The sequence below is a fragment of the Rana temporaria genome, chromosome 3 (assembly GCF_905171775.1).
Source record: "Rana temporaria chromosome 3, aRanTem1.1, whole genome shotgun sequence".
NCBI classification, from domain to species: domain Eukaryota; kingdom Metazoa; phylum Chordata; class Amphibia; order Anura; family Ranidae; genus Rana; species Rana temporaria.
This window is the reverse complement of record NC_053491.1, coordinates 226,136,560-226,198,263: the sequence shown is the minus strand read 5'-3', so window position 1 is coordinate 226,198,263 and position 61,704 is coordinate 226,136,560. Positions and strand designations below refer to the sequence as shown.

The 61,704-nt window shown below is 43.2% G+C and overlaps 2 protein-coding genes across 2 annotated transcripts; both read right to left on the bottom strand.

Annotated features, from left to right (window-relative positions):
- Positions 1 to 13,473: 13,473 nt before the first annotated feature.
- HIGD2A (HIG1 hypoxia inducible domain family member 2A) lies at positions 13,474 to 19,358 on the bottom strand. Its single transcript, XM_040344383.1, has 2 exons — positions 19,104 to 19,358; positions 13,474 to 14,132 (listed from the first exon to the last, which is right to left on the bottom strand). The coding sequence occupies exons 1-2, from the start codon at positions 19,210 to 19,212 to the stop codon at positions 13,957 to 13,959; spliced, it is 285 nt and encodes a 94-aa protein (XP_040200317.1). The 5' UTR covers positions 19,213 to 19,358; the 3' UTR covers positions 13,474 to 13,956.
- Positions 19,359 to 29,723: 10,365 nt separating this feature from the next.
- On the bottom strand, positions 29,724 to 43,769 carry LOC120932177 (glycine-rich cell wall structural protein 1-like). The gene is made up of 9 exons (XM_040344382.1): positions 43,660 to 43,769; positions 42,052 to 42,140; positions 40,244 to 40,309; positions 40,077 to 40,124; positions 38,170 to 38,220; positions 37,914 to 37,979; positions 36,286 to 36,333; positions 32,917 to 33,687; positions 29,724 to 29,829 (listed from the first exon to the last, which is right to left on the bottom strand). The coding sequence occupies exons 1-8, from the start codon at positions 43,706 to 43,708 to the stop codon at positions 32,956 to 32,958; spliced, it is 1,149 nt and encodes a 382-aa protein (XP_040200316.1). The 5' UTR covers positions 43,709 to 43,769; the 3' UTR covers positions 29,724 to 29,829; positions 32,917 to 32,955.
- Between the last annotated feature and the right edge of the window lie 17,935 nt (positions 43,770 to 61,704).

Below are 61,704 nucleotides of genomic sequence, written 5' to 3'. Positions count from 1 at the left end.
AGAAGCTGGCCCAACTGGTGTCCCAGTGTGTCGGCCGACACTCAGCCCATGTGTACTAGGCTTTTGCCTTTTATAGAACACTTATATTTTTGATCCTGCCTACCCATTGTACTATGAGAGGTCTTTGCCTTGTATGTTACCTGTAGTGGTGACCTATTTAGCCTTTGTACAGATTTCAATTAAACCAACTTTGGGATCTACAAAGCCTTTTTTTTTTCAATGGAAAAAGAAAAAAATAGCTGTAATTTTTGAAAACTAATAATACCCAATGCATCTATCGTATTGCTATATTTATTGGTAGTATTAAAACATAAAATTGTTCTAATCCAGTATTATTTTAAACAAATTCTTGTGTTTTTATTTTTTTTCTCTCTGTCATCCCAGTATTTTAAAAGCAGTCTCTAAAATTATCTTTTAATTTATTTTCAGGTCAACAAACATGAATTTTTTTTTTTTTTTTATTTCTAAAGGGAGGAATACTATTAATATTGCATATAATTTACAGATGCGTTTCGGTATAGCTTTTAGAAAAGTGGCAGTTTTGTCCAATCACTTAAGTATAATTTGGCACAGGTCTTTATTGCTGGATCGAAATATGGAGCTGCATTTGTTGGTGTAGTTCTTTTTCAGCCATGTCTGTTTTTGCAGTGCTAAAATGCTATATATTGCAAGTAAAATGCTGATGTATTATCCATTAACAAGGATTCCTTCCCTGCAGTGGTTGCCCATATACAATTTTGCATTGTGTACGTCTAGATCCAGACTTCGTCCAGCTCTCCTGGTTTAAAACAGAGGTCTCCAAACTACAGCCCATAGGTCATATCCAGGCGGCAGTTAGTCAGTGGTGTATCCTCAACATTGAGGATTCAGGTTAGTAGAGGTTCCCCCAGTCTCCAGCACAGGTTCCCCCCCCCCCCCCCCCCGGTTTTGTTGTCTTTATTCCCATTGTTGGTCTCTAGGACTACTAGGAACTTCTTCTGTCCAGACCTTCCCTGCATCTCTGCTCCCACCTTGCAGCTACAGTCTTGCTGTAAGCCTTAAGCCCCGTACACACGATTGGAATATTTTATGGAAAAAGTCAGACAGACTTTTTTCATCGGAAATTCTGACCGTGTGTATGCCCCATCGGAAATTTCGATGAATTCCATCTGAGTTTACATAGAGAATATGTTCTATTTTACTCTGATGGAACTCCGATGTGAATTTGATCAGACAAAGGTCTGATCGTGTGTACAGGGCATAACAGTGGTAAGAGGGACTCTGATGGGGACTATCATGTAAGGAGAGAACCTTGTTGGGGACCCTGATATATTTGGGGACTCTAACGGGGGGGGTGGGGTTCCTGATGTACGGGAGGGGCTGTGACAGGGATCCCGATGTAAAGGGGGACCCTGATGGGAACCCTAGTATAAGGGGGGGACATATTTCGGCCTACAAATATTTGTAAAATACAAAATGTGCCCCTTGCGCTGAAAAGTTTGGAGACCCCTGGTCTAAAACATTTTATGGGATCCAATGAGGTACATGGATTCCTACACCCAACAAAACGCAGCTGCAGGGGAACTAAACAATATAACGCACAACACAAAGTTCCACCAGACAGAAGGGAATAGAATTTAGTGACGCATACCTATCAGTCTCATCTCATATCTTCCATTTAAAAATGCTGACAGGTCTTCTCTAAAGCCAACATGCAAATGCAGCAGCAGCTGCTGTGGAGGACTCCATCTTTCCAATTCTGTTCAATAATGCTGAATGTAAGCATTCTGTTCTGCTTTGCTAATTGGTATTTAAAGGATTTCTGTTGAACATCCTCCTATAGATCATCAAGGCAATCTGTCTCTTGGTGGAATGTTTATAGCCATGGCAATACAAGTTGGATTCACTATATAATGAACAAGAGTTCTAAGCAGGGGAAAAGTACTGCATTGTAAAAGACACACGTGATCTGCGCACAATGCATTTCCAAATCAATAAATCTAAAATGATAAACTATAAATTTGTTGTGGCGTTTTTGTGACATAAATGTAATTTATAATTGTAGAAATGCATGACATCTGTGGTATGCCCTTAAAAACAAATTATATATTACAGCTTACCAGCCCATAGATTTAATTTTTTTTCCCCTTTATTTTCACCTGGTTATCCTGCAAATAACTTGTAAATGTCTACACTTATTTCTCCATTGTCTCTATAGATGTCACACAGGCTGGGCTTCAAACGTATCTGACTTTTGTTCATCTCCACTAGATGGTAGATTGATGGGACTAGTAGTTTACACAATAAAGATAAGACTCTTTGGGCCAGATTCAGGTACCTTGGGCGTATCTCTGCGGCGGCGTAACGTATCCGATTTACGTTACGCCGCCGCAAGTTTTTCAGGCAAGTGCTTTATTCACAAAGCACTTGCCTGTAAAGTTGCGGCGGCGTAGCGTAAATCACCCGGCGGAATTCAAATTCGGCAGGTAGGGGGCGTGTATCATTTAAATGAAGCGCGTCCCCGCGCCGAACGAACTGCGCCGTCCCTAAAATATCCCAGTGTGCATTGCTCCAAATGACGTCGCAAGGACGTCATTGGTTTCGACGTGAACATAAATGACGTCCAGCCCCATTCACGGACAACTTACGCAAACGACGTAACTTTTAAAAATTTCGACGCGGGAACGACGGCCATACTTAACATTGGCTGCGCCGCATATAGCAGGGGCAACTTTACGCCGGGAAAAGCCTAACGTAAACGTCGTAAATTTACTGCGTCGGCCGCCCGTACGTTCGGGAATTCGCGTATCTAGCTAATTTGCATACTCAACGCGGAAATCAACGGAAACGCCACCTCGCGGGCAAAAAAAAATTTGCAGTTTAGATCCGACGGCGTAAGAGACGCCTGTCGGATCAAATGGATATCTATGCGTAACTGATTCTAAGAATCAGTCGCATAGATACGACGGCCCAGATTAGGACTTATGACGGCGTACATGACGCTGCGCCGTCGTAAGTCCTTTGAGAATCTGGGCCTAAGTGCTTTATTTTAAGCTCACTGGAGGTGACAAGAACATTGCATTTCTGCCAAAATCAACAGCTATTTTCTGTACTTATTGAAAATATTCTTAGCTTAAAAAAAAAAACCCTTATGCAGCCACCATATCTACTGAAAAGCTGTAATATATGATTTTTGGGGTTTAGATACATGTTAAGCCTTGGTTCACATTGATGCGATTTGACATATCGCCGGCAATGGCACTGGCACTGGCACTGGCCTAATAGGTGCGACGCTGCATTTGCGTCGGTTTCTGTACTACTTTTTGCAATTTCGTGGTGCGATTTCCATTGACATCTGTGCAGAAACCCGCACCGATGTCTATGAAATTGCCGCCGAAATCAGGTTTGACATGCAGGAGTGAAATTGTGCGAGTTCAGCTAAACTTGCCCTGCTTCATTCCTGCAGATCAGTGTGAACCGGGGATCAAACCAGCATTTTTGGTTCTCTGGGTGCTTATGCTTCTTCTAGCTGTATTGACACCTTCCTATGTTGGCATTCTTTGTTGGCATCTACATCACAAAGACATAACAATGTGAATGTTTTTAAGGTCGGGGGATGTTTACAAATCTGCAGAGCTGATGTGATATGCAAGTTGAGAAAAAAGCAGCAGTCAATGTAGTTCCAGCTTGAGATTTGCTGGAATCACAATTGTTTCATTTAGGCCATGGGGTGTTAAAAACGCCACTTTAAGGAGAGTTTGAAGGGGGGTTTTCTGTCTCTAAACGTCCCTCAATGTTCGCCTATGTGTCCATTTACACATAGGCATTTAAAGGTGTTTAGAGGCAGAAATACAGGTCAGGAGCAGCAGCAGAAAAAATGCTTGATGCGCCTAAACACATGTAAACGTGTCTAAACACTCATTAACGCTAGGCACATTTAGTGCTTGAATGTTAATTAATTTCAATGGCCAAGTTCTTGCCAATTAAATGTCTCGAGCGATTTGCGCACCTAAATGCGTTTCCAAAAATGTTGATTCTGCGCGTTGTTTCTGCTTTTCTTCTGCCAGGAGAAAGGCTTTCAGGAGAGCTGGGCAAACGTCCAGTGTGCATGAGGCCTTACACAGTGCTAGATTATAAACGTGATATCCCAATTAGGTAATAAATATAAAAGTGCAAAAAATGTACAAAAAATATATAATAAAATAAACGTCCAAATAGTAATATAGTGAATATAGTGCCTTGAAAAAGTAATCATCATACCCCTCGAACTTTTCCAAATTTTCTCATGTTACGACCAAAAACTTAAATGTATTTTAAGGGGATTTTATATGATAGACCAACACAAAGTGGCACATACTTGCGAAGTGAAAGGAAAATGAGACAGCGAGGGAGAAAAGTATTTGATCCCACTGCCAATTTTGTACGTTTGCCCACTGACAAAGAAAGGATCATTATAATTTTAATGGTCAGTTTAGAGACAGTATAACAAAAATATCCAGGAAAAACGCATTTCAAAGAATGTAGAAATTGATTTGCATTTTAATGAGGGAAATAAGTATTGTATTCCCTATCAATCAGCAAGATTTCTGGCTCCCAGGTGTCTTCTATACAGGTAACGAGCTGAGATTGGGAGCACTCTCTTAAAGGGAGTGCTCCTAATCTCAGCTTGTTACCTGCATAAAACACACCTGTCCACAGAAACAATCAATCTATCAGATTCCAATCTCTCCACCATGGCCAAGACCAAAGAGATGCCCAAGGATGTCAGGGACAAGATTGTAGACCTACACAAGGCTGGAATGGGCTACAAGACCATCGCCAAGCAGCTTGGTGAGAGAGTGACATCAGTTGGTGCGATTATTAGCAAATGGAAAAAACACAAAATAACTGTCAATCGCCCTCGGTCTGGAGCTCCATGCAAGATCTCACCTTGTGGCGTTTCAATGACCATGAGAATGGTGAGGAATCAGCCCAGAACTACACGGGAGAATCTTGTCAATGATCTCAAGGCAGCTGGGACCATAGTCACCAAGAAAACAATTGGTGACAGACTACACCATGAAGGACTGAAATCCTGCAGCGCCCGCAAGGTTCCCCGACTTAATAAAGATCATGTACATCGGCAGAATGCTGGTGCTGTAACACCAACCCTGCTGATTTTGACCAGATAGTCTGGATTTGCAAGCCAATACGGGGGGTTACTTGAACACTTCAAGACCTGATTTCCCTTTCCCGTCCTTCTGACAATTCCGGTCTGCATGCTGGGCCTAGTGAAGGAGGTATCGCCACGCATGGCCCTCATCACTTTCCCTCTTTTATGCGTGGAAAGCCATTTTGTTGTGCTGAAGGAAGTCAGGGGCTCCTTACTTATTTTACTGGAAGGGTACACTCAACAAACTTTTACCTCTATATAAAGCCACGTACTTAAGTAGGGGATGCCCCCAAAAGTTTTAAAAGGTATGGCAGTTTTCAAAAAAATATCCCAAGCTTTGAACATCTCATGGAGCACTGTTCAATCTATCATCCAAAAATGGAAAGCATGTGGCACAACTGCAAACCTACCAAGACATGGCCATCCACCCAAACTGACAGGCCGGGCAAGGAGAGCATTAATCAGAGAATCAGCCAAGAGGCCCATGGTAACTCTAGGGAAGCTGCAGAGATCCACAGCACAGGTGATAGAATCTGTCCACAGGACAACTATTAGTCGTGCACTCCACAAATCTGATCTTTATGGAAGAGTAGCAAGAAAAAAGACATTGTTTTTTTTTACATTTTATTTATTAAAGCGGTTGTAAACCCGCATCAAATTTTTTTTTTTCTCCTGTAAGGCAAAAGTCATAATGAGCTAATATGCACCGCATATTAGCTCATTATGAAATACTTACCTCGGAACGAGGTGTGTAGCACTTACCTGGTCCACGTCGAGCGAGATTTCATCTTGCCTCGGCGTGTCTTCCGGGTATCGCCGCTCCAGCGCTGTGATTGGCTGGAGGGGCGATGACGTCACTCCCGCGCGTGCGCGCGGGAGATTTAAAACTCGGCAAGGTCCGGCGGCTGCTGGTCCTTTCGCCGTAGAACCCCCCTGCGCATGCGCCGCGGCGCATTGCGAGGGGAATATCTCCTAAACCGTGTAGGTTTAGGAGATATTCTCCTTACCTACAGGTAAGCCTTCTTATAGGCTTACCTGTAGGTAAAAGTAAAAAAAGTGGGTTTACAACCACTTTAAGTTTTGCAATAACAATTACAAATAAAAACGTACAGCAAAATCCCAAATGGGCTACACACAATAACACAACATACACTTCTTCAGCATTTGGCACCTTGTATAACCCCAATACCCAGGAACAAGCGCAAAGACCCCTCATGTACAATATATAACTCTTAGTGAGAAATTAAATAATTCTTTGGCCCAAACAATATAAACCCCCTTCCTTCAATATACCAACAATATTGACATGTATATTAATGCACGAGCCCACTGACACTCCAATTGAGTGAGGAGAAATTTCTGGACAGCCGTACTCAAAATCAATGCCTTTATGAAAAAGAGGTAATAATCCAAACGGAATACAGGCGCTGACGCGTTTCACACTTTCAAAAGTGCTTATTCAAAGCTCTTCTGTCACTCCAATGGTAAGAGCAGGCAGATGACCCACATCCCCAGATGTTCCTAGTTTGATCCTAGGGTGATGTACTTGCCACAGGAAAGACCAGCTGATCAATCTGTTTAAATATATACCTTGGTATCCAGACAGGTGAGTTCCGAAATATATATAGATATAAAGGCAAAAATGTAATCCTCCAAAAAACTTACCCTACCAATGAGCGTTAAAGGTCAATTCTGCCATGCCTGTAGCCTAGATTTGAGCTTTGACAAAAGTGGAGTAACATTTAATGTAATAAACTGAGTTGGAAATATACAGACCCAGATTTTTGATCATGTCTACCAGTCGCAAGGGGCAGTTGTCAGGAACCCTACAATTAGGAGACGGTGTCCTAAGTGGGAGAATCTGGGATTTGCCCCAATCGACTTTCAGTCCTGGGGAAAAGGGGGAAAACTGTTTTAGGCCCCCCTTCCCTCATGGGATTGCGACAGTGGGGTTTCAATTATCCCCTCAGGTTTGAAAAAAGGCTTTCCATTGGCTCTTGACTGCTGCAGAGGTCAGATGACCCACTGTATCTGGGCAGTTTTGGGGGATCTGTGAGGAATTTTTCAGATAAAAAGGGGGTTCTGAGCCCCAGAGGTCCATTCGCCTCAGTAGCATCAAGCTGTGGTATTCAGGGAGTTTCTCCTCAGAGCAAACAGCGCTACTAAAGCTTAAGAAGATGTCCCTTATATGGCGCCTAATCGAAAGAGCCAGTGAAGAAGCGGGGGAGAAATGGATCCGAAGATGCCTCAAGCTACCTTGGGCTACAGGTCAAGTGCCAGCTCAAGGTCCTGGTTCAGTCGACAGCATGTCCGCCTCCACTACTGCCGCTGCTTTCTCAGAAGCAGCTCCAGAGGCCATCAGTATGGCTGAAGCTCTGGAGGAAGGAGAAGTCTGGAGTCCCTCGGTGGGTGTGGAGGAAGCGGAGTGTCCACCCACGAAGGAAGTTCCAGGGTGGCGTTCAGCGTAGAGTGTTACTTCCCTTCTGGCCAGGTGGCTGGAAAAGAGGCGGCACAGCAGGAGCCAGCGTTACTTCTCTGGAAGATGAACAACAGCCGTAAGGACGTCCTACCCCGATGGTCTGCACTTCAAGAGACCAACAGGCAGGTGCCGCTGCAGCTGTGCCTGGCACTGGTGGGTTTGCTCCTCAGTTGCTAGAATTGTTTTCCTCAGTTTTAGTTAGAACTGTTAAGGAATTGCATTCTGCCAGAGATAGTTCAGAAGTTAATTTGCCTGCACCTGTTTTACACAGTACAGCTCCTGTATCTTCTGTTTCATCTGCTGTTGAGGAGAATGTGGCCACGGTATGGGCGCCATCTAATGGCGGTAATGTTAATACTACAGCAGATGATACACTTTTGCAACACTGTAATCTTCCCGAAATATGTTGGAAGGAAGTTTTGCCTTGCATATTATTTTATCTGTCCACCAGTATCATGCAAACGATGCGGAATTGGCTAGGAGAATTTTTAGGATTTACTGTCACGGAGTTTGTTCAGAAACCTGGTTGAAGAGATGATAAATCAGAGGATGATAGAAGGACGGTAAACAAATCGTTTAACAATTGGGTACATGCTTTTTGCATTTTCTCAAGTATCCTATGCGAAAGATATTCTGAGAAAAATCTGTGTCTCTTTCAGCATTTGGACATTTGTACTGGAGGTTTAGGCTGGCCAAACACTATACAATTTTATTTTTCAATTTCCTTCAGATTTACCTTCAACTATTTAGTGCAAGGGTCTGCCTGATTGCATATACATCGAAAGGGTTTAGGTTTGACCTCATATTATATGGTTTTGGTAAATCTAAATGAAAGTTAAACAAGAAAATTGTATAGTGTATGGCTGAATCTTTTTCTTCCCCAAAGGCCACAGTTTTCAAGACAAGCCGCTCCCCTGAACCACGCACCTCACACAAGTTATAGGAAAGGGGCCTGCTTTAATTTCAACTAAAGCAAATGCAGATGGCCTAACACTTGTAAGTACAGGCACGACTGCGCATTTTGTGCAGGTACTCACTAACCCCATTTCCAAGCTTCCAGCAGGCTGGTAGGATATTTATTTCTAAAGGCGGAGTCACCAGGGAGGCTACACGTAATGTCCCCTTGGCTCAAAAATTCCCAGACAGACGGCCCATCTTCTGCTTAAAGGGGTTTCCTTCAGGTTTTTCTTTACCCATATTTAACAGGTCAGGGTGTACCTTACATCACAACCTAAAATCGGTAGTCAGTTTTGAACAGATAATGGAAGAAAATTTTGCTAGTGAAAATTGTTTTGGTAGAGTAGCTGGCCCGTTAAAGGATTCGCCTTTCCTGACTTTAGAATTTCCCCATTAGGAATTGTCCCCAAAAAAGGAATCAAATACCTACTGACTCATTTATCATTTCCGAAAGCTAGTTCCCAAAATGACCAAATACAGGATGATATTTCGTCTGTATCTTACGCTTCTTTTGAGGATGCTTTGGGCATTTTGAAGGATTTAGGTCCAGGAGCTCAACTGGCTGATGTAAAAGCTGCATTCAGGCTGCTGAATGGGGGATATTCATTATAGCAAAAACTAAAAAATATTGAATTTTTTTCAAAATTGTCGCTCTATTTTTGTTTATAGCGCAAAAAATAAAAACCGCAGAGGTGATCAAATACCACCAAAAGAAAGCTCTATTTGTGGGAAAAAAAGGACGCCAATTTTGTTTGGGAGCCACGTCGCACGACTGCGCAATTGTCAGTTAAAGCGACGCAGTGCCAAATCGCAAAAAGGGGCAAGGTCCTTTAGCTGCATTTTGGTCCGGGTCTTAAGTGGTTAATGAACACTCGCTCAGACACTGTAGGAACAATAGCCTCTACTAGACCCAGCAGGCAACAGACATTGAGGCCGGTAAAGTAGCAGAGGTAATAGTATTCAATAAATCTACCACTTCCCCCCAGAAATATCTATTATCTTTCAGAGAAGTTTTTATTTTAACAAATGCCTGCCTATGGGCTGTTCTTTATCTTGTTTTTATTTTGAGTCCTTTGCTTCTTTCCTAGATTAGTTTCCTGGGTGGTCATCAACCCCTGTCCTCAGGGCCCACTAACAGGCCAGGTTTGCAAGAAAACTGAAATACATCACAGGTGATATCATTTGCTGCTCAGTGATTGCCGTATTCTAGTCTGCATCTCCCCAAAGTAATACATAAAACCTGGCCTGTTAGTGGACCCTGAGGACAGGGTTGATGACCACTGATTTAGACGATTTCCTTTTCCTAGGCCCACATAGTTACATAGTAGGTGAGGTCGAAAAAAGTCCATCAAGTCCAACCTATGTGTGTGATTATATGTCAGTATTATATTGTATTTCTCTGTATGTTGTGGTCATTTAGGTGCTTATCTAATCCTGCCCCCAAGGATGTGGAAATCCCTTCCCTGCTGAGACCACCACCTATGGAAGGGACTTCCACATCCTTGCCGCTCTTACAGTTAAGAACCCTCTACTTATGTTAAACCTGTTTTCTTCTAATTTTCATAAGTGGCCATGTGTCTTGTTAAACTCCCTTCTGCGAAAAAAAAATTTCCCCCTTGTGGGGTCACCAGTACGGTATTTGCAATTTGAAATTATATCCCATCTCAAGCGTCTCTTCTCCAGAGAGAATAAGCTCGCAATCTTTCCTCATAACTAATATCCTCCAGACCCTGAAGACTTAAAGGCGCCAAAAAAAACAAAAAAATTACAGTATTCAAAACTGCCAAACTTGGCAGATCTCTCCATAAAGAGTACCTGTCACTTCCTATTACTGTCACAAGGGATGTTTACATTCCTTGTGACAGCAATAAAAGTGATCAGAATTTTTTTTTTAAAGGTGCTGTGTAAAAAAATAAAGGAAAAATAATTTTCTCTTTAAAGAGCCCCGTAACTCCACGCTCACATGCAGAAGCAAGCACATACGTAAGTTACGCACGCAAATGTAAACAGTGTTCAAACCACAAATGTGAGGTATCGCCGTGATCGTTAGAGCAAGAGTAAAAATTCTAGAACTCCTCTAACTCGCCCGGACAATTTGGCTGGCCAAAGACCAGGCCATTTTTTACAATTCGGCAATGCTTCGCTTTAACTGACAATTGCGCGGTTGTGCGACGTGGCTCCCAAACAAAATTGGCATCCTTTTTTCCCCATTAATAGAGCTTTCTTTTGGTTATTTCTTTTGATCACCTCTGCGTTTATTTTTTGCGCTATAAACAAAAATAGGGCGTAAGTTTTGAAAAAAATTTTTTTTTTTTTTTTTTTTACTTTTTGCTATAATAAATATCCCCAGAAAAGATATAAAAAAACTTTTTTCCCTCAGTTTTGGCCGATACGTATTCTTCTACATATTTTTGGTAAAAAAAAAAAAATAATCGCAATAAGTGTTTATTGATTGGTTTGCGCAAAAGTTATAGCGTTTACAAAATAGGGGATCGTTTTATGGCATTTTTATAAAAAAAATGTTTTACTACTAATGGCAGCGATCAGCGATTTTTTTCGCGACTGCGACATTATGGCGGACACATCGGACACTTTTTTGGGACCATTGTCATTTTCAGAGAAAAGTGCTATAAAAATGCACGGATTACTATGAAAATGACAATGGCAGTGAAGGGGTTAACCACTAGGGGGGCGATAAGGGGTTAAGTGTACCCTAAGGGAGCGATTCTTACTGTAGGAGGGCGTGGCTGGATCAGTGACAAGCCACAGAGAAGAACGGGGAAGGTTTGTTTACACTCACCTCTCCCCGTTCTTCAGCTCCTGTGATCCGATCGCGGGACACCGGCGGCGATCGGGTCCGTGGGTCCTGCAGGCGTGGTCACGGGGCTTCAGACCGGGTCACGAGCGTGCCGCCTGCACGCTCACGACCCACGGCTGGGTTCGTAAAGGGGACGTACATGTACGCCCTTGTGCCCAGCCGTGCCATTTTGACGCTGTATATTATTGCGCGGCAGTCCTTAAGTGGTTAACAACTTCAGCTCCAGATGGTTTTACTCCCCTTCATGACCAGGCTATTTTTTGGTATTTAGCAAAGGACTATGTAATGCTGTACCCAAATTAAAATTATATAAAATTTGTTTTACACAAGTAGCACTTTCTTTTGGTGGTATTTAAGCACCACTGGGTTTTTTATTTTTTGCAATATATTAAAAAAGAAAAAAAAAACACCCTAATATTTTTTACTTCCTGCTATAAAATATTTTCAATAAAAAAAAAAAAAATATATACATTTTGGCCAAAATATATTCTGCCATGTCTTTGGTTTGTGTGAAAGTTCTAGCATCTACAAAACCATGGGATATATATTTTTCTAGTAATGGTGGTGGTGATCAACGACTTATAATGGAAACTGAGATGCGTTGCAGTGGGAAATCTGACACTAACTGATACTGGAGGGGGAGGGAACTGACTGCCACTAAAACAGTAATCAGTGCTAATAATATACACGGTCACTGTACTAATGACATTGGCTGGGAAGGGGCTAAATTTGTGCCAATTTTTACTAAACGTCTTAGTTTCTTACCCCTGCATTGCAGGAATAAAAAAAAATGGAGAATGCTCCCTCTGTACAGAGCCCTGTGTTGATTGTCACAGGGCTCCGATTGCACACAGCCGATTAGCAGGTCCTGGTCATGAATCATTGGCCGGGACTGGCTGATAGACTCCCGCTGTGATTTTGTCGGTGGGGTTGGGGTGCGCATCCTAAACCCTTCTGCAGGCAGCAACTGCACGGCCCACCCATCTGCAATACATAGCGGGCAGGTGGTCTGCGAAAGGTTAAATCTGTGTAACACTGTGTCATAATACTGTATTAAATATCCATGTAAAGACCAGATATGGATGCAGGTCAACCTGATGTCCTGCAGAGCATGCAGGTAGACGACTTCATCGAAGAAAGCTATTACAGAAGCTATAATGAATTCGGTGATCTACTGTAACATAGGATCCAAAAATATATAAATATACTGCGCTCTTCCAAAGTGAAGTGAATGTGAAGGCTGCCAGCATAACAAAAGGAAAAGAATTGTGTAAAATGTGACAATACATGGGCACATACATTGGCCCCAGCCATTCCCATACTGTGCTGTTTTTTCTCATATACTGCGAAGTTTTAAAGTTCTTTTCCTTTTACGCTTTTTCCTTTTGATGTGGATTTGCATTTTTTATGTAGATTTGCACTTTTTATTGAGTGTGTTCATGTTACGATTGATCAACTTTTGAACAATAAATTGTGTATCATTTTTTACACTATGAGGAGGCATCCTTTTTCTTTTTATGTGGCGAGTCCATCCCATTATACCAATGAAAAAGTGATTCATCCCACCACGACCAGGATCCGAGTCAATTTGGAGTTCATCACCGTGGAGAATCGCAGTCCAGGACCATCGAGAGGAGCCGCTCCCCATCCACTGGGTTGATTATGCGCATTTGACCCATCATAGGTCGGTAAGGGTATTTAATCTGTTCTTACCTTGAGGATTAAGATTATCTCTGAATGGGATCCCTGACACAGCGATATTCAGAAGCTGGCACCATCTCCCATACAGGCCCTGACAGTTTCATTGTATTTGGATGGACACTATGTATGCATTGTATTGCATGTATTGTTTGTGTTTTCACGGTCACTGACACCAGTTGGCACTGTGGACTTTTTTTTCAGTTTTGTAGTCTCACATGTTGGTTGTGTGATTTAATAAACTGTATTTTTTACTAGCTTTTGCCAGTATATGGAAAGTGCTTCTTATTTTTGGCGCTACACTTTGTCACATAGGATCAGATAACTCCCAAGTTTTAATACATTCATACCAAGGTTTCTTTACATTCAAAACAAACAAAAAAGCACTTGGTCGGTTTTGAGTTTTATTTACAAAAAAAAATAGTTACAATATATGCTTACTAAACAGCAAAACCAGTGATGTAAGAATTCAAAATTCCCTCCAGGAGAAAACAACCCGTAAACCAATTCAAAAGGTATCACTTAGGGATACATTGCACCATGATAGGCTCCACTTTGGAAGCACCCAAGTCCTTGTTATACCCTTGTGACCTAGAAAGCCCTGAATGCAGGATTCCCACACACCTAAATACGTAGGTTGGCTTTAGTAGCTGTATAATATCCGCCATCAAAACATGTCGCCATTACAATGAAGATTCAGGTATACTTAGTGTAGATATTTATTATGATCATAAACATTTATCCCATAATCCGATAATAAAAAGAGTCCAACTCTTTCCATAGGCTTCAGCTTGCCCCCATAAAAAAAGATCCTCCATCACTTGGGATGAGCCATAGTATTATTTCTTTTAACCAACATAATCAGGCCTTCAATTAGGATGAGGTGGGATTTTTTTTTCCAGCAGCCATAAAGACGCCAAACATAATGGCTGCGACTGTGAATCCTTGTGCAGCAATACGTGTGCGCATCAAAAGCTGGGACTGGCGGGTTTTCCCCTGCTTGAAAGCAATAAGCCCATATGTCAAAGCACCGGCAGTGGCGAGGCACCCTGTGGAGACAGCAAAGGAACATTATTGGTAAGGGTCAACTTAAAATAGATGGCTAAATACACAATTAAAAATTTCTGTAGCTGCTGAAATGATATAGATATAGATACACACACAGGAATTGTTATTTTTCCCCGCTGAGGGTCCGGAAAGCCATTGCCTCTATCCACTGCCCACTGTGCTTTGGACTACTAATAAAGAACATCACACTGGTAATATTCACCTCATATAAGCCTACCCATGTGCATCTTTTTTCTGCACATTGGTTCACAAAGCAAGCTCTTCTACAACACAAAACTATTTTATAACTTGTTTTACAGCTGAACAGCTTATATTTAGTGTCCCTGCAGAGATCTGACAATCCCCTTGCTGAGTCAGACCTGCTCAGCACAGCTCATTGTCTTTGCTGACAGGTCTGGTTCTGACTTAGTAGGGGGTGCATGAGACCTCTGTAGAGACCACTGCTTCCACACACAGCAAAAAGGTCCTTCTCTGCAGCTGCTGACAGGAGACACACTGTTTTTAGGTATTGGATAGACTAGGGCAGGGCTTGACAAGCTTGCTTGGAATCCAGGAGCCAGCTAAAAAAAAAGTTAGGAACCAGGAACTCGCCCCGTCCCGCCGAGCTCGCGTGCAGAAGTGAACTCATACGTGAGTAGCACCGGCATATAAAAGCGGTGTCCAAACCACATATGTGAGGCATCGCCACGATTGGTAGAGCGAGAGCAATAATTTGAGCTAATAATTCTAATTTAAACGTCGGCTATGGAGATTTTAAAGGGTAAAAGTTTGTTGCCATTCCATGAGCGGACGCAATTTTGAAGCGTGGCATGTTGGGTATCAATTTACTTGGCGTAACATTATCTTTCACAATGTATATTTAAAAAAAAAAAAAGTGGCTAACTTTACTGTTGTCTTTTTTATTTATTTAAAAAAAAGTGTATTTGTTCCCCCAAAAAAGTGCGCTTGTAAGATGGCTGCGCAAATACCGTGTGACAGAAAGTATTGCCACGACCGCCATTTTATTCTCTAGGGTGTTAGAATAAAAAATATATATAATGTTTGGGGGTTCTAAGAGAAGGAGATTGTTGGGCAATGAAAACAGGCAGGGAAGCTCCATTAGTATTGTTGGTTGTCTTGTCATACCAACGGCCACCACAAGAGAGCGCCAGATTCCAGAAAGAAGCATAGGACTGCAGAAGGCCGCGGCCTCAAGTACCCCAGCTGTGCCGTCATATTCTGCTCCCTATCGCAGAATGCTGCGCAAGTCACGGAGAGAGAGAGAGAGAGAGAGAGAGAGAGAGAGAGAGAGAGAGAGAGAGAGAGAGAGAGAGAGAGAGAGAGAGAGAGAGAGAGAGAGAGAGAGAGAGAGAGAGAGAGAGAGAGAGAGAGAGAGAGAGAGAGAGAGAGAGAGAGAGAGAGAGAGAGAGAGAGAGAGAGAGAGAGAGAGAGAGAGAGAGAGAGAGAGAGAGAGAGAGAGAGAGAGAGAGAGAGAGAGAGAGAGAGAGAAGTAATCCCCTCCCTCCTGAGCCCCGGTTCTCTCTCAGTATCTCTCTCGCTCTGAATGTGTGTCTCTTCCCCCCCCGTGTATGGTAATACACATAATGACAAATTGTGATGAGTTCACTGAAGGGTAGTGTCGTAAATCCTGTGGAACGCATCGCATTTGCCGCTGGAGTGCACTGCGCATGCGCAGTTGTCCGCCACGTGAATTCCGCAGCATTCTACGGCAGCAGAATGTGACAATACACCGCCACGGGTAGCTAATTCTAGTCGCAATTGCGCCCGGGTTTGTCGAGCCCTGGACTAGGGTATGGTTAAGAACCTTCTCAGGAAGTGAAGGACTTCTGCAAACTACAGAAAAAAAAATCACCCATTGGATAATTGCCACTGGGGCAAGTGTTGCATTTTGAAGATTTCTGTGTGTTGTTCAACCTGATAGAGTTGGGAGGAATAGTGCCCCAATGGGTGATCAGTGGCAAAGGCCACATTTGGCCTGCAGTCCACAGTTTTGGGACCACTCTTACCAGTACACTTAATCACAGAAGAAGCGGCAAAGACAAAAATAAATTAAAAAAAATTCTACTATTTCACAGTTTCTGAAAGACTTTTTCCAAATGTTTACACTTCTATACTGATAACACCTACCTCAAAGTTCAGACCAGCACGCGCGTGCGCGTGTAAATCTACACATACAAAACACTATACCTGATATCACATTTTTTACTTTGCTGCTATATTTGGTTACATCACCATCTTGGCATCTGGTTTAAAGTGAACCTGAGATTTTCCTGTGGAGCGCCAGCATTTTAATACTGGTCCCAGCAAGAGCTTATGCTTACCTTTTCTTCACTCACCCTACCGATCTGTTTTCCTAGGGGAGTAAAAAAGAAGAAACCCTATGCAAATGGCAAGTCATCTTAGGGCTAACACAGGTCTAAGGGCTCTCCCTGTCGCCATGTGGCAGTGTTGGTGCCAGAGCAGTCACTTGCCAAGCTCCAGTGCTGTCACATGGGAGGAAGGGGAGTGAATAGCATACTCGAGCAGTCACTTGCCAATAGTGGTGCAACAGATCGTCATTAATCTGTGATCTGTACGGATCAACATCCTCGGTTCGGCACACAAGTGATACGCAGATTGACGGGGCATGGCCTGGAGAGCAATGGAGAAGGTAGGTAGTGTGAGCTCCGCTGCCTTTGCTCACCATCCTGTCAGAATTCTGGTAGATTCTTGCCATCCACTTCATCCGGGATTCCGTCCGGTCTCATGCGCTGCCTTTAGAGCCTGTCAGCCTGCTAGAACGCCACAGTGGCCATGGACGTGCTGCCTCTCGGTCCTGCATAGGCCATAGGAAAGGCCGCGGCTTTGGCCTAGCTCCCAGAGCAGCGGGAGATCTTAGTCCAATGGGCAGCGGCCACAACAGGCTTTCCTGGCCTTCCTCAGTGCTTGGAGTTCACTCCCCTCCTGGATCAGCCTCCGGAGTGCCTGAGAGCGCTCCCGCAGCACATCCGCAGCCTACACCTGCCTTGGGACAGGCCGCGGCGTCGGCCATCTTGCTCCACCCGGCTGCTGCCTAGGTGAGCTCTAATGATGAAGGAAAGAGGTTAGTGGATAAAACCGTGACGGTGTTAACAAAAAAGACAAAACTTAGGTTTATTTGTCCTGTCTTTTGTATTTATTTTTTGCTGATCCGAAAAATGATCCGATCCGTTACTCTGATCCGAGAAACGATCCGAACTGTGAGTTTTTTTATCCGTTGCACCTCTACTTGCTATGCTCCAGCGCTGTCTCATGAGAGTAAGGGGAGTGAATCGCATACTCGAGCAGTCACTTGCCAAGCTCCTGCGCTGTCACATGAGAGTGAATCACATACTCGAGCAGTCACTTGCCAAGCTCCTGCGCTGTCACATGAGAGTGAATCACATACTCGAGCAGTCACTTGCCAAGCTCCTGCGCTGTCACATGGGAGGAAGGGGAGTGAATCGCATACTCGAGCAGTCACTTGCCAAGCTCCTGCGCTGTCACATGGGAGTGAATCACATACTCCTCTATATCCACAAGTATCAGGTATTTTTTTGTCACTCCCAGCAGCCAAACTGGGCAGGGGAGCAGAGGTGAGAAATGTAGGGCAGGCTGGCAGAGCTACCATAAAGCCTGGTACCCACCAACAGCCAGTATATAAAAAATAAATAACAAAATGCTAACATTTGGCCCTTGTATATGTCGGTCTGTCCAACAGAAGTCAGACAGCTTCTGCTGGACGTGAATGCTGGAAAACCAGCAGCCGACAGACTCATGATCAGCGCTGTCAACCAATGGCAGAGAGCGTTGATCGAACTGTTCAAGCAGGGCCTGTGCCCCCCCCCCCCCCCCCCCCCCCCCCTGTCAGAACGCAACAACTCAGCAGGGGAGATCGCTGAACTAACCATAGTCAACCCACTGGGTTGAACGGGAAAAAAAACAATAGTGTGTACCCGGCCTAAGGCTGATGTCACATGGGCAGCTACAAATTGCCATTGTCTGTAAGGTCGCATTCACACTTCCCCCCACACTAAACCACTGTGATTTAGTGTGTGGGCAGCTCTCTGTTCCAGCTGCAGTGAGACGGCAGTAGGGGGCAGTGTGATGTGCATTTTATCCCACACAGCATTATGCGAAGTGCACAAAGTGACACTTCATTTCGGTCACCGCACCTGCAGCATGACACATTGCGTTGCCTTCCTGTGCACTGCGATTGGCTGCGTTGCAGAGCCGTGCCCAGCCACACCAAATTCATATATCAACAGGACACTCCAGGGAGAAAATCCCCCACAATTCAGATAAGTGGGGGAGGGTCTTCCTGGTACAGCCTACTTACAGGTGTAATATCAAAAAGTGGACTAGGCCTTTAAATGCCAGTTTTATTTGCTGTGGAATATACAGAGGCTGAATCTGTCCGTTTGTGGTCAGTCAGAAACAACTGAACTCATAGGGTGTACTTTCCAATGCAGACACTTGACAATACAAAAAGAAAAATCCCTAGCAACCTGGAAAAGAAAAAGACTGCTAGGCGGTAGCTCCAATATACATTCTCTTGGATACAGGCACTGTCGCCGCGTTGCGTCACTTGTGTGTGTCGGACATCTGTATCCCCCAGCTGCACAGTGTGGGGGTCACAACAGCTCACCAGGGACATGGTAATAAGTGACACAGTGAGGTGGCACCCCAGAGGGCAAATGGCATCTGACACATCCCAAACTAATACTGGAGACTCGCATGTTCCTCCCCTATGGACAGCCAAGTATTACATGGTGCTGCTCACTTCATTCATTTATTATTGCTGTAAAGTACTGACAGCTGCTGTAAGTGTAAGTGAGTCAGTGTGGCAAGGACTGTGCCATGGTATATGTTGGCGCTATGCTACAAAACATCTGATCGCTTGTATAGGTTTATACTGCAAATGGCATGCCTCTGATGGGGGGACCCCCACTTACCGATCGGTACAAAGGGATTCTCCTTCACTTTCCTTACGAACTTTCCCCTGAAGCCCTCCTTCTGCATGCGGGCACTGGGGGTGAAGCCATCGATCACAGGAGGCTCCATGTTACTCTTCACTGTCAAGGACACTTTACACTTGTAGGATGCACGCTAATACTTCCCCTCTATGGTCTCCGACCAATAGGAAATCGTTCTACTCGTTTCACGACAGCCGACAATCACGCGTGCTTGTGTAATGTCCCCGCCCAGTGCCGGAAGCAACTCATGAACTGCACTCTATCATCAGATCCTGTCTGACACTGACTGCTACATGCTGCCACCAAGCGGTTCAGCGCGGTATTACACAGTACCTCATTCAATAGACGGCTGACACAAACGCTCCTCAATATAAAGTACACAGGACTTGCTACATGCTGCCACCAAGTGGTCGGGCGTGGTATTACATAGCACCCCAATCAATCGCAGGCTAACACAAACGCTCCTCAACATAAACGCCGGACTGCTACATCCTGCCACCAAGCGGTTCATCGCGGTATTACATAAGTACCTCGTTCAATAAGGGCTAACACAAACGCTCCTCAACATAAACCCTGTACTGCTACATCCTGCCACCAAGTGGTCATGGTATTACATAGCACCCCAATCAATAGCGGGCTAACACAAAGGCTCCTCAACATAAACACTGGTCTGCTACATCCTGCCACCAAGTGGTCAGGCATGGTATTACATAGCACCCCAATCAATAGCGGGCTAACATAAACGCTCCTCAACATAAACAATTTTATTATCTTGCTGACACCAAGGACTGGCACCAATTTTATTATCTCACTGACACCAAGGACTGGCACCAATTTTATTATCTCACTGACACCAAGGACTGGCACCAATTTTATTATCTCACTGACACCAAGGACTGGCACCAATTTTATTATCTCACTGACACCAATTTTATTATCTCACTGACACCAAGGACTGGCAGCAATTGTATTATCTCGCTGACACCAAGGACTGGCACCAATTTTATTATCTCACTGACACCAAGGACTGGCACCAATTTTATTATCTCACTGACACCAAGGACTGGCACCAATTTTATTATCTCACTGACACCAAGGACTGGCACCAATTTTATTATCTCACTGACACCAAGGACTGGCACCAATTTTATTATCTCACTGACACCAATTTTATTATCTCACTGACACCAAGGACTGGCAGCAATTTTTATATCTCACTGACACCAAGGACTGGCACCAATTTTATTATCTCACTGACACCAAGGACTGGCAGCAATTTTATTATCTCACTGGCACCAAGGACTGGCACCAATTTTATTATCTCACTGACACCAAGGACTGGCAGCAATTTTATTATCTCACTGACGTCAAGGACTGGCACCAATTTTATTATCTCACTGACACCAAGGACTGGCACCAATTTTATTATCTCACTGACACCAAGGACTGGCACCAATTTTATTATCTCACTGACACCAAGGACTGGCACCAATTTTGTTATCTCACTGACACCAAGGACTGGCAGCAATTTTATTATCCCACTGACACCAAGGACTGGCACCAATTTTATTATCTCACTGACACCAAGGACTGGCACCAATTTTATTATCTCACTGACACCAAGGACTGGCACCAATTGTATTATCTCACTGACACCAAGGACTGGCACCAATTTTATTATCTCACTGACACCAAGGACTGGCACCAATTTTATTATCTCACTGACACCAAGGACTGGCACCAATTTTATTATCTCACTGACACCAAGGACTGGCACCAATTTTATTATCTCACTGACACCAAGGACTGGCACCAATTGTATTATCTCACTGACACCAAGGACTGGCACCAATTTTATTATCTCACTGACACCAAGGACTGGCCCCAATTTTATTATCTCGCTGACACCAAGGACTGGCACCAGTTTTATTATCTCACTGACACCAAGGACTGGCACCAGTTTTATTATCTCACTGACACCAACAATTGTCAGTTTTTTTTCCCACTGATACCAAAGATTGACACATTTTTAATATTCCTCTGGGACCAATTATTGACACTTATTTTCCCCACTAACAGCAGGGCTTTAGGTCAACGACTGGCACCTCTTTATTCTCTCTGTTTATTCTGATGACCATCGTCACTGGAAGGGAAAGAAAATCCCCCATTTTTAGTTTTAACAGAAATACAGGAGAAATCTTTCACTGATAACATTTATCCTAATGACAGCTGTCTGAGGACGATGTAAACCACTTTGGAGAGATTTCCTCTCATGTACTGTTGAGTCTAAAGGACAGGAAGTGAAGGGAAATCTTTTGAATGGGATGTAGATGAGCAATACTTGACAAAAGTTATAACTATTTTTTTTAATGCAATTCCCTACTCTATTTATTTAAAGCAAAAGAAAAATCAAACTTATGACTTTAAACATATTATAAGAGTTTTTTTTTAAATGTGCTTATGTGTTTTTAGTGCTTTTGCTACAAAAAAACCCCAAACACAAACATTTCTGCAAGGTTTCACATTAATGGAAGTAGTATTGGTATTGAAAAAGAGCTTTTAGGCGATGTTTACAAATAAATAAATGAACATATTCTTTGGTGGTCCACTGCATTTGTAACTTCGTTTATATATCAGACAGGAGGCTCATATCTTGCATTTATCTTTCTTTATTAAATGCTCATAGCAGAATTTTTTTTCTTCATATTTTATGTAATTCATTAAAACTTTTTCACATAAAATGGTGGAAAAGGGAACTACAATTCCCAGCAGTCCCAGCAACTCTAAGCCACACCTCCCGGTGGTATGTATATAAGGGACTGCCCTGGTGTACTTCTTTCTTTCTGCTCATGGCAAGAAATAAGATGAGTATATTATGTCTGATCAGTTATTTTTATTGTAATATTTTACATATTATCGATTAGTATATTATTATCACGTTGTGATTTTGTCAATATTGCTGCTTATTTGGGGATTCTTGGGTTTCTGGGGATCCCCCCCCCCTCTCTGTTTTCTTGCGGCTCCGCGGGCTTCCCTCTTGGGCTGCCTGTGTATATTTAGTTATTACGATTATTATCGCTATTTCTTATTGGTTTGGTATTGATTCGCCAACCTTCCGATCGGTTCCGTTACCGCACGGCCACCCTCCCCTCCCTTGCACCTCCGGCCTCTGTTTTCCCCTCATGACTGTCATCGCGCGGACTTCCGTAGTCTCGCGAGATTACGCCATTTTGACTAAGGCGGCACCATCTCGTGGGTGTCTGATTCGGCGCGCGGACGACGCGCTTTCTTCACGGAGGCGCGCTTGCACGCCGTGCGCGCGCGCTCCCTCTCTCTCCCGCGCGCGCTCCCTCTCTCTCCCGCGCGGCACATCTCGTAGGGGCAGGAGAGAGAATGATCCCTCCAATTACAAGAACGCTGTAGCCTCGCGAGGCTACAGTTTCAAACCTGGACCTCGCGCCGCCCGCAATAACACGCCAGTGAGCGGCGAGCGGTGCTTGGTCCAGGACTGCCTGACAGGTTTTTCCCTCACTAGATCGTTAGGCAATAACATTTTCCCTGAAACCACTATTATTATAGTTTCTGTAAACGGAGCACTCATAGCAGAGTGGTCCGTTTTTATAGAGATATAGAGTTATTTTTGGAAATTTTATAGACAGTCTGGTAACTTCTATACAGTCTGAATTCAGCTCAAATGGCAGAACAATCTGGTCCAGGCTTTAACCCTGAGACTCCGCAGCTGCTGACGGCGGCTCAGATACAAGAGCTCATAAGTAGCTCCATCCAGGCTGCCTTGGCACATAACTTTAACCCCTCCAATACTCAAACAGAGGTGGTTAAAAAGGGCAAGGTCCCTTATAAACGCAAGCATCTGAATACTTGCACCGACTCCCCGGCAGGGGAAGTACAATCCATGCATGAGGCGGGACCCTCCACGGCCTGCCGACCCAGCCATCCTGACAGTGAACGACCCTTGATACCCAAGGAGATTCCCCAAAATAAATTTAGATCTGTCCACCGGGCTAAACCGGACTCATTTAATGAGGACTCAGATGATGATGCATCTGAAGGATCACTGTTGTCTGTATCTGGTGATTCTGAATCCGAACATGAGGAGGCTGGGCAAATGGCTACTGAGATGGAAGCCAATCCGGACATGATATCCGAAACAATTTTGGACTCCCTTGGGGAGCCATTTTTTAAGCCGGAAAATATTTCACACCCTAGATCCGGGGACTGGGCACCCCTTCCGCAAGTGTCCCAATATGTGGAACACTGGACTAGGAGAATCTTAGACAGAACAAACAGAAATAAACTGAGAGCGGAGTGTCCCAGACCGTTCATTCCTAAAAAGGTGACATCTACACCTGAAATTGACCCGGTACTGCTCAAATACTTGACCAAATCGGGCAAGTATACAAAAAAGGGCATAGAACGATCTTTCAAAACGATCCAGGATCGCATTTTAGACCTCTTAGGTCCCTTGACCAAAATATTGAATTTGTCTGAGCAGGCAGTCGCCACTGAAAGCTCAGTGGACTCAGTACAACTAAGAGGATGGGCACAACGGGCCATCTGCCTGCTAGGCTCAGCCAACACGACCTGCGCTATTGAACGACGCAGGTCCATTTTGATGAGACTCGATCCGCAACTTTCACACTTAGCGGAGTCGGAACCGGGCCCCTCAGCAGAAGGTCTCCTATTCGGAGATGATTTGATGAAAAACATCAACAGATTCGTGGGCCTCTTTAATAGTCTGGACAAAACCCAAACCTCGTTAAAGAAGTCAGGCTATGGTCCTAAGGTTTTTAACAAGGCCGGCAGAGGAAGAGGCCAATCTGCCGGCCGAGGCAATTACTTCAGGGCCTATCCTAGGGCACCCGCTCGAGCTTACGCACCCGTGCAACAGCAGTATTCCGTTCTGGTGGCACAACCGGCTCCATTCTTCCCTCCTAGAGGACGCCCATGGAGAGGGCGCGGTGGCAGAGGTTTCCCCAGATCCTGCCCACCCACCGGTAAGTGTATCTATGAATTGCCATACACATATACCTGTAGGGGGCAGACTGAGACATTTTACCGACGTCTGGTACACAATTACAGCAGACGCTTGGATATTGTCCGCAGTAGCGGGCTACCAAATAGACTTCATCTCTCAACCGATCATGTCAGTACAACCCCAGCCCATGCATTTTTCAGTCCAAAATGTACACCTCATAGACGAGGAACTGCAGGAACTCATTTCAAAGCAGGCGGTGGTAGAAGTAGACCCTGTATCTCCCGGGTTCATGAGCAACCTCTTCTTGGTAAAGAAGAAAGATGGAGGTTTCCGACCGGTGATAAATTTGAGGGAATTAAACCAATTTGTGACATACCGTCACTTCAAAATGGAAGGAATACATTTATTAAGAGATCTCCTCGTCCCGGGGGATTGGCTGGTCAAGATAGACCTCAAGGATGCGTATCTAACGATCCCTATGCATCACTCCTCTCAAAATTTTCTAAGATTCCAATGGAGAGATCGGGTGTGGCAGTTTACTTGCCTACCCTTCGGCCTATCATCAGCCCAATGAAACCAGTGATGGCGGCACTACGATGCAGAGGAGTCCGCCTGATAATTTATCTGGACGACCTTCTAATTATGGCCCACTCAAAAACACAAGCCGAACTACACAAGCGTTGGACAGTGTCTCTCTTAGAGGAACTGGGTTTCCTTATCAATCATTCGAAGTCTGTACTATCTCCAGCTCAAGAGATGGAGTTTTTAGGCTTCTCTGTGGACACCAGACAGGCAGTGTTACGATTACCCAAATCCAAACTGGCCCTGATCAGGAAAGAAATCAGGGCGGTTTTGCGCAAAGGTCAAATATCATTGAGAGTTCTCTCACGCGTAGTCGGACTACTATCGGCCTCCATTCAAGCAATTTTCCCAGCCCCATTACATTATCGGGCCTTACAACGCCTCAAAACCCTCCATTTACGGCAAGGTCTCCGTTATTCGGACAAGGTCGTCCTTTGTTCGGAAGCGGAGGAAGAATTGCGGTGGTGGCTTCGACATGCCGTCGAATGGAACGGCAAGACAATCTTCAGCTCTCGACCGGACGTCATCTTAGAATCAGATGCGAGTCGACAGGGCTGGGGAGCTCGTTGTGGCAAACACTCCACAGGAGGGATAGGGTCCGTAGACAAATCCTCCCTCCATATCAATGCGTTGGAACTACTGGCGTCATTCTTCGCCGTCAGGAGTTTTCTATCTCAGAGGTCCAACTGTTGCGTTCTTCTACGCATGGACAACGTGGCGGCGGTGCAATATATCAACCGCCTAGGGGGCGCGAAATCAAAGGTGCTAGCGGACATCGCATCCGAATTCTGGAATTTCTGCCTATCCCGCGACATTATCCCGGTGGCGGAATACATTCCAGGGGTGTCCAACTGTGTGGCAGACTGGAATTCCCAATATCTGACCGATTCCAGCGACTGGACGTTGGACAGATCGGTTTTTCGGGTACTACAGGATCTTTGGGGTCCATTTCACACAGATCTGTTCGCCTCGAGACTCAACCGGCAATTACTCCACTTTTACAGCTGGAGACCAGATCCGGAAGCAGTAGCAGTGGACGCCTTTCTCCAAAGGTGGCCCGAGGGGATACATTACGCGTTTGCCCCCTTCACGCTGATCACCAGGCTTCTCCTTCACATATTCTCTCAGAGGACGACGCTTGTTCTGATCACTCCTTGGTGGTCGACACAACCGTGGTTCCCTCTAATTCTGGGGATGTCGATCGACTATCCCAGGCTCCTTCCCCACTCAACACACCTGCTGACAAATCCGACCAAGGGTCTACACCCATTACTTCTGGGAGGCAAACTGCTCCTCTTGGCATGGTTGGTTTCGGGGTGCCAGAATCTGGTACAGACCTTTCGCAATCAGCTAGAGACCTCCTCGCCTTGGCCTGGGCCCCAGGGACTAGATCGGCATATCGATCTGCCTGGGGGTTATGGATTCGTTGGTGTGATAGACAACAGATTAATCCCATTCAGGCTCCTGTCTCCTCGGTGGTGAACTACCTAGCAGAGTCTTACGAAACGGGAAAATCGTATAGTTCCCTCAATGTTTATAGGCCTGCTATCTCGGCATATCATTGTCCGGTAGATTGCTTGCCTATCGGCCAACATCCTCTAGTATGTCGCTTACTCCGCGGCGTTAAATATACACGTCCTCCACGTCCACGCTACCAATCCACATGGGATGTATCCAAGGTCCTTCGGCTGTTTTCCTCGTGGGAAGATAACGATCGACTATCCTTGAAGACTCTATCCCTTAAGCTTACTACGCTACTATGTCTAATTTCCATAAAAAGAATCTCGGATGTGAGAGCTCTGGATATTTCTAGGCGACAATTCTCGCCAGAAGGAGTTAGGTTTTCAGTGGTACGCAGAACCAAGACGAAATTACACTCGGTTTTCTACCCACTATTCTTATCGCATCCGCGTTTATGCGTGGTCCGCTGCCTGCAGGCATATGAGTTGCGCACATCGACCCTACGTTCTCCAAACTTCTCACAACTGCTAGTCTCCTATGTACAACCACATCATCCGGTGGCGTCAGCCACTTTAGCTAGATGGGTGAGACTGGTAATGGCGATGTCGGGTATAGATGTATCTCTCTTTGGCGCACACTCGACCAGGGGGGCGATGGCCACTAAGGTGGTTACTTCAGGGGGTTCTCTATCAGACCTCTTGTTAGCTGCCGACTGGTCGTCAGAGTCGACTTTTCGTCAGTTTTACTTTAGACCAGAGGATCACGTCTCCTTATCTGTCATTAACTCTTAGGTATGGTGTAACCCTGGGTGTTTTGGATATTGCATATATACCTGTGTTGTGTATGGTATTACAGATTGTATATATATATATAGCTTTGAACTTGCAAGATATGAGCCTCCTGTCTGATATATAAATCGAGATTTTCCTAGCTTGTGATGAAAAATATTAGTTATATGAAGACAGGAGGCGAGTATCTTCCCTCCCGACCCACCCTATCACGGATATTTATTTATTCTCTTTTCAGGATACTGAAGCTTCATACCGAGCTCTCGTTGGCGCTTAACCAGTGGATTCCTGGGTCCCCGTTGTGACAAAGTTTTGTTCTGTTCTCCCGATTGGAGTCCTTGACAGCGCGGTTGCTGTCCATTTGCTACCTTGTTCCGGCACCACGACAAGATGGACCGATTGGCCGAAGACTTGTGTGTGAAGTTCTCTTAAGTTATCCTGTTCCGGCATTCGTTCAAGAAAGAGGAAGAAGTACACCAGGGCAGTCCCTTATATACATACCACCGGGAGGTGTGGCTTAGAGTTGCTGGGACTGCTGGGAATTGTAGTTCCCTTTTCCACCATTTTATGTGAAAAAGTTTTAATGAATTACATAAAATATGAAGAAAAAAATTTCTGCTATTAACATTTAATAAAGAAAGATAAATGCAAGATACTCGCCTCCTGTCTTCATATAACTAATATTTTCCGTCACAAGCTAGGAAAATCTCGATTTATAGAGGTCCATGGACCATAGACTGTTTTAGAGTGCCTTTGGAAACCCAAACCCTGGGATGCACAAATATGAAAATACCAACAGTGGAACTTTAGTCATTTTTTCATCTTTCCATCTATTAAATCTTCTGCCCTTGTTGTTTTATTTTCGGATAGTAAAACATTTTTTTTCCTGCCAGTAAATACCTTATACAGCCCACTTCCTGTTTCTTGTTTGGTCATTAGCCTAGGCTTATAACATCAGGCACAGCTCTTTTGCTGTACCTGATGTCATAAGGGAGGGGGTATGAGTCATAAGAGGGCAAATGAGAGCTGGAGGTGTGTCTGTGTAAATTCAGGAAGTGAACAGGCACAGTTAAAATTATTACAGCCAGACTCAGTGGAGGGAGATTTCTGCAGCATATTTGGAAAGCACAGAATCACAGTATGTATAAAATAATATGCAAAGTGGTTGGAGGGACGCTTCAGAATGGCAAAGATGTTTTTATTACTAATTATGTAAGCAGACTGCATTTCCTCTTTAAGAAGCCTTCCTTTAGCCCCATTCCCTTCCAATGCCTGGTAATTGGTCAGTGAAGCTGCCTATCATATTGATGGGTTACTAGTTATGCCCAGTAGGGGACAAGGTTAAATGTCCACGTATTAGCTGGGGTCAGTGCTTACATATAAAAATTGTCAGGTCTGAGAGCAGCGGCCGTGCGTCCATAATGGGCGCAGGAGCGCAGCCCCCTCTCTCCCCTGCGCCGTCACTTAAGTGTACAATACATAGAGATTCATACATTGCATGAATCTCTATGTATTGTCGCCGCTGCCGCCCACTACTCGGATGGTCAGCCCCCTGATGAGCGCCGGCCATCTGAATAACAGCAGTTTGTTGGTGTTTGGAAGTGCCTATGAGAGCCAGTGGCATAGTGGCTGCGTTTGATGGCATGGCACAGTGGCTGCATTTGATGGCACAGTGGTGACAATTGCTGGCACAGTGGCAACAATTGCTGGCACAGTGGCAACAATTGCTGGCACATTGGCGACAATTGCTTGGCACAGTGGTGACAATTGATGGGCACAGTGGCTGCGTTTGATGGGCACAGTGGTGGCAAATGATGGGCACAGTAGCTGCGTTTGATGGGCACAGAGAGGCTGCAATTGATGTTTTTTTTTATTTTTTCGTTTGTTTGCGCCCCCAAATTTTTTTGGAGTGCCAGCCGCCACTGTCTGAGAGTTAGGACTTTGCTATACATCTGTGTTTGGCCACTGTGACTTTACAATGTTCTGACCCAAACCTAGGGTATGTTATTTGGGCAACATCTGTACATTGATTTCTTTTACTTTCCCCAGCAGGTCTCTTAGGCCCCTTTCACATTGAGGCGTTATTCATGCGGTACATCGCTAAAAATAGCGCTGCTATACCGCATGAATAAATCTTGCCCTGCGGGCTTCAATGTGAAAGCCCGAAGGCTTTCACACTGAAGCGGTGCGGTAGCAGGACCGCTCCAAAAGTCCTGCTAGCCGAATCTTTGGAGCGGTATAGGAGCGGGGTGTTAACCGTTTCATATACCGCGCCTTCCCATTGAATTCAATGGGAAACCGCGGTAATACCGCCCGCAATGCGCCTCTGCAGAGGCGCATTGCGGGCGATATTAACCCTTTTTCGGCCGCTAGCGGGGGTTAAAACCTCACCGCTAGTGCCCGAATATCGTGGTAAATACGACAGTATAGCAGCGCTAAAAATAGCGTGGCTATACCGTCACCGCACCTCTGCTGCCCAATGTGAAAGCAGCCTTATACAGGATAATAAACAGAATGTTCCCTGATTCTAGAGGATTTTCTGCATTCAGCAAATCTCTTCACATAATAAAAAAAAATGCATCTCTGTGCAAATGATCACATTATTTGTAAAACAAGTGAGGCACTTTGACTCATATCTTACTAATGTCACTATTGCATGACGCTTCCACCCCCCATACATGGCATGTGATGGGTAAACATACTGCAAAAAGAGTATTGAAATATACGGTATGGGACCCGTTTTGAACAAAAAGAGGACTAATGAGTCATGTGCTGCTTTATATTTAATTTATTCAAGTTGTGATTAGCTTTGACCTAGACTATTTTAGTAGACAACGTCAGTTATTTCCAATCAGGGTGGAATTCTGCTGTTCTTCCTCTGAAAAAAAAAAAAAAGGTACATGTCAATAAATTATTTCTAATAGATCTGATTTCAAATTGACAGTTTTATTTAGAAAGGTTTGTTCAAGTTTTGACCATTCAACTAACATTATTCAGTTTAACTCTACTACCTGACTTAAAAACAATAATAGTGGTGCTTTTTTTTCCATGTGGGGCAAAGCAACAGGTTCACTCAGCTATTCTCTGCCCAGCTACTAATACTCTTCTTCTCTACCCTGTTGCTAGTTTTGCCAATTGGCATGAAGAGGAGAAGTCTGGTCCAAGCTCCAAATGGCTCTGGTCAGAGCATTTTACGCTGGGGCTAGGTTGTACTCTCTCCTTGCCCAACCTGACAGTACTGGTGCCTCTTTGGTCCATGGTTCCATATACTCAAATTCTTATTGTGCTTTATTATAGAGTGTCATTTGTATTAATTTCTCCTGAAAGAAATGTCCCTGATGAAGGGATTGACATTGAAATCCTGAAACGCGTCGGTCAAAACACAAAGGAGATCAACAATTTCAATGATATTAACTGTATTGTTCTAATTTTCAATTGTGTGTCCTACTTGGTGATGTAAGCGTCTATTCGTTTTTAATACTACCTCAATACATTTTGTCATTTCTTTCTATATATATTTTGATATTTTTAAATCTCTTTATCCAGTTGCCTTAAAAGTCCCTTGTTCCTGGGGGGCACTTTATGTTTGTTTAACCCCTTCCCACCGAGTGTACGCATATATGCGTCCTCGGCTTTAAGGGGTTATACCAGGATGATGCCCACAGCTGCAGGCATCATCCGGTACCGTTTTTTAGAGCCAGCGGCTTTCCGGTGATAACAACCGATGTGGCTAAAAGCTGCTCAGTTGTTATCCCGGAGGAGCAGGAGGGGACATCCCCCCCCTCCCGCCGCCTTCCACTGCTCTTACTGGGCCTCCCATCCCACCGAAAGACCCGATCCACGATCTGCCTCTTCCGGCGTCTAGACAGAGACTGGAACGGAGCCAGAAACTGCTTTGTTCCAGTGTCCTGTATGTAAACACGGAAGCGACGTCACTTCCAGTTTACTCGGCTGCCAATGGCGCCAAAAATTACAGTATTCAGAATCCCAGTTTTTGGCAATCTGAATACTTCAAAGTGCAAAGGAGGTATTTGGGGTCTTTAGACCCCTGATCCCTCCATAAAGAGTACCTGTCACCACCATTACTGTCACAAGGGATGTCTAAGTCCCCATTCACACCTGAGCGTAGAGTTTTTAGGCAGAAAGTTGCGCAATTTTACAGCGTTTTTACATGATTTTGGCGCGTTTTTGCTGCGCTTTTGTACAGGTCAAAAGGTCACCAGTGTAAAAAACATAAAAACTCCTGTAATCTGCCTAAAAAAAAAGTTTCAGAATTTGTTCGGGCGTTTTGGAGCTTCTGGCTTCAGGCATTTTGGAGTGGAGTAGTCAACCATCTCCATAGACTAGAGAATAATAGATTTTTTTTCCCCTCAATGTGTGTGAATAGGGCCTAAGACAGGAAGTGTGATACTGGCAGGATCAGCAGGTGAAATAAAGGGGGGGGGACATAAAAAGGAAACTAGGTGACCACCACATCTAAGGATTAGTAAGGATTAGTAAACTGAAAAAATAAAATTTGTGTTTTTGGGTTTAATACGCCTCCCCCTTTAAATTGCTCCCCCCTTCCTAGAAATATTATATATAAGTATTTCACTTTCGCACCAGGCACCCAAATAGAGGGAAGGGGGAGATAATGAAAGGTGACTATATGCAACTTGCATGGGGGAATTTAGAGTGGCAGGTTGAGTATCTCTTGCCTCTTGCATTGCCCTGTGTTCATAGGGCAACTCCATTATGTTTGGTTTGGTGGGGTAGGAGGGATGTTAAGTAATAATGTTAACTAATAGACACCTTTAAAACACCCACATTTCCAATCAGCTGGCTAAAATGTTCTGCCATAGACCATACCAAAACCTATCACTTTGCACTTACCTGTCTCACCTAAGAGTCTATAGGACATACTGGGGGGGGATTCAATAAATCTGCTGTGCCACTTTCCTGACGTTAAACCCTCTTTGTTTCATGTATAGCGCCAAATTCATAAAGGAGTTGTGACACTTTTGGTTCTGACAGCGACTCATGCAGCAAATTCAGGTAGTTCTAAAATTTGCCACACTTGCGTCATGGCGCAATGAATGCACCAAATTCAAATTACAGACACTTTGAGGTTGATTTACTAAAGGCAAATAGACTCTGCAGTTGCACTCTGCAAGTGACGTTGCTCCAGCGCTTAGTAAATGAGGCAAGACTTCACTTTGCAAAGGATACCCAATCATGTGCAAGGAATAAAAATACGCATTTTTGCTGGAACATGATTGAATGATGGAAGTCCAATCATTTACTAAGCTCTGGAGCAGTTGCATTTGCAGAGGGTGACTGGACTTTGCAAAGTCTATTTGCCTTTAGTAAATCAACTCCCTTGCATCTTATGAAAGTGGAGCTAATTAAGACCAACTCTCTTATGGCACACAGAGAGAAAAAACGACAGATTTTGAGAGTGTCTTCCGTGATTTCTAAAAGTGGCGCAAAATGCATCAAATTTCAATACAATTTTAGACGGGTACATGAATTTGGCACATCCTTCTCCACTTTTAGAACCCATGAGAAACACTTTTGCAAAATCTATCTGCGCCAGTCTTTATGAATTCCAGGGACTGTATATAACCACAAGGCAGTGTTGGTTGAAGGTGTGTGTGTGTGTTTGTAAAGTGCAGCAGCCGCAGCATTGGGTGATGGTGTGCCAGGGGGAAAACACAGGTGAACAATGGGGAGACAGTGGCAGAGATTGTCACTCCATAACAGAAAGTGCTTAAACAAACACTTTCACCAAATATTATAAAAATTAAAAACAAATTCAACATTTTTAAATGACTGTAACACGTTACATTTATATGAACTTTTAGTAATTGAATTTCCATGGTATTTGATGGGCTAGGGAAAATGTCTGTATTCTGCATTTAAATGCTGTAAAACAATAATTACCGGTAATACATACTCTGATCCATCAAGTATTGTGACTGTTTACCTTCTACTATCCCATAAGTGATCCAAGAAGTCCTCCAGATTATCCACCTAAAAGGCCGGTGACACCGCTAAGTAATCCCCCTGAGCCTGATCCTCCTAGCAACCCTCCTAGAATTCCACCTTGTCCTAAAACTGATCCAGTAAGACCCCCAGCCAAGTCAGTTACTCCACTGATCAATCCACCTGAGCCTTGTCCTTTACCTCCCCCAAGCAAACCTCCCCCAAGCAACCCTCCTAGCACTCCATTTTGTCCTAAAACTGATCCAGTAAGACCCCCAGCCAAGTCAGTTACTCCACCAAGCAATCCACCAGAGCCTTGTCCTTTACCTCCCCCAAGCAAACCTCCTAGCAGTCCACCTCCTGCACCACCTCCTACTCCACATCCTTGACCCCCCCCTAACAAACCCCCCAGAGTGCCACCTAGTAAGCCACCTCCACCTCCACCTCCACCTAGGAGTCCATTCAGCAACCCACCATTTAGCAAACCGTTTAATAAGCCACCTTGATTCCCTCCTAGCAATCCTCCCAACAACCCACTACCTCCTCCTCCTCCTAACACACCACTCAATAGGTTAGAAACGGGATTTAGTAAATTTCCAGCTGTTCCTCCTAACACCCCTACAATATTTAGCAATGGAGAAAGGCCATTGATTAAATTTAACAGGCCGCCTATCCCTCCAAGTGTTCCTCCAAGGGAACGGGTGAGTCGTTTATGCCCACTTGGGGTGGATGTTTCTTCCAAGGTAGCAGCTGCATTTTTTCTCAGGATATCCTACATGAAATGAAATAAACATTGTTGTACTGTTTTTATTTTTTACCAATACATCACAACAATTCAGAACAAACAAAAAGTGGTCTAAAGCCTCGTACACACGACCGAGAAACTCGACGGGCGAAACACATCGTTTTCCTTGTCGAGTTCCTTGTTAGGCTGTCGAGGAACTCGACAAGCCAATTTTCTCCATTCCCGTCGAGGAAATAGAGAACTTGCTCTCTTTTTGGCTCGTCGAGTTTCTCGACAGTTTCCTCGACGAAAATGTAAACACGACCGGTTTCCTCGGCAAAAAAATATCTCCCAGCAAGTTTCTTGCTGGTTTTTGCAGAGAAACTCGGCCGTGTGTACGAGGCCTTAGGCTCCAATGACACCAATGCGTTTTTTCATGCTTTTTGCAGAAACGTAGGGCATTTCTTTACCATGTGTACACATCAATGCATTTTTGTGCCTATGTGTTCTTGGAAAGGGTCGGGGACTTTTTAAAAAGCAAAATGGTGCTTTTTTTTTTCAATGGAAAAGCTGCAGAAAAGCATGTAGTGCATTTTTACAGTGATTTTGCTGCGACTTGCGTTTTTAAATCTGCCCATTTTAGTCTGTTGATTGCTATGGCAACTGGAGGAAAAATTAAGGCAAACTCCCTTATTTTATAACACTCAAATTGGCCAATTTATTAAAGCGAAAACAATGCACTGTGCTGTAATCCATATTTACCAATCAAATTAATATTTTACAGATCAGTTGAATACTCTTACTGACTACACAGGGGTTGATATTATTTCACTCTATGCTGACGATACCCTGTTATACTTGGTGGATACCTGGGGAACTCTGTAGGCTGTTATGACCCTCATTGAGGCTTTTGGTGCCTTATCCAGCTTTTCCATCAATTGGAATAAATCAGTCCTTATGACATTGGGTGACCTGACTTCCCCCTTACCTGAATGCGCAAGGTCAGTGCAAATAGTCTACTCTTTTCGTTATTTGGGTAACCACGTTATCCCTGATCCTACTCTTACTGACTACATTGAAATGAAATCTGATTGGTTATATGGTTAAAGAATAACAACCAATCGGAAGACAATATCAAAATCCAAATAGACTGCTTTCTAAATCTTAAAGGCTAGGACACACGATCAGATTTTACAACGGGAATTGTGTGATGACAGGCTGTTGTCGGAAAATCCATCCGTTTGTATGCTCCATCGGACAATTGTTGTCGGATTTTCTGCCAACAAATGTTGGAAAGCATGAAATGTTTTATGTTAAAATTTTCCGACAACAAATGTGTGTTGTCGGATTATCCGATCGTGTGTACAGAAGTCCTTCGGACAAAACTCCAAAGTACAAACATGCATGCTCAGAATCAATGCTAACCATAACACAGCATTTTTGTTGGCCGACAATTCTTTTCCGTTTGTATGCAAGACAGGTTCATGGCCAACGCCCTTCGGACAAAAGTCAGAGGCTTTAAAATCCGATCGTGTGTACCAGGCTTTAGGGTCTGCTGATATTATGGAATCCAAGAGCCTATTTACACCTCCTGTACTGCCTGCTAGGGTCATCGCTATTAATGCAAAGTAGAATAATGTAACAATGTAGATAAGAGTATATTACCTGTAGAGCCAGGGATAGAGTGCCTGAATTCTACCTTCCCTGCAGCTCCAGTGTGAAAGCCCAAGTGCTTTCACACTGGGGCAGCGCGCTTGCAGGACGGGGAAAAAAACTCCTGCAAGCAGCATCTTTGGGGCGGTGCAGGAGCGGTGTATAAATCAATGGGCAGCGCTGCCGAAGCACCTACAGAGCGCTTCGGCAGCAGTGCTTTTTGCGTGCTTTTAACCCCTTCTGGGGGGGGTTAAAAGCACCCGCTAGCGGCGGCAGAGCGCCGCTTAAACAGCAGTACAGCGCCACTAAATAATAGGGGCACTTTACTGCTGACGCCCCAGTGTGAAAGTAGCCTTAGGCGTGAGGTTCTCTGTTCATCTCCAGAGATTGATTTTATTATTTGTGTTAATAAGCTGGTATAGTAATTAGCCTAATACAATAAATTAGCAATAAAATATTGCTAAATGTATATTAGTGAGATATACACTATGTTACCAAGCGTATTGGGGCGCCTGCCTTTAGACGCATATGAACTTTAATGGCATCCCAGTCATAGTACAACACGTTCGACGAGCCGAGAAAAATTAATTTCAATAGCCAGTGCGGCTCTTTTGCTTGATTCCGAGCATGCGTGGCATTTTGTGTGTCAGAATTGTGTACACACGCTCGGAATTTCCGACAACAAGTTCCCAATCGAACATTTGTTGTCGGAAATTACGACCGCGTGTATGAGGCATTGATCCAACACTTCAAGTTTTTGCACATGCTCACTTATATTTATGTTTAAGGACAAAAAACAAAAAACAAAATGAGAATGAAACAGTAAAAATCCCAATCTTATCTCTAGGCTTTACCAATACTTACAATACATTTCAGAAACAATTACACAGGTTTTGGACCTATTTGTCATCAAGATATGCTAATTGTATTAAATTACGGTAATCACCCACAACATAATGTATGATTGCACAGTAACAAGTAAGGAAAGCTTACCAGAAGGTTACAGAAAGATATTGGTATTTCAGTTTTATGTAGATGTTTCTGCAAAAAGAATACACTAAGGTAAGCAGAAGGATGACACTTTATACAAGAATATTACCAATTCTTAACCTGCATTGCTTTGAAACTTTACTATGGTATGGTACAGTGGTCTCCAAACTGCAGCCCAGGGGTTGGATGCGGCCTTTTGTTTGCCTTTGGGGCACTGTTCATATGAAGCTTCAATATAAGGATTCTTGGAAGCGCGGCCATCCGGAATTATTTCCTTCGGATAAACACCATGTGAACTGGGCTAGCACCTGACTGGTGTGTATGTGGGGATTAACCAGAGACTCACTCACCTTAAGCAGCTTTTTTTGTAGCAATGGGGCATATCTGCTGTTACTAACACCAACGATGGTGCACTATTCCTCCCACTGACACTAATGATGAGACACTATTCCTCCCACTGATACCAATGATGGAACACTATTCCTCCCACTGACACCAATGATGGGACACTATTCCTCCCACTGACACCAATGATGAGACACTATTCCTCCCACTGACACCAATGATGGGACACCATTCTTTCCACTGACACCAATGATGGGACACTATTACTCCCACTGACACCAATGATGGGACACTATTCCTCCCACTGACACCAATGATGAGACACTATTCCTCCCACTGACACCAATGATGGGACACTATTCTTTCCACTGACACCAATGATGGGACACTATTCCTCCCACTGACACCAATGATGGGACACTATTCCTCCCACTGACACCAATGATGGGACACTATTCCTCCCACTGACACCAATGATGAGACACTATTCCTCCCACTGACACCAATGATGGGACACCATTCTTTCCACTGACACCAATGATGGGACACTATTACTCCCACTGACACCAATGATGGGACACTATTCCTCCCACTGACACCAATGATGAGACACTATTCCTCCCACTGACACCAATGATGGGACACTATTCTTTCCACTGACACCAATGATGGGACACTATTCCTCCCACTGACACCAATGATGGGACACTATTCCTCCCACTGACACCAATGATGGGACACTATTCCTCCCACTGACACCAATGATGAGACACTATTCCTCCCACTGATACCAAGGATGGGACACTATTCCTCCCACTGATACCAATGATGGAACACTATTCCTCCCACTGACACCAATGATGGAACACTATTCCTCCCACTGACACCAATGATGAGACACTATTCCTCCCACTGATACCAATGATGGAACACTATTCCTCCCACTGACACAAATGATGAGACACTATTCCTTCCACTGACACCAATGATGAGACACTATTCCTCCCACTGATACCAATGATGAGACACTATTCCTTCCACTGACACCAGGACAATTTCAACTCACAATGGCCACAGTCCAGCCCCTCTAAAGTCAGAAGAACAGTAGGCTGGCCCATTTGTTGGAACGTTTTGGGCTGCAAAAAGTCCTGGAATTTTCAACTTTTTGCAGCCCTACTGGATTTTTTTTCCTGTGCTTATTCCATAATAACACTTTACAATGGTCAATACGGCTGTAAGTAGGCCTGAGAAATTCGGTCATTTGCATTATTGGAAGTTGGCCTTACCAGAAGCTGCTTCGCATTCCGTGTCAGCTTTTGTAATACTTCTTCAAGGTTTATGACTAGCTCCTCCTGCCAAAAGTAAACAAGACACCAATTAATAAGATGTGTATTTGGTGATTATATATATATATATATATATATATATATATATATATATATATATATATATACATACACACATATATGCTGTGTATGCATGCATGCTAAATATAGCAGAAAGCTTGAAAAGTGAGGTCAATTATAAAATTGATTCTCTTACTATATTTGTGTCCGATCCCAAAAATTCACGTTGGGTGCAACCTGTGATATTCTAATGTGAGAAGTGAAAGATTAATCACAGTCAGAGTTGTTCAGAACTTCAACAAGGTAAAACACAAATAATACCTTAAAACAACGTATAGCATTATATATAAACAAAGAACCAGTTTTAAAGCATACAGGTAAATACCCGGTTGAAATACATACTGCATACGTAAACTGCTTTATCTAAGAGCAGCCATATTGTCATACAGGTATTTCTTGGACCTGGGCTAAAGCAAAACTTTCCTAAGGCCTCGTACACACGACCGAGGAACTCGACGGGCGAAACACATCGTTTTGCTCGTCGAGTTCCTTGTTAGGCTGTCGAGGATCTCGGCGAGCCAAATTTCTCCATTCCCGTCGAGGAAAAAGAAGACATGCTTTCTTTTTGGCTCGACGAGATCCTCGACAGTTTCCTTGTCGAAAAGTGTACACACGACCGGTTTCCTCGGCAAAAAAAAAAAAACAGCAAGTTTCTTGCTTGTTTTTGCCGAGAAACTCTGTCGTGTGTACGAGGCTTCAGAGAAACAGGTACCCCTAGCCATATAGCGTAGACAGGTCCTGGACCTGGGTTAAGGTACACCTTTCCTAAGAGAAACAGGTACACCTAGCCAGACAGACAGCATGTACAGGTCCTGGACCTGCAGAGTTCAAATTAACCTTTCCTAAGAAACATTTCAGATGCAAATGTTAACCTTCTTTTGGAAATGTTAGTTGCCCAGCTGTTATGCTGACCCTCTGAGTACATTACTAGTCATTTTACAGTTTAAGAACAAGTATGCTATTCCGTTTTTTGGCAATTTTTAGGCATTTTGTCAAGGCACCCCTGAATACATTTGAAGGCACCCTGGTTGAAGAAGGCTGCTCTAGACTAATTAGGGTTGCCATCTTTTCTTCAAGCCACACTTCAGCAGCCCGGGACAGCTTTCGGTGCCCCAAGGAGAGTAGCAACGCGTTGCACTAAACATGTCGCAGCGAACAGTGGGTGTGGCCAAATTTCTCTTGTTGACATCATCGCCTGCCCCCCAGTGATGCCAAACCTGCCCCCAGACAGCTGCCTGCAGCTCCCAAAGAGCAACAGATTTGTGTATGACTATTTTGGTTACTTGGGGAGCCACCGTCTGTTCTGAATAATCTGTCAGGGTTTCAGCCTGCCTGAAACCCGGACACACAATTCAAATCCCGGACAGGTGGCAACCCTACGGCTAATGGGCCACAGAGAGTCAATAAGACACTACAACCTGAGATTGTACAATGAAGGAACAGAAACACACAGGTGAGGTCATCACTGTGTTTTCCCATCTTTTAGGCATGTTCTCTGCAAGAAATAACCCTGATTGGTCTCTAATGGGCACCCTTCCTATATTATTCTGGGCATTACAGGAGGTTTATATCAGGTTCCTACAATATATTAGCTATATGTAAAGATCTATGGACATATCTCCACACACTGTTCATAATGATCATATATTTCAAATTTCTAGTTTGAAACCTTGTCTATGTTTTTGACCAATATTATATATTTGTCATAATATCTGATGACCGCTGCAAACATGGTCAAAGGACAACACATAATGACGTTGATTTACTAAAACAGGAGATTGTAAAATATGGTGCAGCTCTGCATAGAAACCAATCAGCTTCCATTTTTTTTTCCACCAAAGCTTTATTGAACAAGCTGAAGTTAGAAACGGATTGGCTACCATGGATAGCTGCACCAGATTTTGCACTCTCCAGTTTTAGTAAATCAACCACACAGCTTTTTAAAATAAGCAATTTTTTTTTAGCCAAATGAAAAACTTGAACAGTGTATAGTGTAAGCTACCATCTACTCTTCTAATAATGAATATAAGTATTGTCCCTTACCACAATTTCTTCGATGAATTCAATTAATTCTTCTTTGTTTTTCGGATCCTAATAAACATGTTTTAATAAGTTAATTAATAATACCTAATAACAGAATGACCAACTCCCCCACCCGTACACCACCATTAGCCAAAATACTCAGCGAGTGACATTAAAATTGTTTTTACCGTGTATTTGGGCCGAGTACACAGGAAGTCGATCAGAACCATTTTAGCATCATCCTTCCTTTCTCCCTAAAATATAATAGGAAAGTAAAACTAAGCAGGTTTGTTCAACATTTAACACCTTACATTTGTCCAAAGGAACTATACATGAACAATATTTGTACAGTTGTCCTGTATAAATCTTTTGTACAAAACTCAATAAACTTTTGTTTCAGATAAAAAAAATATATGAACAATATTAGAAGTTTAGCAAATATGATGCCCATAATACAATTGGTCTCTTCATTCTGTACATACTGGAGGATTAAAAAGTGTCCTTATCCCACCAACCCATCTCTGCTGGTAACATTTCAGTTGACTATATAAAATTTGGCACTGCAACAAATTATAAAAAAGAGCAACAGAGAGATGTCTAGGAATCGATACTTTAAGGCCGCGTACACACGGTCGTTCCAAACCGATGAGAATGGTCCGACGGGCCATTTCCATCGGTTCCCCGCTGAAGGGGCCTGATGGTCTGATGTGCGTACACACCATCGTTCCAAAAACCGATCGGGTCAGAACGCGGTGACGTCAAACACACGACGTGCTGAATAAAACGAAGTTCAAGGCTTCCAAGCATGCGTCGACTTGATTCTGAGCATGCGCGGGTTTTGAACCGATGCTTTCTGTACTAACCATCGGTTTGGACCGATCGGGCAGCGGTCCATCGGGTCGATTTTAAAGCATGTTTTAAAATTTTGGACCGAAGGACAACAGACCGATGGGCTATACACACGCTCGGTTTGGACCGATGAAACTGAACCTCGGTCCATTCTCATCGGTTTTGTCCGACCGTGTTTACGCGGCCTGAGAGGTTGATTTATCAAAGACAAATGAACTGTTCACTTTGCATGGAAATATTCACTTTGTAAGGGAATTTTCTCTTAGGTTAGTAGTTGTGGTGAACATTCACTTTGCAAAAAATACCCAATAAAGTGCAAGAAAAATAAAAAAACAAACTGTAATTTGCTTGCACGTGAACGGATGATGGAAGTCAGCAAAGCTTAGGCTCATTCAACAAGCTAAGTGAATTCTCTTGCAAAGTGCAAATCTCTTTGCTTTAGTAAATCAGCCCCTTAAGCCTCGTACACACGACTGAGAAACTCGACGGGCGAAACACATCGCTCTGCTCGTCGAGTTCCTTGTTAGGCTGTCGAGGATCTCGGCGAGCCAAATTTCCCCATTCCCGTCAAGGAAAAAGAAGATATGCTCTCTTTTTGGCTCGACGATAACCTCGACAGTTTCCTCGTCGAAAAGTGTACACATGACCAGTTTACTCCGCAAAAAAAAAAACCAGCAAGTTTCTTGCTGGTTTTTGCAGATAAACTCGGTCGTGTGTACGAGGCCTGAGGCTTAAAGGGGTTGTAAAGGTTCATTTTTTATTCTCTAAATAGGTTCCTTTAAGCTAGTGCATTGTTGGTTCACTTACCTTTTCCTTCAATTTCCCTTCTAAATGTTTTTTTTTCTTTGTCTGAATTTCTGACTTCCTGTTCCTCCTCAGTAAAGGTGTTCAGTAAACTGTTCTGACTGACTATCCACCGTTCAGATGATGGTGGAAAGCTTACTGAGGAGGAACAGGAAGTAAGAAATTCAAACAAAGAAAAAAAACATTTAGAAGGGAAATCGAAGGAAAAGGTAAGTGAACCAACAATGCACTAGCCTAAAGGAACCTATTTAGAAAATAAAAGACAAACCTTTACAACCCCTTTAATTCACACAAAGTTTATATGTAATTAGTTTCCATCAAAGTACTGTAATCTTTAACTTACGGTTAGCGTTGCCAGGCAACTAAACTTTCCTGCAGAGTTGTCTTCATCACGGTTAGCATGACGAGGAATGTAATGTGAGGTGCCAGGGCCTGGAATACCATAAATATGATTACAAAGTGGGTGATAAATTCAGATTGTTATTGTGATAATAAGACTTTTTTTTTTTTTTTTTAAAGGTAGATAATAAGACTTTTAGTTATAGTTCATATTCCTGTACTATACCATTGAGGGCCTAGCTTAGCAATAACAAATATTTTATTATTATTGCCCTGAAATAAAATGCTTTTCAGTGGAAATTTAGGCTATCCTTAGAACGGTAAAAAAATATATTTTTTCTTACAATGGCACATTTTGCAGCACATCTTTTGCTTAATAAAAGAAAAGAAAGTTACACATACCAGGTTTGAGACTCAGTTTGTAATTTCCACCAGTGTCTGTTCTTGTCGTACTGTAATTCTATTTCCCAACCATATTCAGTATAAGTTTCCCAAATATAGATTGTGATTCAACAAGCTGCAGTGAACCCTAAGCCCCCCCCCCCCCAAAAGTGTACCTAGGGTTTACTTAGGTGGCCTCTCAATATTTTTATTATATTTCATTTTAGCATGCCTTTAGATCATGTTTTAAGCGTCAGTCCAGCTGAATCAATCAAAGACAGTCATAATCCTATACCTCTCATTTCAATTGTACCCTTATTTTTTTTAAATAATCCAAAATAAATTAAAACATTGGTGATACTTAATTTTTTAAACTTTGCTACAAAAAAAAAAAAATCTTCTCTATATTATATTTACCATTTTTTTTTTTACCTCAGATTACCTATTTCAAATAAACAAAAGGTGTTCTGTTGTGATTAACATGACATTATGATTGGCTACACGTTTTATGTGTCTCTGCATTTTAGAATATATAATCACTGCAAATAAAATAAAGAAAAAGATGATCTAGCAGATTCTAGCTGAACTGATTTTCAAGCAAACTATTATATTTGCCTGTATAAGAAACGTACTGCTTGGGTGGAGGTAACAATTTTTCACATGACTTATGATGGCCAGATGCAACTTTTAGCAGCATTGTAAAATAGTTAACAAAAAAGCAGATAACTACCAATTATTAGGTAAGATATTCATCTTGTGTAAGCTTCTGTCTTTTATAAATTACTTACAACAAAATTTTAATTAATTGAGTTATATTATTCATTTTATTATAACCCTGGAAAATAATATAATGTACATAATAAATAGTTAGTTACAGCCAACCACTGTCCCATAAGAGACTTTCTACAATCACAGACACACCTATTTGAGCCAAATTTGAGTTAAAAGTAGGTAACCTGCCAATGTATTTTTGGCTTATTGATGGAAATTGAAGCACCCAGAGGAAAATGACAGAAACATGAATAAACATACAAATGCCATGCAGATAGATTCCAGATCAACACCACTGCAAAGCAATAATGTACTTACCACGACACTTGGTTATTATAATTACATTGTTTTTTGTTTAGTTTTTATATATAAATTCTATTTTTATTGAAATTGAATTACTGTACATTGTTTTTATATTGCATTTAAAACATGCCAATAAAGTTACCCAGTTGGTACTTACTAAAACAGCAGGTGGCAGCTACCAACAGAGCTGCGAAAATCATCTTCATTTCTGGTTAACCTGTAGAACGTGTCTTCAGTAGAACCACCAGTTAATGATCTGATACAGTGGTAGAGCTTTGATCAATTTATATGAATTTCAAGCTTTAGATCAAAAAATCCTAAATAAACATACCTAACATGTGGTAAGATAGTGTGACAGTCATTTGGAAATATAAGAAGTTGTATTGTTAATCATAAAGCTAACTTTCCACAGTGTGCCATGATGATCACAAGATAATGCCGTCATGTTTACTGTTTCTATCAAGTAGAACAAATCAGATGTTATCTTTAAAGTTTACCTGGCAGATTAAAGCTGGTGAAAACATAGTTTACTTCCAGGGTGTTGAAATTGGTAAATGGCAAGTCATTCTGAGGAAAGGACTAATTAAAGTGCCCTTTTGTCATGCACAGTCATACCAAATTAAGGCAGGTTAGGAAAAATGCAAAAAAGCTGCCCAAAGACATCAGATGATACTAAAGTCTAGTACACACCATTTTTTTTTATGTTCGTTAGAACCCAGTGGGTTCTGGCGGACCGTCTGTCATACACACAGGCTGAATGATGGATGGTTTCTATTGAACCGACTGATGTCGCCTGGTATTCAACCTGTGTGTACTAGGCTTAAGAAGTGAAGGTATGATCTGACTGTATAGAAAGATCCTTCCATAGCTTGGGGGCAATAATAGTGATTAGCTGGGACATCCTAATCTGTCTGACTTTTTCCTAGAAAATGGGTCTAGAAAAGTCATAAACATACTGCGTGAGGCTTGTGTAAAAATAGTGTGACTACAGAAAAGCAGTCAGATCCTCCACTCGCTGTTACTAGAACAGCCTTTCTCAACCTTTTTACCCTGGAGAAAACTATGAACTAGGAACCCTTAGGCCTGGTTCACACTGGTACGATTTGAGATGCGATTTGAGATGTCAAATCGCATCTCAAATCGGCGACATTTGCCGGCAATTGTCAGCAATGGCACCGTCCTAAACGGTGCGACGCTGCATCTGAGGCGCTGCACCGATTTCAAAAAGTAGTTCCTGTACTACTTTTTGCGATTTCAGGCCGCGATTTACATTGACATCTGTGCAGAAACCTGCACAGATGTCTCTGAAATCGCGGCCGAAATCGGGACTGCCAGGGGGAGTAAAATCGTGCGAGTTCAGCTGAACTCGCACGGCTTCACTCCCGCAGCCCAGTGTGAACCTGGGCTTAAACGTATTTTTTAAACTACAGACAAGTTTTCGCAATCCCACCTTATTACTATAAAAATCACATTTTGTTGATTTGCAGCCTGAAATTAAGATATGAATGCTTTTTGTTTTATCCAGCTGTATTTAATGCAACTTCTAACATCTAAGTGAAAGATATAACATCAACATGTCACCCAAAAAAAAAAACTTTTTTATACTGAGTTGAAAAAAGGATCAACATCTTGTGCCAGTATTTTGTTGGACAACATTTTGCTTTAATTACATACAGCCTTTAGTCTGTTAGGATATGTCTCTCCTAACTTTACACATCGAGGGCCAGATTCTCAAAAGAGATACGACGGCGTATCTCCAGATACGCCGTCGTATCTCTGAGCCGCGCCGTCGTATCTATGCGCCTGATTCTTAGAATCAGTTACGCATAGATTTCCCTTAGATCCGACAGGCGTAAGTCTCTTACGCCGTTGGATCGTAACTGCATTTTTTCGCTGACCGCTAGGGGCGTGTATGCTGATTTACGCGTCGAAATATGTAAATCAGCAAGATACGCAAATTCACGAACGTACGCCCGGCCGACGCAGTACATTTCCACTGTTTACGTTAGGCTTTTACCGGCATATAGTTACCCCTGCTATATGGTGGCGTAAGTGCGGCGTACCAATGTTAAGTATGGCCGTCGTTCCCGCGTCGAAATTAGAATTTTTTGCGTCGTTTGCGTAACTCGTCCATGAATGGGGCTGGACGTAATTTACGTCCACGTCAAAACCAATACGTCCTTGCGGCGTATTAGGAGCAATGCACACTGGGAGATTTCCATGGATGGCGCATGCGCCGTTCGTAAAAAACCTCAATCACGTCAGGTCACAGAAGATTGACATAAAACACGCCCCCCTGTCCCACATTTGAATTAGGCGGGCTTACGCCGGCCGATTTACGCTACGCCGCCGCAACTTACGGAGCAAGTGCTTTGAGAACACAGCACTTGCCCATCTAAGTTGCGGAGGCGTAACGTAAATCGGATACGTTACGCCGCCGCAAAGATACGCCGCTGGACGAGAATCTGGCCCCTAGAATTTGCATTATATGCCCACTCTTCTTTGCAGAACTGTTGAAGTTCAGTTAAATTTGATGGTGAATGTTTGTGGACTGCAGTCTTCAAGATTTTCAATGGGGTTTAAGTCTGGGCTCTGACTAGGCCATGCAAAGACATTCACTTTTTTCTCCTTCAACCACTCCGTGGTCATTTTTTCTGTGTGCTTTGGGTGATTGTCATGTTGGAAGGTAAACCTTCCCATTGACAACTTTCTGGCAGAGGGCATCAGATTTGCCCGGTTCATTTTTCCTTCTATCCTGTTAAGTGCTATAGTCCCTGCTGCAGAGAAACACCCTCATAACAGGATATTACCACCTCCATGCTTTACTGTAGGACTGGTGATATTTGGATGATGAGCTTTATTGGATTTCTGACAGACATATCATTTGGTGTTGAGGCCAAATAATTCCATTTTAGTCTCATCTGACCATAACACCTTTTTTCATGTGGCCTCAGAATCTTCAGGGTGACTTTTGGCAAAGCTCAGTCATGACTGCATGTGGGTTTTATTGAGGAGTGGCTTTTTTCTTGGAAACCTCCCATACAAGCCATATTTGTGAAGAATTTGTAATATTGTTGTCACATGCACACAATGACCACTCTTTGTCTTAAATTCCTGCAACTACTTCAGAGTTGCTGTAGACCTCTTGGTAGCCTCTCTGACCAGTTTCCACCTGGCTCTTTCATCCAGTTTGGAGCGATGCCCTGATCCAGGGAGGGTCAGTGTTGTACCAAATACCTTCCACTTCTTAATAACAGACTTCACTATGCTTTTAGGCATTGATAAAGCCTTTGAATTTTTTTTGTATACATCTTCTTTTTTTTTTTTTTTTTCACTTCAGACTAACCACAGCAAGAGGCCCCGTACACACGGCCGAGGAACTCGACGTGCCAAACACATCGAGTTCCTCGGCCAGTTCAGCCCTGAAGCCGCCGAGGACCTCGGCGGGCCGAGAGCTCCCATAGAACAACGAGGAAATAGAGAACATGTTCTCTATTTCCTCGCCGAGGTCCTCGTCGGCTTCCTCGGCCGAAAGTGTACACAAGACCAGTTTCCTCGGCAGAATTCAGCCAGAAACTCGGTCGGAAGCTGAATTCTGCCGAGGAAACTGGTCGTGTGTACGGGGCCAGAGACTTGCTCATGATTTTATTCATAATTCTGTCTCTACTTCCGGTTTTGCATCATTTGTGGTTTCATACATGTTTTTATAAATGTTGTTCTGCTTTTTGTATCTTATTTCTCTTTTTTTTTTTTTTTTTTATGAATACCATTATCTTTCCCCATCTACATGGGACTAATACGTTTAACACAGAGACAGAAATACCCAATATATTTTTCATCTCTGGGAAAGAATATAAACTACCCCTCTCCCCGACGCCCCCCCCACCCCCCCGACCATCTCACGACTCCACCAAATGCACTATTCCCTTTATTCCGACTATTTTCCTGATCCTAATCCTCTTTCAATTTTTTTGCGAAACTCCTAGATTTTTTAAATTCTAACCAAGATGCCCAGATGCCCTTGCACTCCTGCTTGTTTTTATCTGTACCGAATTTTAATTTCTCCCTCCTGTGTGTATCCTCGACCGAGTCGATCCACTCCCACATTTGGGGACTTTCCGGCTCCCTCCATTTCAACGGAATCAGGCGTTTCGCTGCATTCAGCAAATGGGGGATCAGTGAAGCTTTATACTCTTTGACTGACACCTCCCCCCCATGGAAAAGGACTACCCATGGGTTATCTTCTACTTCTTTTTTTGTTATGGTTTTTATCAGGGTCAGGATTTTTTTCCAATAGGTTTTTATCTTTGGGCAGTTCCACCACAGATGTGCCATTGTTCCCCTATACCCACATCCTCTCCAGCATTCCTTTGACTCTCCTTCTCTGAATTTGCCATCCCGTCAGGCATTTAAAGTTCATCTCCGCGGTTCTTACATCTACCGCCGAGGTATGAGTCAGATTTAGGATTCTTCCTATAGTTGTTTTTCCCCTTGGGACATTTAGGTCTATTTCCCACTTTTGAATATATTTTAGCGTATCCGACTCATCCATTTTTTGCAGATATTTATATATTTTAGAAATGTTCCCTTTTGAGCTTTCGATGCTACACAATTGTTCTAATATGGTGTACTCCTCCCGTGACCGTATAGGATGTGGAAGACGTTTGACGAATGATGACAACTGCAAGTACCTCCACTCGCCAAGCATCCTAAAATCTATCTTGTGTTTAATTTCGTGAAATGTCATTATTTTACCTTGTAGTGTTATGTCTTTTAACTGAATTCTATTTCTTAACCAATTGCCACCTACTTCCCTTGTCCCTGGCGCAAAATATTCATTTTCTTTTAGATCTATAAAAGGTGAGTTGAATTTTGTTTTTAATTGTTTGTGTAGTCTGTCCCATATCCTCAAAGCATTGTGTGTTATTGCATGTGCTAACGTGTGTATAGATCTAAATTGTGGTGGGTTCCAAATCAATCTTCCTAACCGTGCCCTAGCTAGTGAGCATTCAATACTTATCCATCTTTTATCCTGTGACTCTTTAGCCCATTCTATAACCCTTGAGAGAACCGAAGCGTTGTAATACAATCTGACGTCTGGTACCGCTAAACCCCCCTTGTCTTTGGCCCGTTTTAAGATTTGAGCCGAGATCCTATGTTTTTTGTTATTCCAAATGTAATTCATAATAAGGGAATTAAGTATTTTAACATATGTTGGAGGTAGATAGATTGGGACCATTTGAAATTTATATATGATTTTAGGAACTAGGATCATTTTTGCAACATTAATCCTTCCGAACCACGAAATTGGTCTATTGTAGATATTTTTTATTTCCTTTTTTATTTGAATGAATGAAAAACTTATATAGCACGGCACATGCGAACTGAATCGCCTCTGGGCGCTTATTTCATCCAGCAATGGGATATAATTTATTCTATAGATTTTTTTAAGGGTATTAGCCAATTTAATGCCCAGATAATTTATCTCTTTCTGCCAGGAGAAGCTATATTTTTTCCTCAGGTATTGTTCTTCCTCTTTGTTAATATTGACGTTCAGAATCTCCGTCTTTGCTGTATTCATTTTTAAATTAGAGACCTCGCCATATTGTCTTAAGGTAGCTATTAAATTTGGGAGAGTGACTCTTCGGCTGCTTATAAAAAACAAGACATCATCGGCAAAAGCCGACAATTTATGCTCCTCTTCTCCTACTTCTACTCCATAGATTTCTTGGTTTTGTCGAACCATTGCCAATAGGGGTTCTAGTGTTAATACAAAAAGAAGGGGGGACAGGGGGCATCCCTGCCTGGTCCCATTTCTCATCTCAAAAGGTGCTGATAGGGATCTGTTAATTTTTATCCTAGCACATGGGTGATGGTAAAGAGCTTTAATCCACCTTATCATCCTTGGGCCTAGTCCTATGGCTTCTAATGTTTGTATCAGGAACCCCCAGTCTACCCTGTCAAACGCTTTCTCCGCGTCTACAGACAGAAGCAGACCGGGGGTCCCACTTTCCCTCAGCTGTTGAAGGAGCAGAAGTGCCCTGACCCCGTTATCTTTACCCTCCCTTCCCGGGATAAATCCAACCTGGTCTGGGTGGACCATGTCTGTCATCACTCCCTTCATTCGTGCAGCCAAGATTTTCGCATACAGTTTAGTATCCGCATTCAGGAGTGAGATGGGTCGAAAGCCTGAGCAAATCGTATTGTCCTTCCCCTCTTTTTTTATAACCGTAATCGTTGCTGTTAGCGCCTCTCTGCTCATCTCATAGTCTAACCCCAAACCATTAAAATATTGACACATTCTGGGTACTAGGATGCAGGGATGGACTGGCCATAGGGACTACAGGGAGTTTCCCGGTGGGCCGATGGCTCAGTGGGCCGTTTTTTTTTTTTTCAAACTGAGACTCTTTCAGACCCCCCCTTAATCTCAGTCCCCCTCTATGTCTCTCAGTCCCTCCCTCTGTATCCCAGTCCCCCCCTCTGTCTTTCAGTCCCCGTGTCTCTTAGTCCCCCCTCTTTTAGCCCCCTCCTCTGTCTCTCAGCCCCCTCTGTCTCTCAGACCTACCCTCTGTCTCTCAGCTCCCTCCCTCTGTCTCTCAGCTCCCTCCCTCCCTCTGTCTCTCAGCTCCCCCCCCCTCTGTCTCTCAGCTCCCCCCCTGTCTCTCTGCCCCCTCCTCTGTCTGATTCACTCTCTGACTCTTAGGCTGCTTTCACACCTGGGTGGGCATTGACGGTAAAACGCTGCTAGATTTAGAAGCACTTTACTGTCGTTTTAGCTGCACTATTCGGCGTCTAGCAGGTGACTTTAACCCCCACTAGCAGCCGAATTCAAAGTTAAATGCGCCCGTGTAGTGCTGCTGCCAAAGTGCTTTGCAGGCGCTTCAGCAGCGGTGGCCATTCATTTCAATGGGCAGAATCGGTTTGTACACCGCTCCTCCACCTCCCCAAAGATGCTGCTTGGAGGACTTTTTTTAACGCCCTAGCAGCGCCCCAGTGTGAAAGCACTCGGGCTTCCACACTGGGACTGCAGCAGAGGCGTTTTCAGGCGCTTTACAGATGCTATTTTTAGCCCAAAAGCGCCTGAAAAATGTCTCAGTGTGAAAGGGGTCCTACACTCACCCCCTCTCTTTTACACTCACTCTCTTTTTCTTACACTCACCCCCCTCTCTCTCACCCCCTTTCCCTCAACCCTCTCTCTCTCTCTCACCCTCTCATGATATACAATAATGGATGAAGGGGCCTTTTGGTGGGCTTGATTTTTTCGGGGGGTGGGGGGGACAGCATTTTATTGAATTAAAGTGGGCCGGTCTGGATGAAGTCCAGGGCCAAATTTTTGTCCCAGTCCAGCCCTGCTAGGATCGTACTAAACTTTTGTATATATGCAGTCGTGAAGCCATCTGGCCCAGGACTTTTTCCTTTAGGGGAATTTTTTAGGGCCTCCCTGATCTCCTGCTCAGTTATGCATTCCTCCATTTTTAATCTTTCGTGCTCTTCTATCTTCGGTAGGCTGGCTTGCTTTAATACTTCCCGTATCTTGTCATTTTTTTCCCCCAGGTCCCTGATCTTATGTTGAACACCATATAGATCTTTATAGTAACTTCTGAAGGAGTCTGCTATTTTATTTGTCGCATATACAAGATCCCCATTCTCAGCCCTAATTTTTTCGATTAAGTTCCTAGTCTTCTTTTTTTTTACCATTCTGGCCAGGTTTTTGCTAAGTTTATTTCCCCATACATATCTTTCTCTCGCTGTCCTATCTATAAGTTTCTTGGTTTCTTGTTCAACGAGAGCTCTATATTCATCTCTTACTATAGTTAGCTCTTGAAGTCATTTCCTCTGCCCCTGTGATTTATGTTCCTGTTCTAGCCTATATATTTCCTCCCTTAATGTTTTAAGTTTACTCATTCTTATTTTATTTTTCCTTGCCCCTTCTCTAATAAAAGTCCCTCTTATAAAGGCCTTATGGGCGTCCCAGAGTAAGGCTTTTGAGATATCTTCCTTATAGTTCTCCTGAAAATAGAATTCCAGCTCTTTTCGCACTTTCTCGACTACCTCCTCGTCCTCCAACAGGCCTTCATCCAGTCTCCACTCTGGGGGACTGGCTTTTTGTATGGATGTTCTTATTTTCATAGTTATGGGGGCATGGTCTGAAATCGTCATGATCTCGCAACTTGTCTCCACCACACTCTCCAGAAGTCTGTGGTTCACGAGGATGTAGTCGATCCTCGAGTACGTCCCATGCACCGAGGAGAAAAACGTATAGTCACGGATTTTGGGGTTGCAAATTCGCCATACATCCACCATTTGACTCTGCGTCATTTGCTTTTTAAGCGACGCAAGATGCTCCCGTTTATCCCCCAGTACATGGGATGTACTATCTAGGCTAAAATCGCCCATCATCACTACCTGTCCTTCTTCATACTCTTTCAATTTTCTAAGGATCTTGCTAATATATTTGACTGAATTAACATTAGGTGCGTAAACATTCGCCAAGGTGAAATCTTTCCCTCCCAGTTTTATTTTCAGGAATAGATACCTGCCCTCGGGATCTGTCTGTCTATCCACAAGAGTAAATCGAACTCCTTCTGCAAAACCTATTGCTACCCCACGGGATCGTGATGACACTGTGTCCCCATAATACCAAACAGGATAGTCAGATGAGTATAGCTTAATATTTGACTCTAAGGTGATGTGAGTCTCTTGGAGATATACTATATCCGCTTTATACTGCTTTAATTCACCTAGTATTTTATGTCTCTTAATATGCGAATTCAATCCTCTTACATTATATGTAAGAAACTTGATTTCTGTCATTTATAGATATATCTCTCACCCCCTCTTTTTTTTTTTCTAAAGAGATCAGCAAAAAATTTTGTGGAGTCGTTCAGATGGTCCCCCTCCCTTTTGCCCCCCCCCCCCCCCCCCCCCAATTCCCCAACCCCCCCTCCCGCCCTCCCCCACCCCAGCCCACACTTGGCCTGGGAGCCGCTGGTGGAAGACTCCTCGCCCTCATCCTTGGCTCCTCATTCGTGGTGGTGCTCAGGGCACTCCCCTGACTCCCCCCACTCCCCCCCCCACCTCAAACCCAGATCCCGGATCGTGCAGAGCCCAGCTAATCCACCCAATCAGGAAGTTCCGGTATCGTTAAGTCCATTTTGGAGCAAAATTCATTCAGTTCTTCCGGGTGCCTTAATCGTGCTGTTTTGTCCCCTTTAATGCCTATGAGGCACGCCGGGAAACCCCATTGGTACTTTATGTTTTGTGCCCTCATAAGCTCCAAAAGGGGTTTTAAATGTCTTCTCCTTGCCAACGTTTCTTTCGACAGATCGGAGAAAACTTGTAGCTCAATGTCTCTATATCTCAGGGGGGGTTTTCCCCTTAGGCTTCCCCAGATTTCCGCTTTATCCACATAATTCCTGAAACGTACAATCACATCCCTTGGACCATATCTTTCTATCTGTTGGGAATTTCCCACGCGGTGCACTCTCTCAATCTTAAGGGGCTTAGATTCTACTGATCTTGCTAGCAGGGGGTTAAATATTGTGTTCATGATGTCCCTGAGGTCTTCATCTTTTTCTTCTACAACCCCTCTAATTCTAAGATTCTGTCGCCTGTTACGATTCTCCTGGTCCTCGATCCTATATGCCGCCAATCTCTGATTTTCAGTCAGGGCTTTTACTTGCTTTTTCAGGGAGTTTATTTCCTGGTCCTGCTCCTCTATTCTCCTTTCCGTCTCAACCACTCTGTCGTGAAGCCCTCCTAGGTCTGCTCTTACCTTATTAATTTCTGTCTTGATGATGTTTTCCATGGCATTTTCCATCCTCAACAGCATTGCATTCATCTCTGCCTTTGTAGGGGGGTGTGTATCTTGGGCTAGCTCCTCTGCATTATATTGCTCTTGCTCGCTTTCAGGTGTCGTTTCACCTCTAGAGCTCTCAGCGCTACCTGTTCCTACACCCTTTTTTGTATCGGTCTTCTTTTTTTCAGTTTTTTTTGCGAGACCTGGGCTTTTGATGTTCCCTTCTTGAGTCATGTATTGTTGTATGGAGCTATTCCCCGAATTATTCTTAATTGGTTTTGTAGTACCCCCTCTCGTTGATCTATTCATTTTATTGGTGGGTCTGATTCTCTTCCCCAGTTTGAAAATGGAGCTACAAGGGAAGGGCAAAGGGCAGAGCGGCTGTCTAGAGAGCACCCCTCCTGACCAATCAACCCGTTTTTCCGAGTGGTCCTGTCTATTTTACCTTCGGATTAAAGACCCGTTTACTGCTTTTGAATTAAGTTTTTCTAGGACGGCCTGGTTGTCTTTTTACTGGGGAATACTTTCAGTGTTTTACCAAAGATATTTCCTGTGTTACGTCAGCCCAGTTCATCATATATGTTCCTGAAGTGGTACAAACGTATGGATTTTGTACCTGTAATGTCCAGAAATATAATACATCTATGGCCACTATTCACCAGTAGGGGTCTTTCCTCCGAACGTTAATACTGCAGTACCCAGGCCGTTGAAATAACGTTAATTCAACTATAAAAAAGGTACTTTGAGCGGTTCTCAATAGGGGGGATTAAAGTTTAAATCCACCCTTAGGTTGTCCCCCTATTTATCTCCACAGGCCAGTCCGATCCGATCAAAACTACTCCGTAAGGTTCTATTCAATAGGAACAGAGGGCCAGAGTCTTACTATATCTAAGGCGGACAGCAATATAAGAAAGTCACTACAGATGGAGTAATGAGTTAGTCCAGATATATATCTCTCAGATATTTCCACATTTACTTCTTCTTGCACCAGGGTGATTGTATGTTTAGTTTCATTTTGTAGTCATTTTCATCCTTTTCACTTCAATTGGACTCTCCCAGCTATTAAACCCCGTAGAAGACTGCAGCTGGATATAGTCCAATTATACACAGAGATCTCCTTATGTGCTATAGTTGGGCATACTTATGGGGAATGCTATAGTGACTGAGTTTTCCTCACCGCAACAAGGGGTCCCCCACTATAAATACAGGTTTACCTCCTGCAATCAGTTCGACTCACCTCTATGCTCTAGTGATTACAGTCCCACTTTGTTACTTATTACTAATCTTAGAGACACTGGGGATCAATATGTGCAGAGTTACAAGTTTCCTTTGACCTAGTCGGCCCATTTATGCCCCCATTTTGCAATCAACATGTTGTAACATTCATATGCTGTAAGGGAAAATAACGGAGACACCCCTGCTCATGTGGATAGCTCTGCTCCTCTTTTTTTGTAACTTCCGGATGCCCCCGACCTGTCAATAAGACTTCTTGCGCTGATTTTTTTTATTTTTTTTCAGCTGGGCTAAGCATCTAACTCCCGACCCGGGCATACAAGATAGGGGGGGGGATATCCCCCGAAGGGGGGGGGTGCAGCGGGACGGCGCCCGACCCCGCTCGGCTCACTGAGCGTCTCACCCAACCCGGTGCATTCTAGTCCGCCTGCTGCCGCCGCACAGTTTCCTTCCCTGATAGACTCTCTCTCGCTGCGGCGCTGCTTCAGCCTCAGCGCGGTTAATCTTCAGCACGTCCCGGTCAGCATCCAGCTCCGGGTTTGGAGGTCTCGCGGTTCCGCGGCATTCATCCTTTTACACCCTAGAGAGCCAGGCTGAGTCTCCGTCGGGGGGGGTCAGCCTCTCACGCTGACATCTATCCGATCCAGGGCTGGTATATTCGGATCTTCGGATCTCGCCGCCACTCGCTACAGCAAGCCAGGAAGCGCTCCGGCACCTCCCACCCTCACGCACGTCACGTCCGCATGACGCACTAGCTCTGCCCCTTGTATACATCTTCTGACTTGTGTTTGCCCACAATTTTATCCTGGAGATCGTTTGACAGTGTCTTGCCACCCATAGTTGATTGTTTGCTTCAGTTGCACTACCAGGAACTGAAATGCTCCAGGAAATCTCTTTTCATGCTGAGCTAATCAAAATGACCAGCTTACATGAAAGTCGAATGGCTTTGTGTGTGACATTGGGAAGGTGATTAGCTACACCTGATTAAGTTTACAAATCATTTTTTTTTCGAACTTTTTCGTTATATGTTGCACTGAGTAAATACAGCTAGATAAAACAAAAAACGGTGTCAGTCTTCATTTCAGGCTTCAAAGTAGCAAAATGTGAATATTTTAAAGGAAGTGATTCCTTTCTATACCCACTCTACATTCACTTGGTTAAGTGAGGGGGTTATTATTATTCGATATAGATTATGTATAGCATGCTTTGCTGTTTCTTTACTCCTTCTATGAGTGACACAAAGCATATTTAACCACTTCCCGACGGCCGTACGACTATTGACGGCCGCAGGGTGGTTCTACTTCTCTGGGGCGCCGTCATTTGACGTTCGCCCCTTTCCGCGTTCCCCGCGCGCGCTCCCGAGCGCGCAGCGGGGAACTGCTGTGCTGGCCGTGTCCCTTGGACACAGCCAATCACAGATCGCCATGAACGGCCAATCGGAGTGGCCGTTTGCTAGGCGATCTGTGCGGACAATGAGAGATGATCTCATATGTTTACATATGAGATCATTTCTCATTGCCGGCTCTCACAGACAGCGGTGCTGTCAGGGAGAGAGGAGACGGATCTGTGTCTCTTGTACATAGAGACCCAGATCGGTCACCTCCCCCAGTCACCCTGCTCCCCCCACAGTTAGAACACTATATAGGGAATACATTTAACCCCTTCCTCACCCCCTAGTGTTAACCCCTTCCCTGCCAGTCACATTTATACAGTAATTAGTGCATATTTATAGCACTGATGCAGTATAAATGTGAATGGTGCCAAAAATGTTTCAAAAGTGTCCGATGTGTCCGCCATAATGTCGCAGTCGCAATAAAAATCGCCGCCATTACTAGTAAATCGCCGCCATTACTAGTAAAAAAAAAATAATAATAATAATAATTCTGTCCCTTATTTTGTAGGCGCTATAACTTTTACAATTTCAAGGGAAGTTGCACTTTGCAAGGGAAATATCCAGAGGAATGGTGAAGCTCTGCTAACGTTCATCAACCAATCATGTGCAAGCAAAAATGCTGTTATTGTTGCATGTGATTGGGTATTCTTAGCAAAGTGAAGCTTCACCGCATTCACTAAGCTCTGGGGAAAATTTTCTAGCAAAGTGAACGGTGTGCTTGCCTTTAGTAAATCAACCTCTCTGAGTTTACCTAGCTGAATAAGATGTGTATGGCTTTAGAGAAACAGTAGCATGAACAAGTATGCACAGTAATAATAAAAGTCACTTAAAATAATTATTCCGTTTGTTGGTTCTGAAACCAAACAATGGGTTAAAGGCAAGTTGGACACTTTTAAAGCCCGACTCCAGGCAATTTTTTAAATAGTCTTCCAGCAATAATACAAAACAAAAAAGCAGCTCTGGCTGCAACATGCTTCCTATTTTATCTTCAGTCTTCAGGGCTGAATAATGCACAGCATCATTGAACCCAGAAGACTGAGGACATACAGTGAAGGGAAAAAAGTATTTGATCCTCTGCTGATTTTGTACGTTTGCCCGCTGACAAAAAAATGATCAGTCTATAATTTTGAAGGTAGGGTTATTTAACAGCGAGAGACAGAATAACAACAAAAATCCAGAAAAAAATATAAAAAAAAAGTTACAAATTGATTTGCATTTTAATGGGATGAAATAATTATTTGACCCCTTCGCAAAACATGACTTAGTACCTGGAGGAAAAGGTTTCAAGGCTGATGTTTGGTAACTCGAACCTTCAGCTCCCTCCACATATTTTCTATGGGTATAAGGTCTGGAGGCTGGCTAGGCCACTCCAGGACCTTAATGTGCTTCTTCTTGAGCCACTCCTTTATTGCTTTGGCCATGTGTTTTAGGTCAGTGTCATGCTGGACTACCCATCCACAACCCATTTTCAATGCCCTTGCAGAGGGAAGGAGGTTCTCACCCAAGATTTGACAGTGCATGGCCCGTCTGTCACCCCTTTGATGCAGTGAAGTTGTCCTGTCCCCTTAGCAGAAAAATACCCCCAAAGCATAATGTTTCCATCTCCATGTTTGACGGTCTGGATGATGTTTTTGGAGTCATAGGCAGCATTACTCCTCCCCCAAACATGGTGATTTGAGTTGATGCCAAAGAGCTCGATTTTGGTCTCATCTTACCACAACACTTTCACCCAGTTCTCCTCTGAATCATTCAGCTGTTCATTAACAAGCTTCAGGCGGGCCTGTCCATGTGCTTTCTTGAGCAGGGGGACCTTGTGTGCGCTGCAGGATTTAGTCCTTTGCGGCGTAGTTTATTACCAATTGTTTTCTTAGTGACTATGGTCCCAGCTCCTATGAGATCATCGACAAGATTCTTCCATGTAGTTTTGGGCTGATTCCTCATCGTTTTCATGATCATTGAATGTCCATGAGGTGAGATCTTGCATGGAGTCCCAGACCGAGGGAGATCGACAGTTATTTTGTGTTTTTCCACATGCGAATAATCGCACTAATTGGTGTCGTCCTCTTACCAAGCTGCTTGGCGATGGTCTTGTAGCCCATTCCAGCCTTGTGTAGGTCTACAATCTTGTCCCTGACATCCTTGGACAGTTCTTTGGTCTTGGCCATGGTGGAGAGATTGGAATCTGATTGATTGATTGCTTCTGTGGATAGGTGTCTTTAATACAGCTAACAAGCTGAGATTAGGTGCACTCCCTTTAGGCTGGGTTCACACTTATGCTAATTGGATGCGGGCTTCTCCACATCTAATTCACATAGCAGGAGATTGTGACCGGATCTCTATGGAGCTGGTTCACATATCTCTGCAGCGGCTGCGGTGCGAATTACACAGGAGCCCTGTGCATCTTTTGGTCAGTTTTTTAGGTCCAAATTCAGCACAAAATTCGGCCTGAATTGGTGAATGGAGATGCACCGGACTCCTGTTTTGTGCTGCTGCATGTTCTAGTTTGTACCCAGCCTTAAAGCGGAGGTTCACCCTAAAACAATTATATACCATTACATCCAGCATACTTCCGACATCTACAATATGCTGTTTTTTTTTTTTTTGCCGTACATACCATTTTATTGTCATTTTCCTCCCGGCTTCCGAGTTCTGGCTCCCGCGGGAGTGGACACCTGGGAGCCAGAAATCTTCCTGAATCATAGGGGATCAAATACTTATTTCACTCATTAAAATGCAAATCAATGTATACCTTTTTTTTTAAATGCGTTTTTCTGAATATTTTTGTTGTTATTCTGTCTCTCACTGTTAAAATAAACCTACCATTACAATTATAGACTGATCATCTCTTTGTCAGTGGGAAAACAAACAAAATCAGCAGAGGATCAAATATTTTTATCCCTCACTGTACTGTAAGTGCAGGGTGTAGGCAGTGCCGGCCCAAGACATTGTGCTGCCTGGGACCAAGAATGAAATGCTGCCCCCCCCCCCCCCCAGAAAAAAAATCACGCCAACCAAAAGGCCCCCACATTCATTTTTTTATATCATGATAACTAAAGGGGACCCGTCATGGCTCTATACATGTATAAAGGAGTATAAAGAGGACCTGTCATGGCTCTATACATGTATATAGAGGACCTGTCATTACTCTTTACATGTAAAGGAATATCAAGAGGACCTGTCATGGCTCTATACATGTATATAGGACTATAAAGAGTACTTGACATGGCTCTATACATGTATAAAGGAGTATAACGAGGGCCTGTCATGACTCTATAGATGTATAAAGAGAACTTGTCATGGCTCTATACATGTATAAAGAAGTATAAAGAGGACCTGTCATGGCTCTATGCATGTATAAAGAAGTATAAAGAGGACCTGTCATGGCTCTATACATGTATATAGAGGACCTGTCGAGACTCTTTACATGTAAAGGAATATAAAGAGGACCTGCCATGGCTCTATAAATGTATATAGGAGTATAAAGAGGACCTGTCATGGCTCTATACATGTATAAAGGAGTATAACGAGGGCCTGTCATGGCTCTATAGATGTATAAAGAGGGCCTATCATGGCTCTATACATGCATATAGGCATATAAAAAGGACCTGCCACGGCTCTATACATGTATCCAGGAGTATAAAGAGACCTGTGAAATTGCCGGCGGCCACAATGTCTTTTGCGCAAACTAATCAATGTACGCTAATTGTGTTTTTTTTTAACCAAAAAGATGTAGAAGAATACATATTGGCCTAAACTGAAGAAAATCGTTTATTTTTCTAAATTTTGGGGATATTTATTATAGCAAAAACTAAAAATATATATATATATATTTTTATAGCACAAAAAATAAAAACCGCAGAGGTAATCAAATATCACCAAATGAAAGCTCTATTTGTGGGAAAAAAAGGACATAAATTTTATTTGGGTAGCGGAACGGGCTGGCGGGCATCAGTATGCTGCCCCCCTAAAAGTGCTGCCTGGTACCCATGGTACCACCCGGTCCCATCATAGGGCCGGCCCTGGGTGTAGGGCTTTACCACAGTGCCCTAAGTTTAAAGTGTAGTGATGTAGAAAGCAGCACAGATTTCATCACATCAGCAAAGCTCTCTGTATCATTGACTGCCTACCATCAGAGAAGGACAACCATTTGCCTTGATAAATCAAAGCTAGAGCTCTCCAATCGTTAGGGACATGAACTATGCTGATTGCAGAGCTATAGGTCTGACTGTGTCTTATTAACCTGCCTGGCGGTCTTCCCGAGTCTGACACGGGGTTAGATTTTCCTGCTGCGAGCGGAAACCCCGTGTCAGACTCGGGCTTGCCTCGCTAGATCCACAGGCACAAGTTACTTACCTTGTCCCTGGATCCAGCGATGCCACCGCGCTGTGTGAGCGAGTGGGTCCTCGCTCGATTCACACAGTGCCTCCGTGTGACGCCGATCTCCGTTCCCTGCGACGTTACGACGCACGGGGACGGAGAACGGCGCCAAATTCAAAAAAGTAAACAAACACCTTACATACAGTATACTGTAATCTTATAGATTACAGTACTGTATGTAAAAAAAACACACCCCCCCTGTCCCTAGTGGTCTGTCCTGTGTCATGCATGTCATTTTATATAATAAAAACGGTTCTTTCTCCCTGCAAACTGTAGATTGTCCATAGCAACCAAAAGTGTCCCTTTATGTCAAAAATAGTTTTAGATCAGCTAAAAAACAGCGATAATAAATTATAATCACTTGCAGAATTGTGCGATAGCGATTTGTGGGGAAATTCGTCATAAAAAAAAAATAATAATGACAGCAACAATTCTGCAACTGAGCAAATTTCAGTGATTTTGATTTGATTACATTATTGAATAATTTTTATTATAATTATATTATTATTTGTTATAATTATTTATAATTATTTATTATATTATAATTTATAATTTTGTTTTTAAAAAAATGTCATACCCGGGATGCCTATTAGAAGCTTGTTTGGTCAGATTTAAGTGAGTTATTTCTAAAAATTACAGACCTACAATATAAAACGCCAAATTTCCTTGCAAATAATGGTACCGCTTTTAGCATGTTTTTTCTGACAGAATCATACCGCCAGGGAGGTTAAATTAAATAAACAAGAGATTATCAACTGCTAAAAGATTTAACTCAACTATAAATTTACATGATACATGAATTATTTAATTTGTGATACATAATGTTAATCTGTATATGGCTGAATGGTTGAAGTATAACAGCAGTTTTCTTATGTATCACTAACAAACACAAAACAAATATAGCTTTAATTAATCTTTTTTTTTTACCTATTAGTTCTTTGTGCTTTACATAATTAGTGGCATGGCAGGGGTGTGTTCTTTGTTTACATGGTTAATATATGCAGTACATACCTACTTTGCTTACATAAGAGGTGTTCCTCTTTCTCGTTTCAACAAGTTTTGGAGATATGTGTCATAGACAGCCAGATGTCTCACTGAAAGTGACGGGTTGTAAGAGCTCTGCCTCTCACTTGCTATACCACCATGTTGTACCAGAATATTTTATTTGACATGGTAGATACAAAGATGTGCTATCTGTGTGGTGAAATATTCTTCATAGATAAAGCTTGAACTCAGCTGTTAATTCATATGTGACTCATAGGGGTCTATATGTACAGGCTTTTACAAGATTACCACAATTTTTACCCAGAATTCACCTATTTTTCTAATGGAATCCAATTAGCAAAATGAGTGACTCTTAGGCCGAGTACTCACGACCAAACATGTCCGTTCGAAATGTC

What these genes read in the sequence shown, in the direction of transcription:
- LOC120932177 (XM_040344382.1), bottom strand. Translation starts at nt 43,708, where the DNA reads ATGAAGATGATTTTCGCAGCTCTGTTGGTAGCTGCCACCTGCTGTTTT. An exon ending in AGCTGCCACCTGCTGTTTTA is followed by an intron (nt 42,141 to 43,659) that starts GTAAGTACCAAC and finishes ATGGTATTCCAG; the next exon opens with GCCCTGGCACCTCACATTAC. An exon ending in TGGGATCGGACACAAATATA is followed by an intron (nt 37,980 to 38,169) that starts GTAAGAGAATCA and finishes TACTTTTGGCAG; the next exon opens with GAGGAGCTAGTCATAAACCT.
- HIGD2A (XM_040344383.1), bottom strand. Translation starts at nt 19,212, where the DNA reads ATGGAGCCTCCTGTGATCGATGGCTTCACCCCCAGTGCCCGCATGCAG. An exon ending in GAATCCCTTTGTACCGATCG is followed by an intron (nt 14,133 to 19,103) that starts GTAAGTGGGGGT and finishes CTGTCTCCACAG; the next exon opens with GGTGCCTCGCCACTGCCGGT.